The sequence below is a fragment of the Falco peregrinus genome, chromosome 5 (assembly GCF_023634155.1).
Source record: "Falco peregrinus isolate bFalPer1 chromosome 5, bFalPer1.pri, whole genome shotgun sequence".
In the NCBI taxonomy this organism is placed as follows: Eukaryota; Metazoa; Chordata; class Aves; order Falconiformes; family Falconidae; genus Falco; species Falco peregrinus.
In genome coordinates, this window is record NC_073725.1 from 5385042 (window position 1) to 5445989 (window position 60948).

Sequence of the window (60948 nt, forward strand, 5' to 3'; positions counted from 1 at the left end):
TCACTACAGCCTATCTTTACACAATACTCCAGAACACACCATTCTTTTCAGAGTCATAGAAAAGTATAGTAGTGAATTCAGTCTGAAGCTGAAGCCAGATTTGGATTTGGGTTGAGGGTAATTCCTTAGTATAGCAACATGTGAACAGAAAGAGAAGCTGAGAAAGGTGGACATCAGCAACACAGAAATACTACATGATTTATGGCAAGGGAAGAAGAGTGAATGGCTTTTAGGGTAAGTGGTGGGATCGCTGGGTGTGGCTGGTTGTCATGGGTGGTGCACTAATCCCAGATGATGCCTAGCATGTCCATGAAAAAAAATTAAAAGAAGCAGATCATGTTTTCTTTCCATCCGCTTGTTGGTCATCCCCCCATCTGTCTGTCCTTTCTTCTCTGAGCTCCCCAACTAATTTCATCCAGGTCTGAGAGAGGGATAAAAGTCTCAAAGATATTAAGTGCTTGAAAGACTCCTGAAAATGATCAATCATGTAAAGGAGGGAAATCATACAACTGCATCTGTGTGAGGAAGGGCCACGCTCAGCTCTTATTAGAGAGCCCAGGCACCAGCCATGAGGCTGTGGAGCAGGAGGCCTCAGCTGTCCTGCAAGGAACTTCTGTTGTCCACGTGTCAGAAACTCATAGGTTGTTCTCATAAAACACATTTGCAGATCCTTGACAAGGCCATGCCTATATTCTGCCTCGATGCTCCCAAATCACCACATCATTCTCACGCTGTATTTGACTTGCAGCTTACTTATGCCCAGCCATGTTTTGCAGGTTCCTGTTAGCTGGCATGGTCACTGTGCTTTTTATGAAAGGCAGCTGGAAAAATAGCCAGGAACTAATACTCTCTCTCTTTCACCTGTTAAGTTATGCAATTAAATCAACAGTGCCAATGCCTCCTGGATTGCTTTTCCATCTTCCCATACCTATTAGTCAGTCTTTGCTTGCTCAACAGTACTCACCAAACACCGTTTTTCTGTATTCTTGCATATATCAGAATTGTTCATTTCTTTCAGGCATATCTTCTTTATTATGTTGTATTAGGAAAAAGAGCACATGCAGGTATTTGCATTAATAGAGCTGAGAAAACTGATTTTACAGTTTGCAAGCTGAATGAAAACATTGCATCACCCAAAACTGTGCTCAGTTTTCACTGTGAAGTTGCATCCTTCATCCATGAAAAATAAAAAATGCCAAGCAAGAATCAGCTTGTTATAATGAAGGTGTTTCATTTAGACACTGGGGTTCAGGGGAGAGAGGATTAGACCTTCTTTTTCCTTGTTAAACTAAGGTGTCTTTGAACACAGATAAAATGTCTTGGCCTGCAGGAAAAGGAAAAAATAAACATCAAACTTGGCATGAATTTGTAATTTCTTTCAGCTGGACCAAAACTGCTTTTTGCAGTGAACAAACATTTTCTTTGCAAATCTGGACCAGTTGTATTCAGCACTGTGCTCTGTATGAGTGTCAGGCCTTGACAGCGTGGTACAGCTAGCCAAACCACTTGCTGTCACTATCGGGAACGGGAACGATAGCAGATGGAGGCTCAACCCTGGTGGTAAGCTTGCAAGGGAGGGAGTGGTACCTAAATGCACCAGACCCCAGATATCTGTCCTAGCCAGCCATGGGGAGGTCCCAGATAAGCCTGTCATCTTGACAGGCCAAATCAGTGCTGAAAAGCCTTTGCACTCTGCGGGGCTCAGACTGGTTGATAGAACAGAGTCATCTTCTGATAAGCAGAAGTGCTCTGCTTCCTCTGACTCCTCCAGGGCCCCGCTCAGACCTCTCACACCTCCTTGCCCCGGGGTGGGCCACCGCACACCAGCAGGCATTGCTGCCGCTGCTGCACCGTGTCAGGCATGTTACCCCTTCTGCCAATATTTTATATTTTCTATTTAGATTTTATATTCTGTAATTATATCTTATAGTCAATATTTTGTATCAAAATGGCTAGGCTGGCATGCTGCCTGCTACTGATGCAGGAGTGTTGCAGTCCATTCCCTTTCCTGATTATCGGTCATTCTTATCAAAATGAAGCACTTTTAATCCTAATAAAACTGTACCTCTATTGCCATGGAAAGGGGAGGAGGACTGTACCGCATTTTTGGTAGCAATATGTTTCAAGTGACATGTTTTCTGTGGGGCCAAAACACAATGTGCATTATTCTTTACATTCAATTCAATACATAGCTCTTACTCAGTTCACACTCAAGGTTATACCTGTTGAACTGGAAAAGCAGATGCAAAAACTGTGTCTTAAACAGGCCCTTAATGACTGGACCCAGCTAAATATTTCAGGCAGTGGTAGTAATTAAACCACAAGTTTGAAAAGTTTGATTGCATGATTTCAATAGAGAACATGGATTTGTCTGTAAACACGAGAGTACTAAGACTCAGCCTTCTGCACGTGATCTTTCTAATGGTTGCCTACATTAAGAATACTTCACATATCTTGAAATCAGATACATTTAACTTCAAAAGGGCCTGATAAAGGTGATACTTTTTCCTCAAACTGTTATCATGATCATGAATTATTTTCTAGCATTTTGAACAGAAGCATTCCCAAAAGGATGATAGATTAGTTGATGGTGTTGCAAGAGAGACTTTGCAGTTCTCCTCTTTTGAAGTTCCTAATGATGTGAGTTTCTCGATGTTTCAGTCCTGGCTGCTGCTCACCCCATTCATTTAAAAGTTATGTGAAGTGAAAATTATCTATCGGCTTTTCTTCCCTTATGCCTGCTCCCAAGAGCTGTGACCAGATGCAAATGTGATGGTGTGCCTGTGCATGCCACTGTTGCTAAACCATAAGCGAAGCAAGAGAAAAGGCTGATTTAGAAAATAAACCCAAGGTGCTCGATGAGTGAAATGTCAAGTAGATTCATGTATGGCAAAGGACTCTTCCTTGTCCGTCATCATCCAATCAATGACACTTGAACCTGGGTTGACCAGGTCACCACACCACCTCTGCTCAAAGCAAGGGGAAATGTATAGGTCACCTTTTTGAATGACAATTAGTACAAGAAGATATGGTAATCCTGCTGCCTTTCAAAGTGTTATTGTTTTGCCACGCAAAAGTCTCAGTGTACCATGCACAGCAGCATACCTGCTCTCTGTGTTCTTTACACGAGAAGAAACAAAAGACCTTTAGGAAACTGTCTCCCTAGTGGCTCTTGTCTGATTAGAAAGTCCTCAGGGGATTAGCAGTATGAATTTCACAGCTTGTCCCCCCCACTCCCTCCGCCCCTCTGCATTAAGGTTAGAAGGATGTGCTTAGATCAAATCAGAAGGAGATTAAAGGAAAAGAAACCCCAGAGCAATTCTCTTTTGCATTTGAATGAATATTTGTAGTCAATAGTCATTTACCATTTCTTTTAAAATATCCTTGAGTTTTAGTGAAACAAAGTTCAAATGCTGCCACAAGAGTGCAATATCTTATACTTCCATTTTAGATAAGTTATATCATTTACAGTTAATTTGTTATACTTGTACATATTTGCTGTTGCATGTAATCCTTCAATTTGCTCAGGAGATTTCATCAAGTCCCCAAGAAGATCAAAAGCTTTAAAGGTTTTGTTTGCATTTCCATGTAAGACCTACTACTTTCTCACTGCAAAATGGCCTAGAGAGTATTCTTTATACCCATGTTAACCGCCAACAGACAGAGCCTGCAGGGGACATCTTTGAGGTGTGCACGATCAAACAGAAATAAATTTTAACCTTTTGTACAACAAAGTGAGGAAAAAAATCCAATTTCCTATGAAACCCTCACTACATTGCCTGTGAAATCTATTTCACCAAAGATGGTCTTTAAAGGAGTGAATGATGCAGATGGGTTTCCTTAGCAAGGAGTTGTAAAGGATGTTTTAAACAGCACAATATGATACCAAAAAGAGAAAGATGGGAAAACGCTGTTCTTAAGGTGTATTCATTTATATCTGCATCTGTTACCAAATTGCTGTAATAAAGAGCTGGTCCCTGCACCAGCATCATCATGCTAATATTGTAAGTCAAACCACTGATTCTTCACAAAGGGAAAAATAAATCCCGCTTAATGCAAGCAGGGAGAGTCATGGCTGCGGGACTGATATGCAAGTAAAACCACTCTGGATTCATTTTTGCTCTCTTCCACAGCTGGATAATGTTATTTCTCTGATGGGGTACAAATTAAAACCAAACTTAATCCAGCATGCTTTAGAACATAAATAACCAACTGATGAAAATGGAAAATAGAAGTTTAGATCACGGAGCAGAAGATGCTCTGAGAGTAGGTTAGGTTTTTGAGAGTGATTGGCTTTCCGTGCAGGCACCTGGTAAATTGGCTGGCTTTCAGTGGGAACTGCTCTGTTGGAAGCACTGTCTGGGGCAGATTCGGGCTCCTCCACTCTCTTTGTGAATTTTATGATGGGAGAAATCCATCACTAAAGCAAACCTGTGGAAACGGTGCCTGCAAACAGCAAAGCAGTTGTTCATTGCAGCCTTCCTAACTCGGATGTGTGAAGTTAGTCGGTTAAGTGCCTTGCCTTACCTTGGGTTGAGCATGTAGCCCAACACAAAAAAAAAAGCAAAGCACTGGTGTTGTGTGCAGTGTTTAAAAGAGCAGCTCACACGCAGCTCTGTATCTCTAAGCTTGTAGTGACCAGAGTCAGCTTAAGCCGTCTGAGGGCCTTGGGAAAGGGAAAAGCTTCTTTCTACCCCAGCCACCACTGGAGACTTGCATGGCTCCATAACTTGGTGTGCAGTTACACAGACTTTTTCCCTGGCAGTACAGCTGGCTGAAGAGCTTTCTGCAGCCTCTGTTTCTCCCTCTTTTCTCACTCCCAAAGGTCACTGGTCTCTCAGTGGTGCTGGTTTAGCTGTTTGTGAGGTCGTGTCCTAAGCTAGATCAGTGCAATGACTGAAGGAGCTTGCTGTTCTAATTTTCTTTGTTAATGGTGCTTTTGGAGGTATTTAATCTAAAACAACCCACCAATTGACCATATAGCAAAACTGCACTAATGGCTGCCCTTAAGCAACCGCTGGAGTGATGAACAGAGAGACAAAGGAGAAAATGAGCAATGAGGCTGGAACCCCTGCAACTGCCTTTGCTGCCAGAGAAAAATGCTCTCCTATCACATTCCTAAACTTAGCAGTTGCTGTGATTGCTCGCCTTTAACACCAGCTCTGCCGCAAACATACATCTGCCTACAAATAATGTTAGTAACGTGGCTTCCAGCTAGTGTTCAGGTCAGGTAGGAAGCATGGCACAGCAAACAAGTGCAATCAATGCAGATTAATGATCCCTGCTTTCATTCATGTCTAGGTATTTCAGAGATGCCGCTGATAGCCAATCTTTCTTGCTTGTATTTATGCAAGCCACATTTATTTGGTTAGCTTTTGGTTGATTGATTTTGTACTTCTGCTTGTTTGGGTTTTGTTAGGTTTATTTCATTTCATGACAATATGGCTGATTTATTTCTGACAACAGTAGCAGTTTAATGCAAAACATTATTGAAAGCTTCATATAACTTATGTTTTTAATTTCTGCAAATACCACCTAGATGCTGTAGGGAAAGACACTATATAAATCTTAAAGTAAAATAAATATTTACTGTACAAGTGACTGGTGTTAATGAATATTGCAGAGGGGGCAGAGCACATATTCACCAGGAAACGACTGCACAGTATAAAACAAAACATCTTCCTTGGGTAAAGGTAGGTTTGACACACGTTCAGGCTCCCTGTGGCTTTATTTGCTCTGCTAGAGCCAGCTGGGCAGTGGCACTCACTAGCATTCACCGGTGGGTGATGGCAGGACAGCCTTCACCAAAGGGTGGGCAGCATGAAAGGTCGCATTCACATCTTAAAAGAAGTACAGAGAGTGTCATGGAAGGAAACAGCAGGTGAAGTCCCCTCAGCAAAAACAATACAAAGAGACCTGTAAAAAAAATATGGTTGAAATACGAGATCAAAGGTACAGATCTCCTTTCCTCATGAACATTCCTGCTCATCTCTCTACCTGTCTGCATTTTTATACCGCATTCTGCAGTGCAGTATCTTAAAACCTTCCAGAAATTAAGAGGAAAACCCCCTGATTTAAGTTATATCTCTTCTCTCACCTTCATCACAGGAATGAAACAAAGAGGTCCAAACTGCTAACTCTCGTTTTCATCGGTCTTGTTTCATAATTTATAGCCTGTGTGACCAGTACCACTAAAAAAGTTGTTCCGTTCTCTTTTTTTTTTATTTGGTGTGCCTTTTGTTACATGGGTTTATATTGCCTTTCATTTAATTGCTCAATCTACTAACAGTAGAACAGCTGAGCTTATGTAAATGATCATTATTTTGAATTTTACTGCTCCACTTCATTTCCCCTAAATTTGTCTGAATTTCTTCACTTCCTTGGTACATCCTTCCTCCTAATTTAAGAGATGAATAAAATGTGATCCCTGTGGTTCCTTGCTGGGCCCTTTCATGTGCTTTGAAATTTCTACAATGAACAGCAAAAAATGGGGCATTTTTGTTACCTGTGCCTTTCTCTTACATGTCCCCCAGAGGTGTTATTGCTTGGTTGGTTGGGGAGTTTTGCCATGCTTGCAGGTGAAGCAGCGTATCTAAATTGTTTAGAATTAATCACTAAAGTCTGGAGTCATCTCATGTAGTAAAAGTAAAATTGTACATTTTGTTATTTATTCTGGCAACACTTATAAGTGAGATTCCTTTTTTTTTATTGGTACCTGAAAGATCCAAAATGAAAGTTCATTCAGTAACAGTGGAGGTTGTAAAGTATGAGGATTCTCATCTTTGAGAGCATTTCATGAAGCCGTTGTTCCAAGTTCTTGCATTTCTGGTGTTAATTTAGTGGAACAAACAATAATAAAAGATTTGTAAAGCCTGAGGGAGTCTAATCAGTAGTGTTTTACATGCCCTACCACAAGAAGTAGTTCAAAGTATTCCCTGCCATTGTCTCAGATTGGAAGCTGGCACTGGGTAGGTGGTGAAATATCCCTTGGATAAAATTCAGCCTGTATCTGCATCTTTGATGTAGGACTTTTATGACTCCTGTGATGCTGAGTAACAAGCTTGATTTGCATTCCAAGGCACTCAGCCCACTGCTGATATCTCAAGTAGGAGTGCAAGCCCCATTGAAGGAATCTCACTTAACATCGGTGTGAGCTTTAGCATGCATTCCTTTTTCCTGTTGACCTCTTCTTGGGGGTTAAAGTTGAGTAGCTGAACTCTAGCTGCTGCCTAGATATGTGCTGAGTGTTTGATACACACTGTCATCATAAGTCCGTAAGGAACAGTTGTGCACGTTGTCTTTGAGTATGTTTACACGTGTTTTCTGATAAGTTATTGAGGATGCAAACACTTTTCTAAGCTCCTTTACCAGATACTAGGTGTAAGGGTAAGTAATACTTGAAGCAAAGTTTTCATTTCATGAAAAATGTCTTGAAGAATTTAAAAGCCACAAGTACCTCTTAAATCTTTATGTTTTAAAAGTCAGAGTTCAAGATCATGATTTGATAATTTTAAACTATATAACACATATTTAAACTTCTCTTTTGCGCTGTTTTAATTACAATGGTCAGATCAAAAACATTTTCCACTTCTTCAGATATGCCGATCCTGAGAATGTCTCAGTATTAGTACAAAACCCAATTTACTACTAAAGAGTCAAGCTGGTTAATTAACTACTGCAGTAGTACCTTGCAGCCCTGATGAGTGCAAGTCCTGTTATGTGGTTCTACAAACACATAGTGACATTCAGGTTTGAAGCATTTTCAGCTACACTGAAAACATCTGCAAAAGGACTGGGAAACACAGAGCATCGCAAATAATACTAGGTGTAAAATTCATATCAGGTGAAAGCTCCTTATCAAGTGTGGTGAGAGAGAATATTTTGATAGTGATAGAGGCAGGAAGAGAGGAAATAATAAGATACTAGTTTGCTACAGCTATCTCCCATTTAAGACCACGCACTTAAAGTGGTGAATAGTTGCTGTACCCCAGGTAGTCATCAGCCTCCCTGTAAATCGTAAGTGAAGCAATAAGACCTTTTTTTAGAACTGGTACCAGAACTTAAAGACTTGCTTAAATAATAGCAGACCTTTTCAAAGGTCCTGGGAAAGTCAGGCCCAGTTTCCTGAAAATCGGTAAGAACTGAATGCCTTGTCCCCTGTGGAAGTCCCAGAAGTGGCAAGCAGCACAGCAACATGCTAAATCAGCCACCTTTGTAGCCAACCTCTTAACATCTATCACCTACAGTTATGCAATAAACCTCCTAATGGCCCCTGACCCCCAAACTATGAAATTTTATGCCCACAGCTTACTTGGTGAAATTACTAATTAATACTACTGTCTTCTTCAAGGCCAGCTGGATCTTAGATGTTGGGAAGAGTCAGATGCTGATGCTGCTTCTCCAAACTCTTGCCCTGGGAGCAGATGAGAAGAGCAGACAGAGGAATTGCCTGTGTCAGAACAACAGAGGAAGTGGAAGTATCATAAACAACGCTTGGAAAGAAGAAAGAAGATGCAGAAAATCTCGGTGAATTCTTAAAGCAGATAAAACTCAAAAGTGAAGAGAGACAAACTGGAAAGAGAGTGAGAGAAAACTCAGGCTTCAAAGGTCAGAAAGCAAGCAGCCATGCTCTCAGATATGTTCACACCCATCAGTAAAGCTCTCTGCAGACAGATGAAGTATCACTGAGAGGACTCATCCACCTGAGCGCTACAAAGAGATTCAGGCTTGGTCTTGGGGAAATTCATGCCTATAGAGATATAAGGCTACCCAGCCATTCAGTGGTGCCTAACACTGAATTAAAAGTAATTGGTTTGTTTCTAGGTGTGCAGCAACTGTTGCTTGAAGCACTGTGTTTGCTTTGAACTATTGCTGCTTATATGTATGGGGAAAACAATATTCTGTGTTAAGTGAGAGCACATTAAAACCAGAATGGAAGTGGGACTTCCCTTAATCTTATCCTCCCATCTGATGGTCTGCCAAGAAGCTATGCTATAAGAGAGATAACATTTTCTTGAGTTGCTGAGCATCTTCACTCCTTGAGACAGATCCATTCTCATTTAGACCCATTTTCCACTTGTCTGACTTAATTGGCTTCAGCAGAGTTACACTACAGTGACACTGGATAAGAGCAGAGAATTTAGCTCATTGACCTCAGTATCTGCTGAAATCATTCAGCTCCTTGCATGCCGAGTCCATCATAAGGAAGAAACAGAATGTAAGGGAAGGAGATTTTTTTCTGTTGAGACCACTCCTCTGCCCCTGCCTTGGATGCAATGAATTTACTCATTGGAATGAATTGTTAACTGTGAGATCTGATGAGCTTCTGTTTTGCTGCTGATCAATTAGATAAAACATGTAGCTACAGAGAGACTGCAAATGGAGTTGGAGTACCATCTCTTTATTTTCCAGAATTACCCCTGAATCCGTTATGATCCATGCAATTGTTTTTCTTACTTTGGTTCACATACTAGGGAAGAAAATCATGACCCATAAAGCCCACGGCAGGACAGCCATTCATTTCAGTGCTGATGTTTTCTTGTTTTGTTTCCAGTTACTAGCCAAACACTTGATAGAAATCCTCCTTGTAATTCTTTCATTTTATCCCTTTAAATACACACATATTGTCTCGTCACTCATCACTTAACATAGTTCACAGTAGAAAAAGTAATGTAAACATGAACAGGTATTTTTTGAGCTTATGGACAAATAAGATCAGTAAGCAGAAATGCAAATATTAGTTCAGTTCTCCTCCTGATCCTTACAGAAAGCTATGACTTGCACAGCTTACACACACACAAAAAAAATATCTAGGAGATATGCTATGAACATGTTAACATTAAATAACAAAGGTGGAAGAGGAGCTTCTCCTTTGAGTTTCAGGTGGATGATGGATGATGCTCTTACTATGTTTCCAAGTTTGTTCTAAAATATCTTCTAGTCATTTAAATAAAAAACTACATCTATTGCTTGCACTTTCAGTCATTAAAGGCTTATAATGTCAAATTTTATTCTTTCCTCTTGTCTGTAAAAGAGGTTTTCCAAATTAGAGACTGAAGACTTTCACATATCTAGAAAGATATGGCAGGTTTTATGCCAAGAGAGGTATAAATCTTTCAACTCTGAACACATTTGTTTATATCATGTCCAGTTGTAGCCATTTTGCTTCTAATTTATCGGTACAACCTGGCTAAGTTACTCATTTATTACCTTTAACAATCAAAACCACAATAAAATCAATTTTTGAGGTCATCCATGTGTGATTCTGACTGTTCCAAAGTTTTTGTGAGAATGTTGCCATTCTTCTACCACCCACTTCTGTTGTGATGGAAATTATAAACCAAAATTATGTTATGCTTGGAGAAACAATATAGACTAGGACTTCAGTCCATCACAGTGCTTATATACACCACAAAATTCTAAATAATAGTTCCAGATTTGTTTATTTACTGACAAATGAGGCTGTACAGCTACTTACACCACAATTCTGTAAGACCTTAATAAAATCTGAACACCTGTAATATATATCTTAGAACTCAGACTGAATTTGAAGATGCTTGATGTTAATACAATTGCTATGTCTCATTCAACCTCTTCGATTTTTTCAACAAAGGAAAGGATACCTAGATGTACGGAAAACAAGTCTGTTTTTTTAGTAACCTTTTACAGGCACTTTAGAAGTAGTCCAGAAACCTCCAGAGGCTGGTGGGTGAGAAAATGAACTCCACTTGCCTAGTCTAGCCTTTTCCAAACATATGTAGTCTAAGATGGACATGCTTTCTAGACTGTGAGTAAGCTAGCTTATTCCTGGGTGCAGACGATCTTGAAATTGTTGACTTTAATGGAGCTACATGTATTTTTATTTGTGCCAAAAATTATTTCATGCCTTTCATTGCATCTGCATATACAAATGCAACGTCTTTTAAGTTACATGGCAGGTGTATCAATCACTTTTGCTTTGGCACAGACTACAAGGGCTCTTAAAGTGCCTTCAACAGATACGTTCATAATCCAAAAGAAAACTCTTCTGAAATCTCATACAAGATACAACCCTGAGCTGGAATAGCTTGAGGAAGGGGGAGAAGAGTACAATGAAGTGACTATAATTTGTCATCTCGGCATAGTCATAAGGACACCTGCAAATTCTGCACACACTTCTTAGTAGCTTCAGGTAGCTGTTACAACATCTGTACCAATCAATGTTATTGAGACAACAGTTACTGAACAAGACCATACCAGGGACCTGCCAACAATTTCTCGGTAGCACTAACATCTGTCCCGTGCTGGGAACATACGCAGCGGTGTTTACACATCTAGCAATACATCACGTCTAAAACCCACCCATGGGAAAACAAGAGAATTCCAATAGGATTTCAGTATTGTCCAGAGAGGTGCTACATTACTGAGTTCCAGTGTTGAGGTTCATTGGAGAGATGGGAGAGAGCTTTCTTTGCTTGCAGACCACTTTCAGCCATTATTAAATCTTATGTTATTTAGTCTATTTATATCAATCCATACAAGCACAACTCCTACCCATAAAAAGCCTGTATATTATCTAAAACAATTTTAAACTGAAAAGCTTTAGTCTTCATAACATTTGTTTGAAATTATTATATAAACTGTAATTATTTTAGTATCTGATTTTTCTTAACATCCATTTAGTCATTCTACAGAGCTTCTTGCTTCAATTAAAGGCATTTTTTTCTATTGTTGATTAACGTAGTTGTGAATTCATCAACAGAAGACAGACTGTAGAGTTATATGCCTTAAAGGAAAGCTTTAAGGTAGTGGGATTATATTATGCAAATAATTCAAAAATATTTTTAAGCAGGCATTAGTTCAGCATTTAGATATTGGCTAAAGCAGCTTTAATATGCAAGACAGGATGTTAGGTGCTTAGCTGATCCAAATGCCAGCCTATAGATTTGAAAGACTAAAGATCACATCACTGGGAGGTTGACAGAAGTGACACTTTGCAAAGTGCCAATGATTTATGCCAATGTCTTGCTTGATGATACCGTTATAGACAGCACTGTCATTACAAAGTCCCTAACGACTTCAGTCTACATTTATGGTGCACAAATTATAGGTGAGCCCAAAGATCGAAACCTTCCTGACTTTTAGATTTCAATGACCAAGTAATTCTCACTAGGTTCTCTTCTTGTGTGTTGCCTGATACTTTACACTTGCTTTTCTATTTCAACATTGTAATTAAATTGCATCAACAAGGGCAAAATATACATTCATTGTATGTTACCAAACCTTCTTTAGCAAAGACCATGCAAAGTACACTAAATTTTATACTCCAGCAGTGAGCAATAATACAGCTATGGCTTTTTTGTCAACAGAAATGCTGCAACCAGTTCTGCAAAGTACCAAGGACCTCATGCAAGCTGCTTGAGTCATCTTGTTCCCGTTATGTCACTGCTGGGGAAAAGGGGTGCTCAAGATCGGGAAGGACCACCTCCTTCTAAAGGGTATCTCTTGGGCTGGAGGCTAGAGTAAGCTTTCCATGCTGTTATAGACTGACCCCCTATGATCCTGTGATGTGTATAACGTTCTGATTTTTGGACATTTAAAGCACTATTCCTGTGCAACATTATTCCCCCTTTAGTCAGGCCTGAAAGGAGTGCTGATACTAAAGAAAATGACAATTTGGGGGTTTTATTCTCTTCAGTAATACTGTTACCTTAAGAAGACAGAAACTGAGGAATTAATTGCATGAAGCATACAGAAGCTCCAAAGTAACACTGACAATATCAGAGGATATCCGTTTAAATCAGGAGAGAAATTAGTTTCCCGTGGCTATTTAAAATGAAGGAGTAAACCTTCCTGGGCTAGAACTTCTGCTCTAGCACTGACAAATACAACCACAAGTGAAAAGAGGAACAGGTGAGACCTTTGATAGCTCTAAAAATAGTGGGATGGTAGGACATGGAGAGAGGCTCCAGAAGCAAAGCTACAATTAGGTAAGCCATAAGATTCCACACACCTCAAGTACAGTTCTTTCTGTTATTCCAAATCAGAGATATGATCTTCCTGAGGGAATAATAATTTAAAAACATTGAGTGAAATTCTACAGGTTTTTAAAATAGGTCAATCCTTTCTGTATCCATCAAGCAAACTACTTCAGTGTCCGAGAGCTGAACCGGAGCACATGTATCCTACTGCAGAAGCAGTTAAGTCCAAACATGCTAGAAAGCATCCAATTGCTTTGGTCTTGTGGTTTGCTTTGTAACCACAAATCCTCCAGAAACATACAGCCTCATATTACACAATAAGATATATCCATGTCTGAGCTAGGACTTCCTTCAGTTTCCATCCCAGTCACCACAATTCCTTGCTGGCTCTGAGGACTTTAACATGACACACAAAACCAGCCAAGTACACATGAATGATGAATGTCTAGATAGAAATCATGTCCTTCTCAGTGAATTTTTGTGGTGCAGCTGCCAGTATTCTGCAAATTGTTCACTCAAACAACATGCCATCCCAAAGTCAGATTAGAACTTAACCAGAAAGTTGTGCGTCCAAAAACGTGTTTTCTCAACTTCCCTGAATAAAGCCTGTGTGTGTCAAGCTTGTTACTATCCATAGCCATGTTAAATACAGGGAATGATAGGCCTGTTTCATCTGCAAGAGAAAGGATTCCCTAGAAGAGGCAGTACAAGCACAAGTGCACAGGTGTCTTTAGATCCACTTTGGGAAAGGTAGATAAAAAAGTAGTCAGAGAAAGGCAATCACTGATACTTAAAGGCTGCTCTGGCAGACCCTGGGAAACAACTTTAAAAAAGCTTTGATTAGACAACCACCCCTTGTACAGAACTCTTCACTTCGAACAGGAGTCTCAAACAGTGTGTTTCAAGCATGGTGTCTTAATATAGTTAAAAGCATAATTTATATGAAAATAAATATAAAAAATATTAAGTAGCTATTCTTGTTATAGTTAATATATATATATATGGGTTCAATGCTGCTATTCAGTCAGATGAATGAGTTACAGCATCTACAGTTTGTATTTTTTTAAATTTAAATTCAAATTTTAAATAAAATAAATTTAAATTTAAATTTAAATAATTTTTTTAAAATTTCTGGAAAATATAAAGTCACCATTTGAAATTCTCCATTCTCATATTCTGGTAACTTCATAAAAGGAAGTTCTAGCCAGTAAGTTAATCTTTGCAAGACTAAAAGCTTAAAAGAAGGCTGAAAAGACCATTGAAGGTCAGAATTTACATATTGATCAAACTGTAAGTTTGTACTCTTGCAAACATGTAATTAACTTTGCTGTTATTGAATTTTGGTTCACAACCAATTTTATTAGTCATAGTTTCACCAGTAATTCCACTGGACTGAAGCATGAGTGACACGCATCCATAATAAGGGAGCGTGCATAATAAGGTGTTATTTTAAGAATAGATATAAATCACTTGAAACAGTCATTATTTTGAAAGAAATGTGTTCGTAAAAACACAGCTCTTGGCAATGAAAATGTTAAGTTTCAGAGTTCCAAACTACTGGACCTTTCTCTGTGCAATTTAATTTTGTAAACTAATAATCATAAATTCAGCAATAAAACAGCTGAAGAGGTTTTTTAACCCTTAGTCTTCTGACCATTAAATAGCTAGAAGATGGTAAAAAAATTATCTGGGAGGTTCAACCTCAAGTGTATTGAAGAGATGATTCTTGCCCAGGCAGCAAGCAAGAGCACATGGGTAAACACATGTTTCTACATTTAAGATTTGCTCTAGAACAGTTGGTGAATAGCCTGGGATTTGTTCTGATTTGTGCATCAGCAGCAGAAATGGTCATTTATATTCCAGCTGGGTAAGCAAATGCAAGATTTGCTGCCTGGGATGTGAAGAGAATACACAGGAACCAACTATGTCATGTCAAAAGACTATTCCTTTCCATTCTATCCCCAAAATAGCACCACACCCAGGGATGTTACAGTCATGTAAATGAAGATGAAGATCTCACATTCTTAAAGTTAAGCATAACAGATAGTAACGATGATCAGTCATGAGTCACTGATCTCAATGGTCCTTTCACCATAGGATGAAGAAAGAGAAGAGGGGAAGGTTTGCTTTTCAGTGTCTCTCTGAACCAGCAGCCTTCTGCACAGTCAGGGTTTCTGTGCTGTGTAAGTCTGCATCCATCTTATCAGATCTTACTTATCTTTCTTATCTGGGTACCCTCAGTGCTAGGTAGCCAGATTAAGCAGCAGGTTCTCCCTTCCTGGAGACTAATGAAGCCTTTTAGACACTAGTAGGGCTGAGTTTGGACTTTGCTGCAGACTCGCATGCAAGAGAACTCACATGCAGGTGGACTGCCATTGCTAAGAACAGAAATGCCACACAGCCTGCAGCCAAGTGTGAAGATGACTGTGATGCCTTTCCCACTTATTTTGCCAAGTAAGAGGACCCGAGTATGAGGAGGAACTTCGGGAGTCTGCGTGTGTGCTCTCATGTCTAAAAACCTAAAAGCTAGGTTCAGACTGAACTCTTGAAATTATACCTTCCAACAGCACATGCCCTTGCTTGACTAAATAGTGAAAAATTTAAGATTGTATTAAGCATTCCAAGAACTGACTATCACCAATCTCAGCAGGCTGCTGTGCCTTCAATACACATTACCCTCAGCCATCATCTCCGTGTCAATACAGCCATCAGCAATGAAGGCTTCACTCTGAGAAGGGAGTTCCTGACTTCACTTGTTATAGCAGGACCCAGAAGCACAATATCATACAACACTCTGGAAAAAAATGACAGGATTATTGACAGTATAAGCAAAGCAATGTTATGTCTAGTGGCAAAATGTAGCTGGTTGAAATGTGTTTTATTTCTGTTGAAGAAAGCTAAGTTTACACTGCAAGAGAGTGTGTCACTGGATAAATGTCTACTGAAAACAGAATAAAAACATAAAAGTGTTTTGGCCTATCATTAGGCAGAGCTAACCAGAAATGGCAATATTGCTCAGTATTCATCTGGCCACAGGCTCTCTAGATGCAGAGAGGCAGTGTGTTTAGCTAGACTTAGTTCCAAGATATGAGCTGTTTGCTTGTGACTTCAGTGGTGGCAGTGGCAGTAGGCTGCTTCTTGTTTTAGCAGTTGGTTTGAACAAATTACTTTGTCCACAAGCAGCTGTCAATATATCTCTTTTTTTTTTTACTGCAGAGAAAATGTGGTACCAGGTTACATCAACTACCACGTTCATCAACCATCACATCTGAAATCACTGCATTTCATTACAGTTCTCAGGCTAGAACCTTTTATTTAAACTTCCCCATACCCAAACACATGAAGCAAGCCAGCAAAATGAGAAGTTATGGTAGGACAGTCAAGGATGCCTCTTTTCTCTGTGTTTGAACCCCGTCTCATTGTTTTTCAGAAGTTACTCAGTGTGATAACTGTGAAAATTAAGTGCCTGCCCCAGCTGTTATTCTGAACAAACTCCTGGTGAAAACTAGGTTCCTGCTGCAGCATGTATTTACTTTCCCAAAGTGACCTACCAGCCTAGAAATGTATCAAGCAGTTTTCTTAATCACATGCTAGCTGTAAACATTTTATTAGTTATAACCATAAGGTGTTTAAAATTATTTGGCGGCTATTGTACATTTCATAACTCATCCTGTAACTTCAGAGTACCAAGACATTGAAATTCAGAGGACAGCTTAAGATGACCTTTTGTATGCAAGCTGAATCAATTTTATACTCCTTAGAATTTGGCCCACTGAATATAAAAGAGACCAAGCTGTCAAAAAGAGAAAGCTATATTTAAAAAAAAAAAAAATAAAAGAGGAAGGGGGCATCTCAGCAATGCCTTTTAAATAGGTACTTCAAGAAGTGTCTGTGAAGTTATAGCATAGAACCTTTCCTCCCTTCCAGCAGTTCCCAGCCAGTACGTGGTGCCTGGCTCACGAAGTGAGAGCACTTTGCCAGTGAAGAACAGGACCTGCTCTGAGAAGCTCTGCTGAACGTCTCCAGAGAGGGAGGGAAAGCCGTGGAGGTGGCTGGTGGCAGGCTGGCAGCAGGGAAGGAGCTAGAACTAGTCCTGCAAAAAAATTCCATTTTCTCAAGTGAGTCTTAGGTGTGGTAAATTAAGGAACGACTTATTTTGTAATTGTAATTCCCTGCTTCCCTGTTATGCCTCATGGTCACCTCAGCGCTTCACACGACACCGGCTGGAACTGGCTTATACTGGGAATGCTGTGAAATGGCTCACTGAGCATTGATGCTGCAGCATGCTCTCTGATGGCACAGCTCAGCTCCTGCAGATGAACCTCTGGCTGCCTGGGGAAAGCAGCTTTACATCTGCCACCCCTAGAAGCCATTTCTGAGGATGCTAGAAGGGATCGGGCCCTTCACTTGCCTGCTGGAGTGTGTGTAATACTGGTAGAAAAGCCCTGGAAGGAACTTAGCCTCTGTTTATGCCTCCAGCACAAAAGCCAGATCCACATAGTTGTGCTGTGTCTTTTAAGCCTCCTTTTTTCTCTTTCTTTCTAGTTGAATCAACAATAGATGGCAGGAGCCAAAGGGGATGGTTTTATTTAAAAGTTCTATGAAGCTAGAAGAGCTGGGGGGTTTACCACTTCATTTTTACAAAATTCAGGACTAAATTCTGTGTTCGGTAACAATTGGGTGACTTCAGAAGAGTCAGCAGGCATATCAGAGGGCTAAATCTGGTTCTTAATCATTAAAATATTATGTAAAGGAACATGAATAGAAACAAAGGCAAGAGAGTCTCCACTTCCATATCAATGTTCCAGATAGTTTGCATTCATACAGAGCAGAGTTCATGAACTCTCTCTAACCATGTTAACAATCCTCTGGGTTTCTAAAGGAGCAGCAGGGGTTGGAATGAGAAGTCTCCCCATATACATCAATAACATCAGTCTTGACACACTGATGGGATTTCCAGGGGGTTCTTTGCTAACTGTGCCTGCTAAATCCTCTGCACCACTCAGCAGTGGTAGCTCAGTATGCCTTGCAGGGAGAAAAAAAGTCTGAAGCTTGTAGTTGAAAACAAAATGTGCATCTGTGGCATGTGATCTCTTCTGCAAAAACAAGTCAGAGCTTAGACGTTTTAAATGCATTTTTCTCAGTGACTGATGTCAGCTGGAGAGTCTTAAATGGGTGTTTTTACAGAAATTAAGCACTGCAATGTTTTGCACCACACAGTTTGTATTTCACAAGATATGTGTAAATAAAGTTAAACATGGCTTCATTTGAAAGTCAAAGTAGTACAGTAGTCTCTACTATATAAAGGACAGCCATGTGACTGGTGATAGCTAGCAAGTTGTTAGTTCTGAGGAAGTAAAAAAACAAAATAATCAAGAGTGACAGAACAAGGATCCACATCGCTCAGTCCAGTCTTGCTCGGTGTCTGGCACCTAATGATTAGAGAACATTGTCAGAACAGGACAAGGATATTTTTGTTCAGTAAATCCTTTCAGCACCCAGCAGTCCACAGTATAAGGACACCCTATACACCTACCTCTTTTTAATGGAATTGTTCTTGATGGCCTTTTCGCTGTCAGGTTTTTTCTGATTTCTTTTGCAATTAGATTTTTTTCTGATTACTTTTTGAATACATTTATACTTTTTGAGCTGGGAGATTGCATTCAGGATCAAATTGTCAGCTGCAGTTGGTGGCATGTTGGCATTATTCTATTAAATTAGAATCCATCCCTTAGAAAATTCAGCATTAATGTAACAACTGCTTCAGCTTCATAAACTTTTTAACTGACACATCTTTCAATGTAAGCATTTTTTTCTTAATAAAAAAGTAATTGTGTGCTGAAATCTGGCATTTTGTTAGAGTTTTCCACTATGATTCAACAGATTTTTGGAAAAATAAATGTTCATCTTGAAAATAACTTTGAAGATTTCTAATTCTGAATAAAAAAAAATAACCAAATGGTGAATGTTGTAGATCTATATATTGCAAACGTGACTGATATAGAAGAAAATGTTTCAAAATAGCAGTAGTACTCTATATGTTTTATGTGCTTTGAAACTACATATATGGAGTTCTTAATTCGGTATAACTCTGAAAAAAATATATACTAGTATTACCAAAAATCCAAAAGATGCTAACAAACTAATACAATCTGCTCTAAGCATATGTGATAAAGTTTTCTTTGTGACATTTTCACAAAGCTGAAAGTGAAGCAAAACTTCACTGTGCCTGTGATTAGGCACAAAATAAAACCCAATGCAGGTAATGCTGTTGTAGCTGATGGTTTTCTGTCTTCATCCCAGACACATGAAGTTCCATGCTGAGCCACCTCATACAACAAAGACATTGATAACCTGGAACAAGCTCAGCAGAGGACCACTGATGTGGCCAGGGATGGAACATTTGCCCAGTGAGAACTGGGCTTGTTCAGCCTGGGGAAAAGGTGGTTTTGGGAGGAGATAAGGGCAGCTCCTCAGTACCTACAGGGACATTGCTGAGAAAATGGGATCTTCACAGAAGTGCATGGCAGCAGGGTGAGGAACAATGGTTATGAACTGAAGCAAGAAGTTCAGAATGTGTAACAGAAAAAAACACTTTCGCAGTAGGGGCAGCTGAATACTGGAAGTCACCACCCAGAGAGGTTGTGCTGTCAACATCCTGGGAGGTTCTCAAGACCCAGCTGGATACAGCCTTAAGCCATCACCTGATCTGCTCTTATAGCTGACCTTGCTGTGAGTGGAGGTCCTGCTGGGGCTTGCCTGTGGCCCCTTTTAGCATCAGCTTTACCATGATTCTGTGATTCTACATCTATCTGTGGTACCAGTGGGATTTTACACAACATAGGTGCTCCACCAGCATGCTCTACTAAGCACAGGCTGCCTCCTGCACATACCTGGCAGCATCATGGAGGGCAGTGGATTGAGCTGTGAGGGGAAATTCCCTCGTTGTGTTTTCCATACCTTCAGCAGAAGTCCCCAGAAAAGTGGGAAAACTGACTGCATCCACATGTCCAAGGTCTCCTGGCCCTTTTGGGGTGTAACAGTTGCATCAGGCCCACCTGTGCAGGCAGGAGGTGACTTGCCCACCAGCACCTTCTCCACCCTCCATCCTTCCCCTGAAGAAGCTGGCTTGCATGCACCAGAGCCAAGCTGGAGGGCTCTGTGATAGGGTTAGAGAGAACAAAGGGACACAGCTGGGGCTCAGCTATGGGGCTCAGCACCATGACATGACAGTGCAGGCATAGCTTGGCCCGCTGAGGGGGACAGACTGAAAAAGGGGGACCTGAAACACTCCAGCACATGAGCAGCTCTGCCTTTTCCTCCCAGGCTTTTCACAAGCTCTGGAGCTTCAAATCTTGAACCTGCAAGAGGCACCTTATTTGCTCAATTCCTGCAGTTGCAGGGACAGCTATGGTCATCAGGGTGGTCCTGGATAGCCCTAAGAGCTTGCCTGTTTCAAAGGCTTTGCAAGATCACAACTTTTAGCAGTAGTCTCTTCTGTCACCTTCATTTTAATCATCCCCATTCCTCCAAGCATGCCAGTGACATCAAAATGCACCTCTGCAGTCTCCTCCTTGGTTTGCTGCGCAACTCTGAGCTACTTGCCAGAACCTGATCAAATGCCGGGATTTCCACTTTGCTTTGCCTTAAATACTTATTCAAACAAACAGAAACAAACCTTAAGTAACAAGTGAAGTAAGTCCTCAGGCTCTGGGTGACTACAGTGGATTGATTGTACATATGGGAAATGTTGTCATAACAAAACAGGTGTTATATGGTAATTGTGCTAAGTATCCTAACAAACAAGGTTCATCTGGCACAATTCACCCAAAGCCTTCAGGGAACTTATAAAATTTATTTATAAGTGAGAGAGACAAAATATTCTCCTTAAGCTAAGTCAGTGTGGAAAAATGGAAGCCAGCCATAAGCATCCTTCTTGTGATGGCAAGCGGGATGTTTAAACAGAGGGTGATCCTCCTGGGCACTTCTACGGAAAGGAACGGCTTCCATTCCCTACCAACTCTCCTGCCCACACAGCCTGGCTGGAAACTGGTTCTCTTAACCTTAAATAACAGGTGAGGAGAGAAAAAACTAGAGGAAAAATTCTAAATCTAACTTCATCCTGGCGAGTTTGGGCAGATTTTGTTTCGTGTAGATTTGGGGTAACTCAGTAATGGGGTGTATGAAAGAGGTGATCAAGGGAAATGTTATGGAGGAAGCAACTTTGCAAGTAGGTATGGAATAAGATATTTGCAAGCAAAATATGTAAAGGACAAAAGGAGGAGTAAAGAAATTTGCCAGCTCAAGGGCAAAGGTCAGTGATGTAGATAGATGCATTCAAGTTTGTAAGTTTTCTTACAATTAAAACCCAAAATGTACTCACAGCATATCATCATAAATCCTGACCAGATCAGACTAGCATTTTTCATTGTTCAGTCACCCTTCCACCATAAAGAGTGCTGACAGCTTTTGTAACAGGTGGCACTTGCTCTATTATGTGCTACTAAAAAGTGAAATGGTACAGGCTGTCATCCTATTCCCAAGTATCATGCCTCAAATGTGAAAGGGCTTTCAGCATCTGACTCAACTTAAACTGGCAGTGTGATCTTCCACTCTGAAATCAATGATAAAATTCATACCAACTGTAATAAGGCCAAGTTTTACTGAACTTTTGTGAAGCCAGGCATTTTTAAATGTCAGAAATAATACATTCAGGAAACATTAGTGCCTTTGCTCAGCTGCATGTGGGAACCCCACTCACAAAAGATTTGGCTGTTCTTCCAGTGTTACTGGTTTCTGGATATGCTTTGCTGCCTCTGACACATGACACAGCAGCGTTGAATCTGGCAGAGAACAGGATCTTTCTCTCCCTTCGAAAGCTTCACACCATTCCTCCTGGTGAGCCCAGGGTAACAGCTGGGATCTCAAAAAACACATCACCGATGGCAGTAGATTCAATCAGCAGTGCTCAGGTTGTTGGATGATCTGAAGTAGGTTACCAGAGCATGGCTAGACTAGCGTTGGATCTGTTCCTAGGTGTAAGTGTCGATTTGCTCTCCCAGGGTAATGAACCCTTACCCTGTCACGAAAGAAATGCTGACGTTGCCAACAGTGTCTGTGGGTAAAATACCATCTGAATTAGAATCGTTAAACCCAGACATATCTCTTTAGGGTCAAGGAGGCAGGGAACTGCAATTCACACTTACGGGTGAGTGAGCACATAAATTATAGCTATTTAACTAATTCCTTACCTTACAAAGATGAATTGGACAAGGCTTTTGCAGAAATCAGAGACATTTTGGACATGTTTGTCTATGGGAACATTTTCCCAATCCTCATTCAAATGCTACCACAAGGTCATTTCTCATTACCTAAACTTTCTGAACTATTTCAACCTGTTTAATGGACACAATATATCCAATGTCTCTTTCTATAGTAAGGATAGTACAATTCCCTGCAGTTCCCTCAGAGATGCAGCAGGCTCTCAGCAGCACAGGCAACAGCCTTGTGGACTGCCATAGGAACACTTAAGGAGCACATGAATGAACTCTGGTCTGACCTCCAGCAAGTGGAACTGGGTGTTCTTCATCCAGTCCAGCCCTGAGGACAAACCGTGAGATACTAAGCCAGCTCTCTGTGACTGTATTTCCCCCAAACATTTGTATTTTTCCAAACCTAGTGAATTTATGTAAAAATTGGACCTGCCCCAGATGGCAGGAGTCAGGAGCTTGTATTATATTTTCAGAGGAAGAGAGCATGAGAAGTTATTTACTCTAGAAGGTGATCTGCAGTAACGGGTATGAACCAGCACTGCTTAGCCCCAGGAAGAAAGTATGAAGTCATAAGTTCTGCATTTAAAAGAAAAAGAAAAGCTACAGGAATCAAAGACTTTATTTGTTAACAGAGGATGCCTGCCAGAACCAGAAATAGTTCTGTTGCCTGATGCTTTCTTTCCTCAGGCTCACAAACCCCAGAGGTGTCTTGGGGAGTGGGTGGAGCTGCAAATGTTTTAATAAAGTTATCTGGAATTTTATTAATGTAAAGGTTGCAAATGCCTGCAATTCTGGTCATGTGTGCATCTGCATTCAGCTGTCCTGGATTTTAATGAGGTGGTGAACATTAGAACATTAATTCATGTGGCTGTTCTTTTGGCCTATAACAGGGTTTAGCAAGGTTAACATTATGTTCACCTTCAGATTTTAGTGTTTGGCTTCCTGGAATGAAAAAATAAGAAAAAAAAAAAAAAAAATCCTATGCATTGAAGGGGATCAGAAGGACACCTGGAAATGAAAGGAGTGGTTTGCAAATGTAGAGCTTATGGAGTGCAGAGAGGAAGGTTAGCCAGGAGAGACAAGGGACAGGGTGTTAGAGTTTCATGCTCAGCAACTTCATTGCAAGTCTCAGACTCACAGAAAGCATTGACTCCTATTTCATGCCCAGTTAGGAAGAGTTGAAAGCTGAAGTAAGTTTTTGCAACCTTTTTGCTTTCAAGAGAAATCAGGTTGATCATAGTTCTTAGAAAGAACAAATGTTCACTGTCTGGGAGCATCCTTATTAGAGCAGATGAGTTTGCTTTTGATCCCAGTCCAGCTGTGACTGGAGCTCAGTCCCTGCAGAAGGGCTGCCTGTGCATTGGTGCATCCCTCAGAGGAGCCCTGTGTCAGCCCAGGAGCAGAGCACTGCTACGGAGGGTCTGCTCGCAGCCCACAGACAGCAGCTCCCTCCCAGGAAGCAGGTTTACTTCCACTGTTCAGATTTCTGGCCATAAATACCAGGCAGCTTTCTGAGCATGGGCTGATAGATTGTCTCCTATCCTGAACTTATATTGAGCACTCCTTCAGCACGCTTCAAAGCAGGAAGAGAGCAATTCTATGTGTAAACCCCACTCCGAACATCAGCTTGTTTTATGGCTACAGTCAAGTTACATGGCCTTTCCACACCAGTTTTCCTCCTCCCCCAAAAGCCACCCCCATCACTGAATCTGCGGTAGTGCTCCTTTCCTGCTCCCAGAGGAGGACTTGGCATTCAAAAGGAAGCACACTGTGAAATCAATCAGCACACAAGCACTCATCCACTGTGTACAGCCCTTTCTCTGGTCAGTCAACTGTTCTCAGTGTGTTGGGGTGGAGAATGGTTCTAGCCCCAGTTCTGCCTCTGCTTGCTGAATGGTCATCACCTCCCTGGGCTTATCTTTCCTCTCCTGAAGGCAGTCTGAACAGTTCAGTCGCAATATGTGACACATGGCAGACATGCCAGGGACTCCCTCTATTTGGCAAGACCATTAGAAGGGTCTGGTCAGACTTTCAAGGTCGGGCTGGGCTGTTTGTTGAATGCTCCTCAGAAACTGTCTTTCCAGCTCCTCAGGAACTGGGGTGTCACAGCCGGGGGCAGAGACTAAGCACAGCAGATGAGGGCTGTCACACAGCCCCTCTCCCGTAAGTGCAAAGGCCAGCTTGCCTGTGAAGATATTTGAACAACATTTTTCCCCTGTACCAGATTGCGAGCTGTATGTCATGCTGTCAAGGCTAGCAATCAGGCTGATGGTTGCCGACTTGACAAACATGCTTATTTTTAGAACTGCTAGATATTACACATTGCACTAGATCTCTCTTTCATGTTAAAGACTTTAATCTTCTGCTGGAGTTTCTTATTGGACATCTGCCCAGAATATAAAGACTGATCTTTCTTTTTTTTCCCCCCTCTTTGATAAAGTGTCAGAGCCTCACTGAAAGGTGTAGATGGCAGTCAAAGGATCTCAGCTGAAGTCATGCCTCTCCCACCTCTCATCCAAATTATATGTAGGGGTTATTGGCAGTATGTTGAAATAACTTTACCTTGGGATAATAGCCTTTTGCTTATCTCCCATCTGTCTGTCACACTGTCTAACTTCTGTATTAACAGACTCTACCTTTGGGCAGCTCACATAGTACAGTAGCTGTCATTCTGTCCTCACTCCTGGGTATTTAATGTAAACTGAACTAAAGTATGTTAAAGATGTACCAAGAAAGACAGTCATTTTTCCATCTCTCTCCCCAGCAGAGTGAGAGGTAGCCAAAAGAGTGGCCCTGCAGCGCTCCAGATGTGAAGTAGCACAGTACATATCATTACAGAAGAAACATTTTCTGCCTCAGGGCTCTATTAGTAATTTTGACAGCAGAGGCACTCTAATCCCACGCAGAAGAGAACAAGGCTAAAATAAGCTGGGACCTAGTGAGTTCCCAAAATTAAGCCCCAAGTGAGATACCCTGGCCCTGCCATCAGACCAGAGATTGCTGCAGACTATATTCCAGGGCGTAGGACTCAGTATTGCCTGACTGTGATGGCTGGGAATAAAGTGAGAATTGAAAAGATGGGAAAGTTCACTCAAAAAGCTCATTTCTTTCATCCCAAATTTAAGGCTAGGTGACAAATGGCCCACAATGACAATGTACTCTGAGAAGCAGAGGCCACAGGAGGCCTGTGAGCACCTCCTTGACCAGCACACTTCTCCCTCGCTGCAAGAGGTGCTACCCAAACACAACAAGAGGATGCAGAAAGGAGCGGACACAAGTGGAGGCAGAAAGGAGCCGACACAACAACAAAACCTGACCAGAGCACCAAGGTTAGCCATTTCTGAGAAGCAGATGTCCCAGCAGCTCAGAGTCCTCCTCCTCAGGCTTACCTCTCCTTTGCACTGTGCCACAAGCTCAAGCTTTGTCTTCCCTGAAAGTTAAAAAAAAAAACCTATCTAAAAAGAAAAAATGTTTTGCATAATAAGCCAAGACGCTTATTGTTAGCTTCCTTAAATTACTTTTTGTCCATACTTTCCCCTATTATTTCTGCTCTCATTTTTTTCTAAGTCATTCACTTGCTGTTCTGTTTTTTGCTCTGTACCCTCATTCAATGGGCATGGGGGTGCAGACTTTTGATTCCTCTTTACTTATTTTAATTTTAAAAGTGGGTTGTGTATAAGTCTGTGGTTTGAGTGAAAAATAAAAATTGTGTTCAAGTGAGTCTGAAAATCAAGGCAAAAACTGTAAACACACAGCATATCTTTTCCACAGGACAGAATATGTCCAGTTCTTCAAAAGGAAAATACGTGGAAATCTCCTTAAGGAGGAATCACTATACCATTACAAGGTATATGATCTTTAGAGCTGCAAAGCTAAAACCTCCTAAGCCTTTGTGCATTTAATCATATTCAGAACTCACCACAACTGTATCTGTCCCTTCCAGCCTGATGTCCAGCTGATCTAGCTGGTAACATGAGCTGCTAAGGAGTTCCAATGAGCGGCCAAGCTCCACACAAAACAAATATCAGTGCATTGCCTCATGAGCAAGTGTGAGAAAACATATGAGAGCCACAAACAACAGGGAACTGGCCTGAGGCAGTTCAGCTTGTTAGCAGAGAGTGGAACAGCCCTGAAACAGATGTAACCAACACCCTTCATCTGTAATCACTGTACAGTTCTCATGTCAGGAGAGTTTGGGCGATATGAGGATCTCAACTGCTGACTATGTCCAGTCCATGAGAAAACAGAAGATGCAGCAAACCTCCAAGCGTAGCTTGGCTTGATGGTCCAGCAAGTTAGTGTTATACTGGAGAGACACTTGCTTTCCAGCTACTGATCTTTGTTCCACTTTTTTTAAAAAAAAAAAAATGACAGGTGGGGATTAGTGTAGCTAGCCAATATGCTTAATCTCTGGAGAGCAGGAAACATTTTATGCCACTCAACAGGAGGCTTTACAGATGCTAGAGGTCAAATTCACAATGATATCTGGAAGCCTAAATCCTGTAGGGGTACTTGGCTTCCCTTCGGCCTTGATGGGAATTCAGCCACTGGAGAGTTAGACCTTAAATACCTTTGGGAAACTGAGCCTAGACAGCTGACGCTTAAACAATTTCTTGGGGAGTTACTTCTTGAGCTGTTCCCAAGTTTCAAGAATCCCTACTTCAGTTATCAAGCTGGGGGGTGAAGTGGGGGAGGCGGAGGACACGACAGATTATCAGTATTTACGTAGTGAGTCAGTAATTCTGCAAGTAGCAAGACAGCTACCTGCTGAAGAAAAAGTAAAGGCAAGCTTGTACTTCTAAGCATAACATTGGCCTTTCCCCCTTAACTGCACAGCTGGGAAGCTGTTTAGTGAGTGATATACCTGCAGTCACAGACCCTGGGAGTCTAATACCCCATTCATTCTGTTTAGCTGGAATGGTATTGGAGAAACTGAATTTCATATCAGATCTGTGAATGATTCCACAACACCGGCATTTTTCCACATTTATTAGTACAGTGCCTCTCTCATATACCACAGGAATTACTTAAAAATGTTTGCTATGTCATCTCACCTGCAGGAAAAAAATGAGCCCTGGCTTTCATTTTGAAATGAGGATGTCCAATATGTGTCAAAACCTGTTGCCTCTTTTATTAATTCCTTCCTATAAGTATTTCAACAACCATGGTTTAAATTAAAATTCAAGAGTGAAACAACTTAGAATAAGGTATCACCAAGTACCTGCAAGGACACTGTCCCTTTAAGGCCTTGCAGTCAGCCCCAATTAACATTCCAGTTTTATTGCATGTACCTGGTCTGAAGAGAGTTGGTAGCCACTGGGTGTAGCATAAATTGTTGGCCTTCAGCAAAATGAACAGCTGAAACGCACACGGTACCTGACCATGCTTGTTAGGCTATTTGCTCCTTTAATCACCCGCTGCACTCGTGAATGCCTGCCATTCAATTATCTTCAAAACCTTCATCATGTCACTAGACAATAAAACGTGACAAGACAGGTATAACTGTGTTAAGGTCATCTGATATCTAGAAGTGTCTCATTATTCCCTTCAATGATTAGCTACAACTACTGCTTTAATCCAAGTATTTTAAGGCCATAACTAGATGTTTCAAATATTCACCATGGGATACCTTATGAAGTGGACAAGGGTTTGTGGAAGAAAGACCAGCGCTTCCCAGCTGACTGTCCCCAGAGCAGCAGCAACTCCAGAGAGGGTGCTCCCAAAACTGTTTTGACCCCCAGTTTGTTCCTAAGACACAGCACTTGTTAGCCTAAGGGTAGGCAGCCTGCATCTTGCCTGCACTGATTGCAAGTGATATGAGACCTTTTAGGAAGGATCCATGTGCAAGACAGACCTTGAGTCATCTTTCTTGCCCTAAATCACTCCAGGCAGGGCTGATGGGATAGCTGGAGGCCAGAGATTAATTCAAAGAACTCAAACATCTCCCGCAGGAGGTGCTACAGAAGCCACCAGATGGTTGCACCTGTGTATGCAGGTTATGTTGGCCCCAAGGAAGTAATGTTACCCCTCTCTGGTAACACAGGCACGCCTGGCTGCAAAGTTACTGCAATTTCTGTATTTCAGTTGAAAATCTGTAACGAGATTTAAGATTGTGATCCTATGCAGTCCTATCCTAACAGATCCCCTTCAACCAGTTTAGGACCAGGACAGGCTTTTGTTGCTGATGCCTGAAAGCAAGTTGCAAGAGTTAGAACCAATAAAAGATTACCCAATCCCACGTTCCTCAGGTCTGGATAAATTAGGTAACTCCCCAAATTCAAATTCTTTGTTTCCTTCAGGCCACCCCATGTATGGTGAGCAATGGGCAATGGAGAGTTCCCTCCAAGAAGAGAGTCCTACAGCCAAGCAGAGATGAAGGAGGCAAGGCTGGTGGGGCAGTAGGAGTGCTGACTGTCAAGGAGCAGGCAGGACAGACCCAGGGTTTAATGTTTCTCAGTAAATCTGAATTACATCCAGGATCAAACTAAGGCTGCCTCTCTCCCTTTCACCCCGCCCAACACAAGTCAAACTCTGGTGAAGGGGAGAATTTATCCTGGTTTTGGAGTTCAAAGGCAAGAGACATTTCACAGCAGTGCTGCAGGAGGTGGCAATAATACCTGCATAAAGTAGTAAACAAGAACAGCCAGCCAGTGGGGAAAAGGCAGTTTTACAGGCACATTGCCAATCAAAACCTCTCTCCCACTGTGGCTCAGAGTGGCCCCAGTATTCACTCTGCCTTCCACATTGCATTCGATGTGACAAACTAATAACCACAGCTGGCACTGCCGCTGGCAAAGTCAGCAGTTACCTCAAGCAGATGACTGGTAGGAACAGCAAAATAGCTTTTGTGTTACCTACCAGCAGAGCCCTGGAAAGTCAAGTAACGGGATGTGGCAGATGTCCTACCCCAGTGGTGCGTGAGTAGCAAGCCTGGCTCTCCAGGACTCACCTCCATTCCAGCCCTTCCTTTGTCCTTCCCCATCCAGCAGCAGGACGAGCCCAGTCCTCCAACCTTGGGGCTGCAAAAATTAAATCCTGCCTGCACTGCTGAGAAGCTCTGAGCTGGCCCTGCAGACAACGTGGCTCATTGCAAGAGAACGAGTTGCCAATTTTGTTTCTTGTGGTAAAATGAAACTTATTTAAATAAAATCCTGATTAAGACAGGAAGCCATGGACTTGATTCACAGCAGGGAAAGCTGAAAACTGCGCTACATGCCGTTAAATTACCAATTTCTACCATTTTATTTTTAATGCAGAGTGCTGTTTCTTTGAACTGGGAGCAACACGGCATGCATATCATTTTGGATAATGTGTATGCAAGGTCACTTGCTTCATTTGATGCTATTGAGCCCGAAGAAAGAAGCATGGGGAGCTTTTTCCTCTCCAGTTGGGGAGTGTCTTTTGATATGTGGAAGTCCATGACCCTACGGCAGCGAAAGATCTGTCCCAATGTGCAAATGGTAAAGCAAGGTGGCCCACCCCACCATTAGGATCATGCAGCTTTCACCAGCCATTGTCCTATGGCAGGGAAGCATCAATGAAGTAAAACAAACTTTGTAGCTCTCTCCTCTATTCCTCCCATCATTGCTTTCTGCCTCAGTGACAGAGGACCTGTCACGCATACCAGGTACATCCGGCAAAATTTTAAATAGGCACACATTAAGATAGCCTATAACAACGCACCAAAAATTTAACTTAATGCTAACTGTGAATAATTTGGCTCGTTTTGGCCATATTTCCTTCTAAATCTTATTCAGCTAATCATCAGCTTTTCCATTGCCTGGCTATGACTGTTCTCATGTTAGTCCATGCAGCTTTGTTGTAGCTGATCATTTCAGATCATTTCCTTTTCCTACTGGGATAAGCATGTGAGCAATCCTGAACGAAATACTCAAGTGTACTTCATACGGGTAGTTTTATGTAGAGACAGGAACACAAGAACTTCCTTGTGTTCTTGTCCACAAGAACAGGAACAACAAAGAAGATGCAGTTACTGGAATTCATATTTGTTCATCCTTTGAACTCCTTTCCTAGACCTTCTTGAAAAAAATGTATTATCTCCCACCAGCTAGCCTAGCTATGAGGTTGGGGCACTGTATTGGCTTACATCACCTGAGAACCTGGTCCTTTTTGCATGCAGCTATGGCAGAAAGTCACAGAAAATGTGTCCAATACCTAAAGGATTTGTATTTGCCCGCAGATCAGAGGAATGTGTCATATATATTAACCACCATAACTGTTGTGTTTGTTTTCAGTAGCCAGACAGAGAATTAATGGCATTGATTTGTAGGTATCTACATTTCAGATGAGGGTGCATTGCACAACACAGATGAGCTTGCATCATTGTGAGGATGAGCACCCAGCCATTTTAGAGCATCCCTTTGAAACTCATCCCTGGCCTCCTATAATTACAAAAGCTTATATATGTAGCTGTATCCTATAATAACAATTTTTAGTGAAACCAGCTTCCATCAGCAACGCCCTGTTTTAAGGGATCCAGCCATGTCAGTAACATTCCCTTCCTCTGCAGAGCTACGAGGGGGCAGTGATAGCCCACTGTCACTATTCTGCTGCAATTCCACTTTAGGCTGTGATGGAGAACACTCAGCCCTTGCAACCGCTGCCAGGATAAGCTTTCTTGTTTCAATCATGTTAGGTCTTCCAGCAGTTATACCCGGGGTTGCCTGAACAGCACTGATAACATGCCAGAGAAATCTAAGGCAAGTAAATTAAGAAGTACTGTGCTGAAACTCTTCCTGCTTATCAAGGGGGTTTTTAACTGGAATTTGGAAAGTATCTGTATGTTCCTTCTCTGGTGCATGGCATTGTTACCTGCACACACCGCAGCCCTTATCTCCAAGCAATCTTACATAGCTGTTAGTGCAAAATGCCATTTATTCTATACCATGAATGCTCAGGTAGCATGCAGCTATGTGTCCATCACTACCTAGGAAACCTCTTTCTCACCAAAATGTTCCCCCTCTTGTGTGAGATAAGCAGAGATGGAGGGATGAGGACAAAAAGCTGATCTAGGAAAGCAGAGAGGGTGAGGTTAAGAAGACAGGTGAGCTTGCCAATTCATTGATCTGTTAGCCCTAAGGCCAATAGGGCATTGCTAAGACTCCAGGTCCTACTAGACACCTGGATGCAGGTCACTGCTTAATAAGAAAAGTTGTTTTCAGCTACGTTGTGGCTTCTTCACCGCAAGCATCAGTATAGTAGCAGCAGTGGATATGAGTGGCTTATTTCAACTTCAGTTATTTAGTTTCTGTGGCCAGGTGTTTAGCTGTGATGAAGCTTGTGCTTGCTCTATGTGGACTTTCTGTATGGTCCTCTGAGTCCCCTGGACGGTCTGGAGGGTACTTAGTTTCCAAAGCAGGCCACAATCAAATTCATGCAACTCAGCATAGTAAGGCTTACTGAATTCTTTGTCATAGCAGTCCTTCAGCGGGACCCTGAAGCTCTAACTGACTCCCAGCTATGGACTGTTCACATGTCACTACTGAGGCTTGTATCACAATAAGAAGGCATTGGAGAGATTATTCATTATATGTAATTAAGATGTTGGTTCATCATGACACCCAGAATGAGCATTAGAGCAAAGGCACTTTGCTAAATCTGTAGCAGTTTTCCAAGCCATCAAGATATCAGTTTGATTGACAGATCAGATAATCTCTTTAGTAATCTTCTGAATTCTAAACACAGAAACCTGTAACTCATCATCAGATAAGAATATGCTGTGGTTATACTCTACAGTAATGGAGAACAGAGTTTCAGTTGTCTGGGTTTATCCACTCACTGTTTGCATAAGGTTCTTAGAGCATCTTAGAGTACAGTACGATTTGTAACTACTAATATCAGGCATATTTATTAATGTCAATGACGCATTCTTGCAGAGGTTCTGCTTTTTTTTTTTTTTTTTACAAGGCACTAATGATGTAATAAAGATTAATTAGTGTAAGTTATAGTGTCTGAAGTGTATACCTTCAAGCTGTTAAATGTGTCAATGGAGATCCATTATGACAATGGGCATATTATTCTCAATAGGGATTGCTCTATTTGCCAGTATGAGATGTGTGCTTGTTATTAAGACAAAACCAGTGAGAAGAGCCCAGTTTTGAATGCAGCTGAAATAAAAGCCTTGATTTACACAGCATGATAAGCCTTAATTTTGTAAACACTATTACTTTGCTTTCATTACATATTCCTGCTGGTATTATTTCATGGCATCAGCTATTTTACGGGCTTTTATTTGTCATCATACAAAATCAGGCTAACAGAACATGCTTAGAACTTCACAGCTTAAAAAACAAAATCAACTCAGTGATTTATGAAGGATAATTATTTTAATTTTAAATAGAATCTATGTATCCTTATCAGTATCTGCCCAGGTCGAGATGACCCATCAGATGAAAAAGATTAAAGTTCACTGAATTTCTGCAGCCACCACCACGCAAGGGAGTGTTGTAGCTAACAACACATCCATATGCTTGTGGTCCAGTTAAGCAGGCATCCACCCACTACTTCATGGGAGAGAGGTGGTTACCCCTGCAAAGCCCAAATCCATCTCTGTCCATGGATCCATATTGACAATTGACATATATTCCCACCATCTCTTCATTCAACCACCCCTTTAAATTGTTAGAAGATTTAAACTGATTTTAAGGCTATTATCAACATATTTTAAAATAAACATGAAATGCACCAGTAGGATATTTGATGCTAACTTACCAGTAGCAAATGCGTTGCTTGGAACACTTTGAGTGCCTAAGCCAGTTATCAAAATTCAGTGCTTGAAATGGTTTTCAAATAGGCTGGTAGTTTCCTGGGATGGGCAAGTCCTCACCATGCTGAGATGGGTACATCTGAAGGCATTTCCAAATGCCCCACATCAGCCTGGCCCCAGAGTGGTATTCCAGCCAAATGGAACAGACAGCTCTTCTCCACTTCCCAGGTTGTCACACTAGAAGATTATCCTTTGTATTTCTCAAAGTATTCTTTGTACATCTCAGAGTTTCTCAAAGTGTATTTTCCCATGCACACTTAGAAATTGTTTCTCAACACTCCATTTTCCAAACCTGAAATTTTACTCAGGAGTCTTCTGTGCGTGGCATTCCTTGAATTTTGTGGGACTGCAGCTGGGCTAGGATATTGGCCTTCACAAAAGAACATTCAGACATCAAAATTAGATATCATTTTCTCCGGGGTATTTTTGTTTGCTTGCTTGCTTGCTTGCTTGCCTATTTTTAAGAAGGTTCATTGTCTCACTCTTCTGTGACTCAAAGTTGGAATAAAAGATTTTCTTCAAAACTTCTGCAGAAAAAAAGGTCCCTTATGAGCTGAGATCAAGCATCAAAGCTTTCAGCCCTAGAGAAGCTTGGGAAGGATTTACAAGTATTTGAAGCTGAGGAAAAAAGTAAACATGCCAAGAGTGACTTCTCTGACACCTGGGAAATGCAGTTCCTGCCATGGGCTCCAGTCAAATCCAACCAACTTTTTCAGAGCAGCATGAGTAGGACTCAAGGCTAGATCTTCCACTCACTTTTTGCTAGCTTTCTGCTAGCTGTCTCATTCAGGTTCACCTTAATACAAGAGAAGGAAAGTGAGGAGGGAGACATGGGAAAAGGAAAGATCTTTCCTTCCTCTCCTAAATGTGAGTAAATGACCATGCTGAACCTCCAGCCCAGAAATGTTCACCTCATCTACTGTGATGGACAACTTCTAGTCCAAGGGGACTTTTCAAGCAGCTTGAGGGGTTCACAACACCCCATGCACACAAGTCACTGTCTGAAGTCTGTTTCTCCTGCTGGCCCAGACCTGGACTCAGCTGGCACTGAAGCAGCAGGATGACTGCTCATAGCTTTGCTCTGATCCTAGAAATCCAAAGTAATGCCTGTTCTTAGCTTCATACATCTGGAACAGAATCACAAGTGCATGCAATGTCAGAGCCTAAGCAAGTCAGTAACATCGGGTAGCACACCAAAAACTGTTTTCTAGTGCTGTCAGATATTTAAATATTAGTGGACTATGCCTCAAGAGAGCGGTGAAAACCCAAAACATAGTCCTTATATCACTGACTGTGATCTGCTTGTTTGATTAAGATCTTAAGATTAAATCTGGATAAGGGTGAAAACCCTTTCCGCTAAACCTTCACTTTCTCGGAAACAAAAAGATTTTTCTGCCCAGTGTGTAATGAAATCACAATTTCCTGAACTTACATAAAGTGTTAGGGCAACCAACCCCACCTGAACACAGACAGCTGCCCTGGAATAGTGCCAGCTTTCGTGGACAAGGTGAGGATCCACCTGAATCTGGGCAGCTCTGAGCCTTCAGCCACAGCTCCTGCTGATCACCCCTATACCACAGAGCAGCGTACTACCAAAGTGCCAGTGTCTGGGTTTGCTTTCTGTAAATTAAGAACAATAGCAATTACTACAGCACTGTTGATCAGCATACCATTTGTGGAAACTGTTGAAAAAAGAACTAAATGGCCTTTGTTTTATAGGTTTGAAATCAGAAATAAGACTGGGCTATCATAAGGTCTGCTACCTTCAGGTCCGAGGTCTGTAACAACACATCTAAACTACAGCTTGTGTTACATTCCATATATTGATCATTCCTAGAGTTCAAAATATGTTCATTTGCTTAATATGAATCCATTAATGTGCTGTATGAACACGTATTTACTGAAGATCACATCTGTGCTTTGGCATATTTATAATTAGATGCACAGTTTATCAGGCAGTTACAGAAGATATGTATCTGGCTGCGACCCACTTAAAGATTCCAGCCATGTAATTTCCTTTTTTTTTTTTTTTTTGGTAAACTAATCGCTGCTACTATTTAGAACTATATATTAAAAATGCCTCAATTATGTGTTTACTATGAATTAACCTTTTTCTAATAACAGCATTGCGCCTGAAGTAATTAAATAGCTGTAGAGCTTATAATCACAACAGAAATTGAATACTCAGTTAACATTTTTGAAGTCTTATTGATGAAGATTGCTACTGATTATGATTCCTATTGATTGAAAGTGATCTTAATCAGTTCGGATGTTTTTTTAGAGGATTGACCGCAAAATAAATACTCTTTTCCCATGTGAGAATATTTGCATTACTAGGACCCATACAGAGATGAAGCTTAAAATTCGGTGTTAGTTTACTTTGCCTAGCTGTCTCCCCTGAAAAGAAAAAAACAATTCTTGTTCGAAGACACTCAGCACCATAATTTTAAATGCATGGGCATATCCATCTCCTGTGGATAAGACATCAGAAAATGTTTAAAATTCCATTTCTGAGACTGCCATACAGCTCGGCCAGTTCAAACATCTACTTGTCTGAATTCCTAAGCACTGAGCAAGCATGGGACTCAACTATAAAAAATGAAAGCTATTGGTTTATCAAATGTAAAACCCAAATGCTTAATTTCACTACATAACAAGTAAGCTTTCTAAGACACTGACTGTTAATTTGTTCATATTATGCACCTGGATTATTTTCCATTGTTCTTTCTTTTCTGAGATATATAAACCTTATGGCAAAGTTAAACAGATGTGTGGAATAACTAATATGAGCCATACAGATTGCTTCACCTTCACAGGGCTGTGTTCTAGGAATTCTCATACCAGTGACAGCCTCAGCCGGATGAGCTGTCTCCATCCATGATCCCACCCCGTAATGGTTATTGTTATTTTACGACAGATTTTAGTGACCTAAAGGACAATTTCACTGGGGAGAGCATGAGCTAGTGGCTCTGAAGGCATCATCGTGGCATTACACAAACCAAACAGATGCCTGGGTGGGAACTGTAAGAAAACCCAGTGTCTGGCTCCAAGGTATTAATTTCTCCCCAGGAGTGGAAGTCCTGTCACCAGCCTGCTTATTCAGGGATGCATGGCATTAACCTTAATTAGAATCATTAAAGAACCATCACTGATGTCTCCATCCAAACACAAATTCAGTTGCAAGTCAGTCAAGTCTGGCCTGTGCAGTATAAGACCATAATATGTGGTAATGTATCTGAGTCAATATTGCCCTAAACCACATCATCTTCCTAATATTTACATGATCTGTAAGAGCATAGTCAAGTAAAAAATTCCATCACAGCAGGGAGTACTCACTTTCCTTTACCCTCATGTATAGTATGAACAGGCTTACAAAAAATGAATGTAACTGGAGCCCTGAACACCTGAACTTCAATAAAGGGCAACAGTCAAAATATTGTAACTTCATCTTTGAATCTAATATCCTAAATGGTTCCTTTGCTCAGTAAAAAAATACCTTTGTTTCGGCATTATAGTGCACAAATCTTCCTAGAAGGGTCTTGGGTAAGATGAGCTGATGTTCTGTCTTTTAATCTTTTAACACCTTGAGTCTGTGTGTTGCTATTTACTGTCAACTACAGAATCCTCCAATATTGTGACTTCATCTTAGTGTCTAACATAAGGTGGGGGATGTGCTTTGCTCCCCTGGCATTGTAATGCTATAGCTGAGGACAAAAGGTATAACATCTGCAAGTGTTTTGATAAATCAGATTGCCTAAAGATATTTTTTAATTAAAAAAATAATCAAGTGAATTAAAACCACTTGGATAGTGTGATAGATAAATTATCAGAGAAAATGCAACGCACAGAAAAGATTCAGGACTCAGAGTCTGGTGATTTCTTTAAAATTTCACAGAAGTCAAGATGACAAACAGATGGCACAGTTAGGAAAATCTAGAAGGCAAAATATGGCCCCCATGTCACTTTAATGATGCCTCTGCTTATCACAGCCTATATTTTAGATCAACTTATAAAGTATTTTTCTAAATCATATAACTCTCTTGAGCTCTATTTTCTAAAGACAAACTGGTCTGTAAAGATGCATCAGTCAAGCGAAAGATTAATTCCTGTTGTACCAAGTTGTTGGTTTTGGCACAGAAGTCAATATTTATAAGACAGAAAGCAGCTGTAGTACACAAGTTAGCATAGTGCATAAATCTTTGCAGCCAGTTATAGCAAGATGATGATACTATCCACAGGTAACACGATGGAAGCACTACCACAACAGAGCCTTCCTAATGGTGGTCATCCATTTACCAGTGTGAGCCACGCTAATGAGGTCACACTGATTCACTTCGTGTCATTTCCCCTTTGGAAGCAATCAGCCCAAATACAAACCAGTAATACATTAGGAGAGGTCACCCTGCTCGGCAGCTCTGTACAGAGTGAGCTGTTTGTATAGGACTGGGAGCCAGATCCAAACCTGCCTGGAGCAATAGGACATGGGGCTACTGACAACAGCGCCTGTGAAGCAGATTAACCCCCGTCCCCCCGCCACCCCTGTCCCCCGTCCCCTTGAAAGCTGCCTGTGCTAAGTGCTGCTCTTGGCTTTGCCTGTGGTTCTCTCATCAACCTGCCACACCAGCCCTGGGGGCAGAAGGGAAGGTGGGGGAGTACACTCTTAATTTTCCTTCTGCTGATTGAAGCTTTTGCCTCCTGCCCAGCGCTGCCGAACCCCACGGCAGCTTTGGGGCAGCAGAGGGATAGGGGCACAGCACTGCCAGGAGCTGTGGCAGATGTGGTCCTGCCTCCCTCACAGGGGGACAAGAGGCTTGCCCTCTGACAGACATGCTGCCCCCTTCCCCATTTCTCCCCCTCTCTCGCTCACCACACCAGCAGCTTAACTACTGGAGGCTGGAGGGAATGTTACTAACCACTCTGGTTTGGGGTTTATATTTTTTTCAGGAGGCAAGACATGATGCAAAGCCTACTGAGGCCAACAGGACCATTACCTCGCTTGCAAAGGGTTTCTCACGTGTGCCAGAGCTCCCGGGTCCAGCCAAGAAGCTTGGTGGTGACTATGCAGCACTGCACTCCCCCTCAGTGCTGAGCTCTGCCCCTGGGGCAGTAAGACACCCATCCTTCCCTTCCTCCACATCACAGACCTGGTGTTGGTCAGCAGTGGGGTTCAGGGCATGGAGGCTGGTGACTGATCAGTCAAGAGGCATAGGCAAATCCCTTCCCTCCCCAGCCTTAGCTTCCGTGTCTTCAGCCTGGCAATCATTCCCTTCCATGGCATACAATGAGCTCTGTGGAGGAGAGGTTAGAGCTGATCTGATTTTTGATGCACAGGGTTATACAGATTACTCATATCTCCATCAGCATTTATGCCTATGCTGAAATTGAGGATATCAGTTCCCTTGCCAGAATCTTATCCCTAAGACTAGATGTGAAATTCAGCCTGGAAAGGTACTCGGGTATTTCTCTCACTTCTTGAGGACCCTTGTCACACCCAGTTTTGGTCTTCTGTTCACATGAGTGCAGTTACTCACATGCAAAGCTGTGTGCAGTTTCAATCCCATGGCTTTCTCTCTAAGCACTGCTGTGCCCATTCTGACATTTCCAGCCTCACTTGACCAAATTATATGTGGTTTTAGGCGAAGATGTTCAAAATTTAATGTCAAATAGATGCAGACTGAGCCTGCATGAGAAGCAGGAAATACAATAGATACGTGCAACTCCATTATATGAATTTATCAGTGTACATTCTGCATACTTTATAAATTTCACTAGCATGATCATCTGTTTTGTTCCTAGAAGAGAAAAAGCTAGCAAATACAAATTTCTTTAAATAGGTGGCAGAAAGAGATTGACTTGAAATAAACAAAATAGTTGAAATTAAATTTTCTTGGCAAGATTTGCTTGTGTTGTTCATCAAATAAATGTACATTATGTCTTGCACTGTTACTCAGCTGCGATCCTATAATGTGTTCTCTGCATCCTGTCAGACATATGATCCTTTGTCCCGTAATAGACCCAACTATCTCACAACCAGCTGAGCTCAGGGTCATCCCAGGGTCAGGCTGGTTAAAGATGGCTGTCAGTTCACTGCCTGACTCACAGACACACTTTAAATCACCTTTATCTTACTTGGACTGATGCTTTCCAGCCATCATTGTAGCAGGGGCTGTAGCATCTATGTACAACGTAGGGAAATGTCTTGTAGCATCCCTGAAAATTTCTCCATGGATATGCCATGTGCAATGTACCTGATATAAAGGAAGTGCAGATTGATGTATAACGTGAAATGAGAACTGTTTCAAATACCTTCATGCAAGGTAGCTAAACAGTATGGTTCTCATCCATCTTGCAAATGACAACAAAAATTCAGAAGGTGAAATATCACCTTTCAGATCAGAAATATAATTATTACTTAGCCTGAAATTTCCAGCAAAAGGAGTATTTGCATAAGAAGGACAGATAATCTGGGAAATGCATCACCCGATGTTTTTATTGTGATAAATACCTCCCTTCAGCTCCTGATGCTATACAACTTCTAAATGTTTGTCACTAGTCTCTAAGGTATAGAAGAAAGACATGCCTTAATTGTAAATTTACACATGCTTTATTGCCAGTGCAATGGCATGAACACATATAACAGGATTGTCATTCCAGTTAATTATGCTGATTCTGACATGTACCTATCACGTCTAGAATTGATAGTGCCTTTCGACCAGTTAGTAGCATCACAATATGTTGTGTCTTTCTTTCTAAGGTTAAGCATGTTAGGGGCCAGGGAATGGCAGGAGAAAAGTCCCTGCATACTAAGTAAGTGCCACTAGCTCAACAGCCAAACCTCCTTTAAAGAGAACTGTAGATAGCTCAACCCCCAGCACATGTTCTGCATTTCTATGTGTGCTCCAGCCTGAGTCCACCTGCCCCAGGCAAAGACAGCAATTTTCATTATGCCTAATAGTAAACAACACCATCTCAACCCCTCTGAAGCTCTTGGCCTTGTTCACAGTGTGTATTGCCGGGTACCCAAGCAGATGGTAACACTTACTAAAGATATTAAAGCAGAAGAAAAGACAGCAGAAAAGGAGGCAACTATTAGTAAACACTTTGTGGCAAGGGAAAAAACAATTTCCATGTTTTCCCCGCAGCAGAAGTCTGAGTCTGTGAATTCCAGACTAAAGGAACTAGTGGAAGACTTGAAATCAACAGCAAACCACAAACAGCTATCAAATGAGAGTAAAACACCATCCTTACCCTCAGCAGAGTTACCGTTGCTCAGATCAAAGCCTCACTTTAAAAACCTGCACTGAAAAGGCAGATAGAGGTCTGGGGAAACCATACATCCTCCTTTCTTTCCCACACACCCCAGTATAAATCTTGTGGGGCATTTCAGAAGGGAAATGGAAGTACATATATCTTACAGTCACACCTGACTGATAAGGAAGGAAGGAAGGAAGGAAAGAAGGATGAACAGACAGATAGACACATTTGCTTTTGTAAAATATTAATTAAAAAAATCTTCAAGTCATTAGTTTTCTACCACATAACCCACATATATTTTAAAGAAAAGCAAGATTTTGTGCTCCACTCAAAAGCACAAAACCATGGGTAATGGGATCCAAGCTAAACAGTGCAAAAACCTGGAAGAAAGAACACAGAGATATTATAAAATACATTAAGGAATAGCAACGCTGTTGGACGGTCGTGTGAAACACAACTTGGAATACCTACCTCTCCATGCGTTATAGCAATTTCACATTGTGCCTGGGAAAGGAAGAGATATCACCACCAAAGTCTCTCTTCTGTATGCTGGCCCCCTGCTCCTGCCCAGCCTGGGAGACAGTGGCAGCAATGGCCAGTAGAGCCCCTGCATGGTTGTCCCTCTTCTTTCCTCATAGCAGCCTTGCCATTTTGACCACCCCCATCGTAACGTGAATTAAAGCAATGGAAGGGCTGCACCAAGTGCTAAAGCACATAAGCTCATGAGGTCTGAAAAACTGGAAAGGCTTGGAGCACCAACGAACAGATGCTGAAGAGCTTGTCTCATAGGTGTGGATAAGCATCTGGGAAACATCTAAACAACATTTATTTTTTAAATTCTTTTAAATAAGACAGTATGCTGTATGTAAGGAGGATTTCCTTCCCCCCATTTTCCTAATAAGAACTTTGCAGCCCTTCACCCTTCAAGTGCATCCAGAATTCGTTTTGTTGGTCAAGAAAAAGTATTTTCAGTAGTGATATTTTGGCTAGCCACACATACTCCTACTCGTAGTTAAAGGGATGTTCACATGTGATGGCTCAAGGAATGCCCCTTAGATCTAGCACACAGGATCTCTGGAGCAAAACACGGTGCCTGCATTCGGACAAGCTCAAGACAGGACTGCTGACAGACTTCATTCCTTTCTCCCTCTTCTCTTTGAGCTCAGATAGTATTCACCTATTCACCCTATGAGTAGTGACTTTTGGAGCTACTTGACAGTCCTTTTTCTGAGAAAGTCCCTACTGAAACCTCTACAGTGTTTTATATAGCACAAATATAGCAGGAATTAACCTTTTGTGATGAAAGGGAATTTTCTATTTGATGCCTGCTGGCATTTTTTTGCTTTAAACATTTTACTACAATAAAAAAAAGTCCTACCCTCTGATATGTGAACAATAAATCTAAGATTATTTAATCTTCACTTAAATGCAGATTGCTTTTTTTCCAAAGGCTGATATCTATTCCTTGCCCTGGAGACTATTTAGAGACAAACAAAGCTGATTTTAAGGCTCAATCTGGACTCCATCACCTTTAGTGCTTCTGCTCTGAATTGATACGGAATTGCACTAAACAAAAGACCTGCTTTAAGGATTAAAAACATGAAAAAACATGCCTCATTCTCATGAATCCTAAAGGACACACCCATGCACCCACAGATCACTCCCTTCCTTCGACATGGACACTCCAGACCTGCTAGCACGCAAGGCAGATCTCAAAAGTGCTTCACCAAGGAGAATGGTTGCTTGGTTTTCCTATGTGAAGTAAGAGCATCCTTCTCATTGAGTGCAGGCAGCAGGGGCACAGGGGACCCTGTACAGCTGTGTGGGGACCACCATCCCACTGAACGCACACGCTGCCCTCGAGGAAGGGGCCGGGTTCCTTTTGTCTCCCCTCAGCCAACACACACCTGAATGCAGTTAATATTGCTCAGCTCTTCCATTCATCTCCTGGCCGGTTTTTCAGTCTCTAAGAAGAAAGGAATTTTACGAAATAAAGATCTAAGGGTTGAAAATGTGTGTGCAAAAGGAGGGGGGGGAGTGTGACAAACCTTGCCGCCCCATGTGAAAGGTTGTTTTGCTTTTAGGCCAGAGGGGAGGAGGCCTGATCCTGCTCCTGTGCTAGATAAGCAGATATCCTGCAGGCAAGCAAAGCTGGCAACAGGCTGAAATCATGGTGAGAGTTGAAAAGCTTGTTTTTCTATATGCACAACAAACCAGAGACGTTGACAGAAAAGCAAAAGAACATCTGCTCATGCTGATCTATGAATGCTTTCCCTGGCTCCATTAACCTCCCTTCTTTCTCTACATCTTTTTTTCCTAAACTGAAAATTATAATTTTAAATGTTCAAGGCTTTCATTTCTCTATTAATCACATTAAATCTCCTTAGCCAAGTTAAAATACTCTGTGAGGTGCTTCAACCAAAGATCATTTGCCTTGCAATTAGAGCTCATTTTTAATACAACAGGGGGGAAATAGAGAACCACAGCTTTAGAATCAATAGAACTATAAATTACATGGGAAAGGAAACGGTAGCATCCTAGCTTGAAACAACAGATTTATTATCAAAGTGGGTAGTATTGTATCGACAGAGTACATAAGTTTTATAAAGAAAGAGAGAAAGAGACACACAGAGAGAAATCAATGTTAACATAGGCTCACTGTTGCTTTAAATGCTGCGTTTGTGGTAACTAATTTTCACTTATTATTTTAAATTGTAAAATGTCACATTGAAAAATGGTGAGTAGCTCAAAAAATCCTGTCTGCAGTATGTTCTAAGGCAAAACACCACTGATTTTAATGAAAAAGGTCTGCAGAAGAGTGTCCCGTTATGTGTTCCGTATTTAATCCTGGTTAAGACAGGTTACTAAAGGGCCTCCCTCCGCTCCTGTATTTTGAACAGGATCATAGGTGAGGTTGCAGCTAAGATTTGTATTTAAACCTCAATGATTTGCATTTATTTTGTTTCACACCTACTGAATAGAGTGAGCAAAATTGTTCTTTCAGATAGCAGCAGATATTTTCAGTGCATCATCTTCCCCTTCCACCAGTAGGATTCCCCTGTGGTTGCTCACATACACGATACAAAAACCCTCTCAACGTCTGACCGGAAGATTTCTTGTCAGGTTTCCACTGCTTTCAGTGCAGTCTGCCCTGCTGTCTTCTCAGTGAAAAGCAGAGAGGAAAATTTTGTGCATTGCTGAATACAGAGCTGGCAGCTGGGGCCCGATCCAGAGCCCAAGGTAATGGGTGTGTCTTCTGCTTCAGTTCCAGTGAAAGTGGGAGTCAGCCTGTATGGTTGACTGGTCTTGAAACACATCACCATGTTCAAAAAGGGGATTACATGGAGATTATCTGGATTTCTGGAGTCTGTCATCTGATTTGCAATCAAACAGTTTTGGTAGTGGAGCCTTGACAGAATTTTCAGTGTTTTTTGTCTGTGTTCCTTTATATGCTCTACCGTGCCATTCAAACCCTGGGGTAAAAAAGGTGTCATCTGAAGAGAAAAGTTATCTTTGCTAGTGGATTACCAGGTTCAATGAGGCTAATCTTTTGATTGGCAGACCTGTGGGTCTCAGGTGAGCTGAATCTCCCTACTAGCCACAGTAGGTCCCACTCAAAGCCAATGTATGCGTGGGTTTAGTACAAGCCTCTGCTAACATCCAAATCTTTGTTTTGTGAGCTGACTTGAAAGCAGCTCTGGTAATGCCTCTTTGAATGAATCTAAATTCTAGGGAAACATACATCTTCTTCTGGACAAAAGCATGGCATGTTTCCTGTGCAGTGTGAGCTGAGGTGTGTCACTGAGGATAGGTCTTCTCAGACTCTTTTTGCCTCACCCTCTATTTTCATTATCATTGCCTTGCGTCCTAGCACTGTCAGAAATACAAAAAATAAAATATATGGGTTGGGGGGAATGTAATAAACTGCAAAGGCCCATGGGGTCCTGCCTGTCTGCAATACCCACATCCATGTCTAAACATATTGTTCATGCTAATACTGTTTGCTGGAAGGTGTGTTCCTCCAAGATAACATTTTTGCACAGTGAAATATGTGTGGCTCTTCGATGGCTCAGCTTGGATGGGATCACCTTTCAGTTTCTAGACAGTGGTTTGGGGTTTTTTAGGGGTTTTTTTTTCCCAGCACAGCATGAGGAACACGAGGCTACCCCAACCAATGCATTTTGTTTTATGATCCATCTGTCTTCAGAACAATGCATGGATGTTAAATCCACTGATACTACAGAGTAGTGCCGCAGTGATTTTATTTCTTGCAGAATAGACGAGTCTGGTTAAAGCCTTCACCTTTGCTGGGTGCTAGCAGGAATATTTTACAACTATGCTAAGAAAATCAGTTGAGGCTGGGATGGCATTTCCTCTGCAGCTGATGTTTTGCACAGCAGTTATTTGAGGTAGTAGACCTGTTGCAAAAGTCAAGAAAAAGCTTTGGTTTAAAAAGCTTTGTTTTATTGGTACAGAGGCATTTCAATTAAAACCGTGTAGAAATCCCCCACCCCTGTTGCTTAGCCCCTTCCATAACCTTCACCTTCTTGTGAAAGCAGCAAGAAATCTGGACAAGTGGTTATTCTCTGCACCTCCTCCGATGTGCTCCCCCTGATCTGTGCCCAGATGGAGCCTGTGATTTACATAGATGTGCTTTGCACCTGAAGTCTCACCAGTGTGCAGTGGAGGAGAGATTCCCACTCCCCCCTGCCCCCCATTTCCATCGCCAGCCTCATCCTCACCCCCATCTCTTTTCATTACTTAACAAACCTGGTCTCATGTGTTTTCTCTGCTCTTTATCCCATGTCACCGGGGCTGAGTGACTGCGGAAGATGAGAGGGGATGAGGAGTGTGAAGAGGGAAGCTTCTGCCTTTGGTCTGAGCCTGATGGGGAATGATGAAAACCACATGGGCTATGAAGAAGTCCAGTCCAACCTTCTGTTTACCGAGCTCCCTAGAAACGTCAACATCTGTCACCAAGTTACCCCTAAAAGGGGCACCCCCTCGCTGCAGCACCCCGATGGCAGGTCCCATCCCTCTTCCCCCAGCACGGACAGGAGCAGAGGGGTGTTGACAGAGGGGGAGGGAGGTTATCCAGAATTTGGTGATGGCTGTATTAATAGACAAAGGACATCAGAGGCGATACCCCTGGCAGCGCTGCGATGCCACCTCAGGCGCGGCCGGCCGGCCCGCAGCCTCCCACCCAGCAGCCCGCAGCCGGCCGGCGGGGCGGGGGGGCCGCCGGGACACCCCCCAGCTGGGGTCGGTGCTCGCCCCCCCTGCGGCCGGGGGCCGTGGGCAGCGACCCGCTGTGCCGGGTGCGGAGGAGCGCGGCTGCCGGGGCGAGGCGCGGAGCGGCGCGGCGGCCGCAGCCCCGCTTCGTTGTTATTACAATGCACACAACGAATTTTCTCCGTATTAGTCATTTCCCGAAGATCAGACCCGACGACAGCTGCGAATGCAATCGATCCCTACAAAATGCGTTAGCGAAGCTCTCAATCAAAGCAGATATTTCCTTGGACTTATTTCTTTTTTATTTTTTAATAATCGATAGCATATTGCCTTTTTTTTTTCTTCTTCCTGGCGGCGAGTGTCCCGCCGACGTACAACCCCGCGTAGGTCAGAATTAGAACGTGTATAAATACTTGTGGGAAAAGCCAAGCGTATCGGATGCAAAGAGCAGCCGTTGCGCAGGGCCGGTAAGCCGGGCAGGCACCGGGGCGGCACCGGGGCAAGGCGGGCGGGTCGCCCGCGGCTCCCGACCGCTCGGACACTTCCTACAACTGTTGGGAGCAAAACGCTCCATGAGTCCCTGTATTTTCCTAATCCCTCCGCCTCCCGCTGGCTACTCCACATCTTAGACCGATGTGAACATAGGCAAAAGAGCGTGTGGCTGAGATTGGCTTCGTGTCCTTCTCGTTGTCCCTCGTTTGGGGTTGTATTTGGTTTTATTTGACTTTTTTGGTTTTGCTACTTTTACTTTCCTGAACGGGGAGAATTTCTGCAATAAATTGAGTTTGTATTTATAAACTGAGCATCCGGAAAAGTCACGAACTGGCTATTAGTTTCATCATACCAGAGGCTGATCATTATTCGGCCACGTTTTTATAAGAATCAATAGTCCCGATCTGACTTTACGAGAGAGACGCTTTCAAGGGAAGTAGATCGGAAAGCCGAAATAATTGTAAAAGTAAAGGCTGAAACATTCTCCCTCTGGAACAAACGCTTAAAATATGTCACTGCCCTGTAAAAAACAGGCGTGGAAGCATTTTCCGGGCCAATTTCGGCTCGTATTACTGCAATGTGTAATCCTTTTGAAGTTGCATGGCAAAGAGGACTCTTTGCGCGATCAAAATTAACAAAGTTTGCCCCAAGACTCTTAGGCACAAGGGAAGACCTCTTTTCCCCAGAGTTCCCATTGATTTCAATGGCCTTTCTGAGCTTGAAACGGGAGTAACTGCGACCTGTAATATTTTATGACACATAAACTATAGAAGAATAATGTTAACAGTGAAAGTCAGCCAAGTAGTGTGCCTGGGGAAGAAAAGGAATGTTTGCCTTGAAAACTGAGAGAGAAAAAGAGAGAAAGACCGTTTAAAAGACAGAAAGAAGGAAAGAAGGAAAGGGGAGAAAGGAAGAGGAAAAAAAAGACATTATATCGCTATTTATTCATATTATTCATTTTATTATTTACGTATTCCCTTTTTGTGGTTGCCAATTTACTGCGATCTCACAGAGCTAATTGCTAAGGGAAAACAAACAGGAAATCTTGCTCCTAAGCTTACGCGGAAAAACATTGTTAAACGACTCTTTCCCAAAAAAAGACTACAGACCCCCCCTCCCCACCGCCTGGAGGCCCCCGCCGTTGCCGGGCGGGGAGCAGCCTCCCCCGGGCCCCCTCCCCGGCGGGCGCTGCCACCCAGGCTCTCCCGGGGCCCGGCCGGGAGCCCATCGCCTGTCGAGCCCGGGGTCCCCCGGCAGTGCCTCGGTGGGAGAGGGGTAGCTCCTGAGAAGCAGTTTGGCGGTGAAAACCCGCTCGAGTCTATAGCCCAAACGTGAGCTGCCATTAGAGGCGTACTAATAAATCCCTTTTAAGCATGCATTTATGCAGCGATTACGTGAACTTTGGCCTTTGAAGAGTCCCTGCAATTAGCAGCGACGTCCATCGCGTTTTGCCCAGATTTCTCTCTACTCTTTTTCCCAGAAGGGATGGAGAGGGACGTACAGCCCCGCGGCTCTGCCAGCGCCTCCAGCTGCCGGGCGTGCCTCCAGTCGTCCCCCGCCACCCCCCGTCCGTGCTGGGGAGAAAGCCCCAAGCATCTCTCCCTTTGCCCCCGGAGCCCCCCTTGAAAATGCCGGCTCCCTTGCGGGAGGGTTTGCTTCCCTCACCCCCGGTACCTCTCGCCGGAGGCACCCGCCTTTACCCCGGCGTTGGCGCAGCGCGGGCTCGGGGGACACGCTGGGGTTTGGTGGCTCCGCGAAACAGCGGAAAGCCGTTAAAATTTAGTTAAAACTGCTGGGCAAAAATGAGAGGGAAGTTGAGATGACGGGGAGACACTGAGAAGGAGAGAGGGAGAGGGATGACTCTGTAATTGTTGCCTTTACCAAGGCTGTGAGATTAACCACTGGGATTTATTCTAAAGTGACCCATCACCGAATTCATTTCTGCTTGAACTTTCGGTGAACCTGAGATTAAAGAGGGGAGAGCAGCTAAGCAGTTTGTTGTTAGCTGCCTTTTCAACAGCCCTTTCAGACTGAGTAAATATTGATCGGTTTCAATCTGATTGCCCCAGAGGAAAACACCAAAGCATCTCAATAGCCTCCAAAAGTAAACTTTAAAGGTGAACAGCAGAAACGGCGTTAACTATGACAGCAAGATGCTAAACTCCGTTCGACTTTTGGACGCGGTTCGGGTTGGGATTTTTTGGTATGGTGAGTTTCCCCCCCCCCCCCCCCCTCATTTTTCCCCTGGGACTACAGAAAGAAAAATTTAAAAAAATTTTAAAGGTGTAAAAATAACAGGATGTCCACGAGCTGATGGCAGATCAGTGTCTCTATCAGGCCAAAGCACGCTGTGATTTTTTTTAGCGATATTTTTGCGCTAGAAACTGTAAGGTAGAGCTCTTCATTTCTCTTCCCCACACCCGCTGATCCAAAAGGCTGATCGTATCGAAATAATAATAACGCTAAAAAGAATGAGCCAGGATCGGGAAGTTTGGGGTGTTTTTGCTTGAAATCGATCAAAACTGCGAAAAAAAAAAAAAGAAGAATTACCCGGGGTTTGGGCTTGGAAGGAGATGGAATTCTTTGCCGATGAATCGCTCACCGCAGACTGACGCACTGACAAGTGTCTTGTCTCTCACATTTAGGCTGTAATTTATGGCCGCTCTTTCTAACACATTAAGTCAACACCGGGGGAGCCGGGTTGCAGATCCGGATTCCAGCAATGTTTAGATCCAAATTTCGATATTGAAATGCCCTCATTGGCATGCAAATGCCACTTTAACACATCTAGGTCTCTGGAAGAAGGCCATCTGTTTTGCTTTGTGGCTTTACACTAATAAACAAAAGGTAAAGTATATGGCAGGCGGGGAAATGAAAGTAACAGAGGCATCGGCGGGAGCCTTTGGAAACAGCCCTGCTCCCTTGCAGATAGCTCGGCTCTTGATATGGCCGCTGCGCCTTGCAAATCAGGGCTTGTCTCTTTTGACACCCAAGTGAAGAAAAATTCGTTGACTCTTTGCGGATCCCGCAAAGCTAAGCCTGCGTGGGCAGCCCGGCCCCCGGGAGAAGCCCGGCAGCACTGCCCCGCAGCTAGGCCGAGTGGAGGAGTTACGCGTGTTTGCACTGAAATTCAGGAGGCACCGGTGACTTCAGACACCCCGCACCTCGCTGAGCATGTCTCTGCTCGGTCCTGCCACCCGGCTTCTCCCCACACACGCTCCCCCGCCCCTCCCCGCCCCGCTGTTCATTTGACGCCTCTTGGAAACGATATTTACCTGGGACTGCTTGCTCTTTTTCCCGAGGGAAAAAAAAAAAAAAGAAAAAGAAAAAAGAAAGAAAAAAAAAAAAAAAGAAGGGGGTTGGGGGGTGCAAAATGGGTTGGAGTTCATGCCAGAAGCACACTGCTAGGGACCTGGGAGCCGTCTCCCACGCTGGCACCCATCAGCCACTGGGGATGGCACCCGGGGCGGCGGGAGAGGGAAGCCCAGCTTAGTCCCCGGGCTAATTAAATGTGCAGCCCTCGGCGAGAGGCCTGGGATGCAAGGAAAGACTTGCTGAAGACAGTTTCTGCTTTTGAAGGGTGCTCTGTTTATATAAGTGTCAACATCCATCCCGAGGTGAAAAGGTTAGCACTTGACCCAGGAAGTTCTCATCTTTGGCTTCAGAGATAGATCAGGATTATATGGAGGAGGGAGAGGAGGGCCTTATATTTTCTAAAAATAATATTATTTGAGCATAGGAAAGGAAGAAGCTTTGTGTTATGAGTCAGGCTGGGCAACCAGAGCTCTGACCCCGGCAAAACATGAAGGGTAACACTGGGAGACTCTTCCTCCCTTTCCCTCCTTGGAAAGGCCCCAGCCGTGGAAAATAAAGGAAACCAAACTGCTGAGCCCAGCCTGTGACTCAGCGCTGACGTCACGCAGAGGTAGGCAGATGAGAGCTACCTGAAAGTGGAATATATTTATTACAGACATTATAAGGACCCGTAAATCCTGCCCTGGCTTCCATCACTGGCGGAATCCCAGAGCCTTTCATGATTGTACAGAAAATCAGGACGACATTTCGTTCACATGTGACAACTGATAGAACTCAGTGTACTCGCAGTACAGCAAAGCACGGTGCATCATGCAATGGTCTGGACACCAACCACAGAAATTATACATTCATTTGGCCATTCGTCACATTCACAAGTATGTTGAAAAGACATCGAGTCTAACGGAGGGTTAATATGAAAATAGGAAGAGGTGAGGTCTTTTGGATGGTTATACCCTTCGGTTTGAGCATAATCCAACACAGCTTTCCAGGAGGGGAGGGAAGGGGGGGGGGCAAGCACACCGGGTCAGGTTTACAAAACCTAGTGCAATTGAAGCCTTGTTTGTCACATTTAAAGAAGTAGCGCTACTTTTTTGAGGTATCTGCTTGAGCTTAAGACTTTTACTTGATACGGTCATCAGCTTTACCAATACAAAAGTGAATCCAGTTTGGCGAATGCGCTCACCCTGCTTAACCTGATAATCGAAACATCATTTCTAGAAAAATCTGTAAAAAGATAAATCTCTCGGACAAAGTATTTACAAGCAACAAACTCATAGACACGAACAAAGAATACATTAAATTAAGGGGATGAAAGTCCTAGAAGTTGTGTAAACACTTGCAATAGTGCATCTCTTCGTGAGGTTATGTACCCTATATAACCTGTCTTTCACTCAGGGAAACTCGGAGGACCGTCCTTGCAGCAGAGGAGGGAGACCCTTACACATGTGCCAACACAGCTCCTCCAGAAGAAAGGGCTGGGGGTAGGGGGCGAAGGAACCCTGCCCTGGCACCGAGACGCCGGGATCTGGCGGCTGGGAGGCAAGCAGGCGGCGGAGCCGGCACCCCCGGGCGGGACGGCGGCGGGGAGTGGGGGGGGCGGGGGGGGGGGACGCCGGCGCTCCGGGACCTCTCGGGGACACCGACCGACCGACCGAGGGACCGACATGACCGCGGTGAACGGACGCGAGCTGCGCTGGCGGGGGCATCGCGACTGGCGGCCGTCGGCGCACGACGGGTCTCAGTTGGAGGCAGCGAGCGTGTCCGAGGCGGAGGAGGCGGGCGAGGCGCTGCAGGACGACGAGCAGGACTTCTCCGAGGACTCCTCCGTCTTCTCCTCGCAGCCCGTGGGGGTGGCGGGGGAGATGGGCAGCAGCCCTTCTTTCTCCCGTTTCTTTTGCTTCATCCGCCGGTTCTGGAACCAGATCTTCACCTGCGTCTCGTTGAGCTGGAGGGAGGCGGCGATTTCCACCCGCCTGGCCCTGGTCAGGTACTTGTTGAAATGGAACTCCTTCTCCAGCTCGGTCAGCTGCTTGGTGGTGAAGTTAGTTCTGACGGTGTTGGGCTGCCCCACGAAGCCGTATTCGCCAGCCTTGCCTGCGAGGGGACATGCAGCGGTAAGTAAGCGCAAATGATTTATAGGCGACGTAATCAATATGTCCACACCGGCTAAGCGATAGGGAGCAAGAACTTCTTAGGATAAGAGGGAAGCCCCGGCAGGGTGAGTGATGGAGTGCGAGGTGCTAAACCGGAGTCAGCCTCTAGTGTCAGAGGAAACTTGATAAGTGGTTTATGAATTACAAGAAATATGACCGCGGGAGAGGCGGAGAGGGGGAGTCGGGAGCACGCGGCGCTGGAAGCCAGCTCCGCGGGCAAACAGCTGCGGCTGCTCCCAGAGGTGCGGGCCGCCCTTCCTGCCCCGCACCCCGTGGGGCACCCCGCTTTCCCCGCACCTCAGGGCAAAGAGAGAGACGGGCGGCCCCCGCCCCGGCGCTCCCGGCGGCCACTGACCTGTTTTGGGTGGGTTTCTTTTCACTTTCATCCAGTCGAAGGTTTGCGCCGGCGGCGAGGTCTCGGCGGAGGGGGAGCGGGCGTTTGCCCGGTGCCCGGCGTGGAGGGGAGACAGGGCATGGTTGTAGGTGCCCAGGGGCAGGCTCTGCTGCTCCTGCCCGTAGGGGGGAGGCACGTACTGAGCGGGACCCCCCGCGTAGCCCTGGTGCGGGTGCGGGTGCTGCGCGCTGGCGGCGGCGGAGATGCTCCCCGAGTACACGGCGGGGGCGCAGGGGGGGAAGCCGCCGCCCAGCTCCGCGTCCTGCCCGAGGGGGTAGGGGCCGTACGTCGGTCCGAAGCCCTGCGCGCCGTAGGTCGGGCCACAGCTGGGGTGCGCGTAGGACACCCCCAGTCCGCCGTGGTGCTGGTAGGCGGCGGGCTGGGCCGAGGGGTGGTGGTGGTGGCGGTGGGGGCTGATGGGCACCCCGCGGCCCGCGAGGAAGCGGTCCTCCCCACTGCAGCTGCCGGCGCTGACGGCGCAGGGCTGGAAAGTTGTAATCCCGTGGTCGGGGTGGTAGGCGCGGGCGGCGCAGCCCCCCGCCTCGCCGCCGAGGACGGGGTACTCGAGGAAGGAGCTCATCCTCGCCGCGTCCCTCTGTCACGCCGCCACCGGGTCTTCAGCGTCCGGCGGGGCCGCGCCAACTTTCCCACTTCCTCCATGGGGCCGGCAGGAAAATGACACGAAGGTACAGGCAGCGGGCAGGCACGTGGGGGACGGCAGCCAATGGCTGCGGCGCCTGCGGGACTTTCTCGGCTCCTGCCGCTGATAGATCGCTGCGTCGGGGGCATTTAAACGCCGAGCGCTCCGACGGCGCGGCACGGCACGGCACCGCGGGGCAGGGCGGCGGCGGCCCCCCGGGGGGGCGGGGGGGGCCGGGCCGGGCCATCGCCCCGCCGCTGCCGCCGCCGCTGATGCTGCTGCCGCCGAGGTCCCGCCCGCCGGTTGAAGAGGGGAAGGCAGGAGAGACCCGGAGGCTGCGCCCGGCCCGCGGAGCCCAGCGGCTGTCCCCTCCAGGGTGAGTGCTGCTGCAGCGAGGGGGCCCCGGCGGGTCCCCTGCTGTCGGCGCTGTCAGGCTGGCGCTGGGCACCTCCGCGCCCCCCGCCCCCATCCCCCCCGGCCGGGGCCGCTGAATCCCCGGTACGGGGCGGGGGGGGATGGGGGGGGGGGGGGAAGGGAGGCGACGACAGCACTGGGAGAGTCAGCCCTGGGGACGGGGCTGTTGATGTGGTTGGGGACTGCTGCGGGGATGGGGATGGAGATAGGGACGGGGATGAGGATAAAGCGGAGGATGGAGATGGGGCCGAGGACACGGATGGGGATAAGGATGGGGATAGGAACAAGAGCAAGACATCTCGCTGGTCCTGCCCCGCCGCAGTCCCAGCGCGACGCCACGCCAAGAGTTAAAGGGGCTTGTCCAGCCGCATCACCAGGCGGCCGCGGACATTAGCATAGAAATGAGCCGCTTTTGGGACTGCCGGCCATTGTGCGCTCCCAGGCCCACCGGCCTCCCCCTGGTCCGCATCCCTGCTCCCCCCGCACCTCCGCCGGGCCCACCCGCGCCAGTACGGAGCTGGGATAGGGGAGGAGGAGCCGGGGGCAGGGGGACGGATGACTGGGCGGGGGCCGGCGGGCCCCGCAGCCCATCTGCTGGGTCCCCGCAGCGCCGCTGCAGCCCGCCCGCCCTGCGACCGGGCAGGGGGAAGACTGCCTGGAGTGCCGCGGGTCGCAGCCCGGCAACCCGGGGAGGCGGCCCGGGGCAGGGGCAGGGAGCGGCGGGAGGCGCAGGGCCCGCCGCCCCGGCCTCTTTGTCCCTGCGCTCCGCAGCCCGGGCCGGTAGTGGCGGGAGGTGGCAGATGGCCAGTGGCAGAGACGGCCCCAGGACCCTTGGGAACCGCGCTGAGCATCGACTCAAACCCACCCCTCCCCACCCCCACGGAAAAAAGAAAAAAGTGTCCGTGGATAGAGAAGGAGAGAGGACGGTGGGATGTGGGTTGCGACCTCATACTCGATTTACGTATGGGGAAAAGGCAAGGGGAAGTAAAGGCCGGGCATCCATCCATCCCGGGGCACCCAGCCGTCTGCAGGGAGAGAGGACGGCACCAACACGCTTCAAAGAGGCGTCCTGCGAAACGTGAACCCGGGGGACAGAAGGATGGAAAGTCATGTTCCCTGCCACCAGCCCCAGGAGGGGCTGCCGCCTTTATTTCTGCAGGTGCATTTCCAGCCGGCTCCTGCTGTTCCCTCTGTCCCTCTGTTCTCACGCTCGGTTCTTGCTTGTTTTGAAATCCAAAAGTGTCTTCTACCCCGCCACCTCTCCCAGCTCGCGAACACACAGAGAGACACAAATCCTCAAGCTCCTCCCTCCCACATGAACGACAACATCCTCCTCTAGGTGCAAAGCTCTCCTACCACTATATTAGGTCAGCCCTTATCCCATGCCACCTCCATGGCCTCTCTACTGCCAACCCAAACCCAAGGGCTGCCCTCTCCACCACGCGTCTATCCATATGCCTTCAGTACTTCTAATGGTTCTGATTTACCAGGCAGGCACGGATGGTTAAGGGCCCTCTAGAAAGGTTCAGTTTCTTAAACTCCAGGGGGGCGGGGTGGAAGACAAGAGCAACAACACTCCAGAGGCATTTATGGCATTATACTGCACCGATTTTGGCTATGGTTACAGCTGTAAACACATTTATTTCATTCTTGTAAACCAGTTATGATAAATACTGCATAACGCAGAGAAAAAAAGGCAGGCCGCTGGGACTGTTTACTAATAAAAGGGCTGGCATCTTTTCAGTGCTTTTTCAGCCAGCTAAGAAAAAAATATATATTTTACTATAAATAGAGCCGGTTTACCCTTCAATTCTGCTGAATCACAGCACCTCTCTTACAGTCTCCAGCATCCTGAAATCCTTTTTTCTCTCCCTTTTTCGTGCCATTGTCTTCTTTGTTGCATTGTCTCTGTGGCGGGTCTTTGGGGGTTTGCTGCCTGTACTGTGCGCGGGGGCAACACCACGAGAAGGGCCGGAGCAAAGGGGACGCCCATTCCCTCTGCCCGCAGGCCGGCCCGGCCCCTCCGCGGCCCTCCGCGGCTCCGCTCCGCGTTTCCTGCCCCCGGATTGGGGCCAAGGGGGCGATCCCGGCGCTTTAGGTTTTTCTGTGGGATTGTGCCCCCGATGTGGCCCCAGGGCTCACCGGGAGAATCGGAGGCGGCTCCTGCTCTCTGTATCCCCCCATTTGTTTAAATGGAGTTTAAATCTTGAAGCCTATTTTCCTCTTCTTCTTTTTTTTTTTTTTTTTTTTTTTTTTTAAGCATTGTCAGCATCCAGAAATCTGGGCACAAAAAAGAAACCTCAACCCGTACGTCCACGTTGTGGTCCAAATTAACCCAGTGGCAGAGGAGTTAAAATGCCGGTGAGGCTGCTCGCTTTCCGCAGGGACAGGGCTGGAGCAGAGGGAAGGAGAAAATGCAGGGCCGAGGTTTCGCTGCGTCCGCAGCTCAGCCAAGCTGTTGTTTTAAAAGAGCAATAAAAATGAATTATGACTAAACGCCTTCTCACTTAATGGTTTTAGACGGGGATCTCCAGCCCCGGCAAATACGTAAGAGGATTTTTATTTGTGCATGTGTTCCTGCAATTGATCTCTTTGATGACATTCTCATTCATAGAAAGAATTTGATTTATGACTTTCGGAAGAATTGCGTTCAGTCCTTCCAGCTATAATCCACGCATCCCAGCTCCACAACATGTTGCAGGGCTGGGAGACAGCACTCCCCGCATGGACGGCCAGCGGTGCACAGACCCCGCTCCAGCCCCACTCGCCTGTGTGGTGTTACCATACACTCACACGCACTCAGAGGCACACAGGGAGCCGCCACCGCACCCGCCCGGGATCCCCTGGCCCCGAAGCAGCAGAGCCCCGCTGGCATCTGTTGCTCAATTCCAGCCAGAAGGACGGGGCTCACTCTCCGCTTTGGCGTTCGGCAACGCCGCTAGCCGGATGGCAGGCAATTTGTTGGAGATTTCTGAAAGCCCATCTTTGCTGCCGCCAGCAGAGTGGGGAGCCCCTAGGAAGTTTTAACTTAAAGTCGGTATCCCCTTTTCCTTATCAGTCCTTCTCCCCGCAAGAAGGTTGAAACAGAAAAGATATCTCCGGCTGTGCCCCCGCACCGCCCCTCAAAAAGACCAAGTGGAGGGGCTGATTCCTCCCTACATGCTTTTTTTCCCCCTGTGTTTCTGCCACCCTTTTTAATTTACAGTCACTAACTTCTCCATTTCCTCTTTTTCTAGGGCTGATTTCTTGGACCGCTCAGCACGTAAGAAGTAACCAAGCGCATTCTCTGTGAGCTCTAATATTTTTTTAAGATATGCTTCCTGAAAAAGCTTGCTGGCTGCTAAGCACTACTTTCTAGAAAAACAGGATTGTTTCAAAAAAAAAAGCCTTTCGTGTGTGTAACAGGCTAGTTTCTGCAGGAGACACTTCTCCTACTGAGTCTCTTACGAGAAAGTGCTCGTTCATGCTTTTGTTACAGCTCACCATTTCCAAGCTTTGTATTCTCACAGGCATAAGATGCTACATTTATCCATTAAAAGGAAGAAGTCTTCATCAAAGATGCGAATGGTTTTAGTTTCTTTGGTTTGTTTTTTTTACCCTTGTGAGAACCCTTGCAATAAAGAATTTGAATGTGTTTTTCCTCTCTAATGAAAGTCCTAAATTACCAAAAGGGGAGAGCTCATAGTCAGAATGTTGGATTTTGATTATTAGTAAATTAATAGTAGAAGGGATGGGGAGAAAGACCCGTCATGTTACCAGTATTGAAAGGAGAGATAAAGAGAGAGGGAGAAAGAGAAAGAAAAAAGAGAAAGCTCCTTGTAGCAAACAAGAATTTATTCTACCAAAAATACTTATGACAACGCATCCTAATGCAATACAAAAATAAAAAGAAAGTGAAGATACAATTCCTATATGATCACTTTCTTACAGACCTCATATATTGCTTTCATAGAAGGACCTAGAATGTGGCTAGGTTAAAACTGAACACAACTAAAACTTCGTAAGAAACGGCAAAATGGCATAGCAGAGGGAGGTAACAAACAGAAAATACTGACCAGGAAAAGGGGGGAGGGGGGGAAATAAAATTAATTCACGGGAAAAAATAAAGAAGAATAAAGAGGAGAAAGCAGGACCCTTGGAGAGGACGTCTTTAATTTCTCAGTAATTCAGATGCTGCAAGTCAATTGTGGTGAGTGTGTCTGTGAAAAAGTCAAAACTGTCAGCAGAAATATCTACGGGACTGTCCAGAGATCCTGGCAAACTGGGGGAAACTGCATCTGAAAGCTGTAGGCAGGAATCTGTGGAGAAAACGTTGAAGTCCTGTAAAGAAGGGACATCTAGGGCCTCAGGACTGTCATTGTTCAGGCCAGCTGCACAGTTCTGGGCCATTGTTGAGAGGCAGTTTTGAACAGTGGGTGACTGATGTTGAAAATGTTTCAGATTTTTCTCATTGCTCGTTAAAGGCGAAACGGGGAAAGTTTGGGACTCGCCATTGTGCGCATTCTGCGCCTGCTGCTGGGAGAGGGCATTCTGCTGGAAAGCGTAGCCCTCCCGCTCCAAGAGCGCGCCGGAGACGTTGCTGAGGGCTTGCTCGAAGAGGGATTTCTCCTCCTCCTCCTCCTCCTCCGCCGCTTTCTCCGTGTCCTCTAGGCTCTTAAATTTCCCTTCGCTGTTTTGGTTCTCCTTGCACTGGGTCTGTCGCTTGTGCTTCATCCTCCTGTTCTGGAACCAGACTTTGACTTGTCTCTCAGTCAGATCCAGCAAGGCTGCAATCTCAACTCTCCTCGGTCTACAGAGATACTTGTTGAAATGAAATTCTTTCTCTAGCTCCAAAAGCTGGGTGTTGGTGTAAGCCGTCCTCAGCCGCCTAGATCCACTGCTACCGCTATCGGGGATTTCAAGGGGGTCTGTTAAAAAAGAAAAAAAAGAAAAAGAAAAACACCACCACCACACGCACACGCACCCCAAAGCACCATCGCCAGAACAGCGAAAGCAAAAACACACGCACGCACACCCAAAACAGATAAATGCACGGATTGAATTTCAGCACCCGAGCACATCGCATCCCCGGGGGTGGGGGATGGGGGGGAGTGCTCTCTCTGCACGTATGTGTCTATATCTATATGTCCATATAGCATAAAATAGCAACTGCAACAAAATGGCCGCCTTTGGATGCAGTAAACCCATTGTGTTACACTGCTGAGCGCCCGGTGCTGCGTGCCCCTCGGCCACCTCCGCAAAATTACTGCCTCCAGCTCCCCAACCTCCCCACACCAGAGCAAACTTTATATTAGCCATACCGCAATTTATAATTAATGCATCAGCTGCTTAGCTGAGCGGGAGCAATCTATCACTCTTCATTACTGTCAAATATCCTAACTCTAGAACGGCGAGACAAGAGGGGTCAGCTCCAACTCAAATAAATCATCCGGCATTAAGCAAGTTTGGGGAAAGTTTGGGTTTCCAGAGAGCCCCGCCAGCTCCGTCCTCCCCGCCCGCCCGCCCCTCCGCCTCGTCCCCCCGCGAAGCCGGGGGGATGCGGGGAGCCAAAAAAGCGGCCCGGCGGGGCCGGCGGCAAGTCTTTGGACTGACCTTTGTGGCTGAGGCAGGCAGGTCCAGCGGCTGAGGCGGAGGCCGAGGCGGGCGGCAGCGCGGATCGCTTGGACGCCTTTTTCTCTTTCATCCAGGGGTACTCCGGGGGCGGCGGGGCGCCGGCGGGGCCCGGGCTGCCGCTGCGGCCGCGGGGGCTCGCCTTGGGGCGACCGCCGCCGCTGTGGCGAGGGTGGCTGCCGGGGTTCAGGCTGGGGATGGTCTGCTCGAAAGGAGGAGGAATCAGTGTCGAGTGTGAAAGCGTCGAGTTCTTGATTGATGAACTTTGAAATGTATCACCGACAGGGGGAAAAGATGTCAGGCACTCAGCAAGCGATGGCTGGCTATTGATAAAACCGATCTCTCGCTCAAATGCGAAATTCATGGCCTTCAACTGGCAGCCCCCGCGGAGAAAAAGTTCCCTCGGATTCAGGGGGCTCGGGGGGGGGAAGGCCCAGGAAAAAGGAGAGAGAGGAGAAAAAAATATAGCATAGAAGATCGCTGGTGGGGTGTTTTTTTTCTAATTCACTGATTACAGCCGTATGGGGACCGTGCTACTATTAAACTATTGAATTCATGGAGACAAGGTTGAAATTGGACCGAATTGGCTGTCACATGATTGCCTCTGCCCAATGACAATTTGGGCTTTAATCAAAAGAAGCCACTGTCTGTTTGATTGATCCAAAAAAGTCGGGAAGGAACGCCTCATTGGGGGCCAGAAAGGCTTTATTTACACTTTTTTTAAAGAGGGAAATGATATCTCGAGTATCTATCCCCTTGGCGTCCTAATCTGAAATGATCGGGGGTGGGGGGGAGGGTGCGTGTGCGTGGATATGTTTGTGTGAGAGGCTGCGAGTGTGTGCGCGCGCGCGCGCGTGTGTGTGTGCGTGTGTGTGTGTGTGTGTGTGTGTGTGTGTGTGCGCGTGTGTGTGTGTGTGGCTGTCTGTCCTGCAGCCTGCTGCCTCCCTCGCCTCCACCCGCACACTCTTCTCTCATTGTTTGGGACTGTCAGGAAAACGCTTTGCACCTCACAAATCATTTAAGCACCTCAATCTGACGCCTTGAGTCATTAACAAAGTAATCCATTAATCTTCAAAGTTTTGACACCGCCAGGCCCCCGCATAAGAAGTTGCACCCAGGCAGGAGTCTGAAGCAGAGGGTCTTGATTTTTCCCTAGGAATACCACTTCCTCCAAAACTAGTTTCTCCTTCCCGACTCAGCCTCGATGGGCTCCTTTTTCTTTCCTGGGTTTTTTTCCCCCTTGTTTGCTCCTTTTTTCTTTCTTTCTTTTTTCCTTTTTTTTTTTTAACATTTTTTATTATTATTATTTTTTTGCTGGCTATCGGGTGTACAGTACGGAGAACAATTGGCCGCCGGTGCTGAGCCATTGTTTAACAGGATCTTCCTCAGCAACCTTGCTTCTAGGGGAAGAGTCACATAGGCAGCAGCCCTTGTGCTTCATGACTTCCCTCTCCAGTTGGCTTCCCGGGATTGGACCGTAAAACATAACCCTAGGAGTACCTCTCCGGGAGAGCCAAATCGCGAGGCTGCGAACGCGTCTGGCTATTGCCTCTTTTTTTTTTTAAAAAAAAAAAAAAAAAAAAAAAAAAACCAACAACAAAACAAATCCTATGCCTTAGCTTGCAAACGATACTCCCGTCTGCTGGCATAATTTGCTTAATAACCGTAGTAGGCTGGGTCTGGTGAGTATTTTCGATTACCAGGAAATATATGGGCTGGTAGCGGGTTTGTTTTCACGGGGCCAGGCAGAGCGAAAATGCTGCGGGGTTATGACTTGAGAGACGGCACTCGCCTCCGACGCTGGGCTCTCGCCGCCGCCGCCTCCAGTCGCCCCTGCTAGGTCGAGGCAAGTCCCGAATTTGGATGCTTTGGGCACAATTTTCCAACCAGACTGAGGCGAGAGGGAGAGCGATGACAATGATGGCCACAATCCCCAGCCTGATGAATCCTATGGTCACAGCCGCCCTGGGCAAGCCCGGACTGGGCTTGTCTTCCCGCGGAGCCCGGGGTGCCTGGCGGGGTGGGGTGCGCCGGGGGGCCGGGGGGTAAAGCGCTTCCGAGCCGCTCTCCGCGTCCTCAAGGAGCCAGAGATCATCGCCAGCGCGATGCGGTGCCGTCTCGCTTTATTTTCGGGGTTGCCAAAAAGGAGTCGGCAACCGTCTTCGTAATTAAAAAAAAAAAAAGAAAGAAAAAAAAAAGAAGAAGAAGAAAAAGAAGGGGAGGGGGAAGGAAACAAGACCTCAAGTACTCAGCGGATCAGTCTGTGTCCAGACTGCACGAAGTGCATTTTAAAAATCGGTTTTAAGTTAATGCACCCACAAGATGCAGCATATCTGCGAAGGCATTGGAGAGAGGGGGAGGGGAGGGGCCGGGAGGCTTTAAATGGGCTTTTTGGTGGTTGCTTGTTTAAATAAAATATAGAACGAG

General features: G+C 44.8%; 3 protein-coding genes across 3 annotated transcripts; 1 reads left to right on the forward strand and 2 right to left on the reverse strand.

Annotated features, from left to right (window-relative positions):
- Positions 1-49952: 49952 nt before the first annotated feature.
- Positions 49953-52585, reverse strand: HOXA1 (homeobox A1). The gene is made up of 2 exons (XM_055806546.1): positions 51819-52585; positions 49953-51404 (listed from the first exon to the last, which is right to left on the reverse strand). The coding sequence occupies exons 1-2, from the start codon at positions 52435-52437 to the stop codon at positions 51049-51051; spliced, it is 975 nt and encodes a 324-aa protein (XP_055662521.1). The 5' UTR covers positions 52438-52585; the 3' UTR covers positions 49953-51048.
- LOC114012096 (methyl-CpG-binding domain protein 2-like) lies at positions 52533-56545 on the forward strand. Its single transcript, XM_055803651.1, has 2 exons — positions 52533-52873; positions 56148-56545. The coding sequence occupies exons 1-2, from the start codon at positions 52533-52535 to the stop codon at positions 56182-56184; spliced, it is 378 nt and encodes a 125-aa protein (XP_055659626.1). The 3' UTR covers positions 56185-56545.
- A 501-nt stretch (positions 56546-57046) lies between these two features.
- HOXA2 (homeobox A2) lies at positions 57047-60034 on the reverse strand. Its single transcript, XM_055806545.1, has 2 exons — positions 58504-60034; positions 57047-57818 (listed from the first exon to the last, which is right to left on the reverse strand). Exons 1-2 carry the CDS (start codon positions 58883-58885, stop codon positions 57070-57072), a joined length of 1131 nt encoding a protein of 376 aa, XP_055662520.1. The 5' UTR covers positions 58886-60034; the 3' UTR covers positions 57047-57069.
- Positions 60035-60948: the final 914 nt, after the last annotated feature.

What these genes read in the sequence shown, in the direction of transcription:
- LOC114012096 (XM_055803651.1), top strand. Translation starts at nt 52,533, where the DNA reads ATGACACGAAGGTACAGGCAGCGGGCAGGCACGTGGGGGACGGCAGCC. An exon ending in CAGCGGCTGTCCCCTCCAGG is followed by an intron (nt 52,874 to 56,147) that starts GTGAGTGCTGCT and finishes CTCTTTTTCTAG; the next exon opens with GGCTGATTTCTTGGACCGCT.
- HOXA1 (XM_055806546.1), bottom strand. Translation starts at nt 52,437, where the DNA reads ATGAGCTCCTTCCTCGAGTACCCCGTCCTCGGCGGCGAGGCGGGGGGC. An exon ending in AAGAAACCCACCCAAAACAG is followed by an intron (nt 51,405 to 51,818) that starts GTCAGTGGCCGC and finishes GTCCCCTCGCAG; the next exon opens with GCAAGGCTGGCGAATACGGC.
- HOXA2 (XM_055806545.1), bottom strand. Translation starts at nt 58,885, where the DNA reads ATGAATTTCGCATTTGAGCGAGAGATCGGTTTTATCAATAGCCAGCCA. An exon ending in TGCCTGCCTCAGCCACAAAG is followed by an intron (nt 57,819 to 58,503) that starts GTCAGTCCAAAG and finishes CTTTTTTAACAG; the next exon opens with ACCCCCTTGAAATCCCCGAT.